Source organism: Neovison vison, chromosome 7, assembly GCF_020171115.1.
Source record: "Neovison vison isolate M4711 chromosome 7, ASM_NN_V1, whole genome shotgun sequence".
NCBI classification, from domain to species: domain Eukaryota; kingdom Metazoa; phylum Chordata; class Mammalia; order Carnivora; family Mustelidae; genus Neogale; species Neogale vison.
Window position 1 is genome coordinate 40,549,351 of NC_058097.1, and position 70,246 is coordinate 40,619,596.

Genomic DNA, 70,246 nt, shown 5'->3' on the forward strand with positions numbered 1-70,246 from the left:
CGTGTATTTGCTTTTGAAGACCGCTTGGGTCTGACCTCCAGAGGGGCCCGATGCTGGGCACACAGAAGCTGCCGGGCTGTAGCCTCTGCAAAGACAGGCTCGCATGCCTGCTGAGGCCACTGTGCCATCTCAGGGGCCTGATTTTTCCAAACAGCAAACAACTCTTGGTACGTTTCCAAAGGAAACGAGGTTGCATCTGCACTAGACGTTCAGGTGTGTTGTATCCCTAGGAAATTCTGTGTTGGAAAGTGGAGGAAGCTTCCAGACTCTGATTGTTGCTACCAGGATTCTGGTGGCTTCCCTGCCATCTCCAGACCCCCTGCTGGCGAAATCACCCTTGCTGGGCAGGATGCCTTGCTTCCCAGCCCCCCCCCCACCGGGGAATGCTTATAGCACCCCGTTTCCATGGCGACGTCCCCCCCACCCCGCCATTTCTGAAATTCCCCGGGGGGAGCAGCAAGCCCTTGGCCAGCTTCTCACCTCCCCGTGTTCTCCAATCCAGGGATCCAGGCAGCCATGCCCAGAAGCCCCTTCCCTGCCCACTCTGTAAGACCGCTGCCCTGATTCCTCCCGCGGGGCCTGTCACCGCCTCCTCACCGGCTCCTGCAGGGACAACCGGCCGATGGCTGCCACAGCCCCTGTTGTCTCCATGTTCCTGCCTTGTCCTTGCCCGCCTTGCCCCTCCGGCTGCTCCCTAAGTCCTGCCTCCCCCTTCTAGTGGCTTGGGATCGGATTCTGTCTTTTCTTCAGCAGAGTCTGAGTTTCTCTGCCAGAGTCTGGAGGAGTTTTCTCTTCCAGAAGGAGGCGTCCTTCTCCGGGGAACCCTCCCTGAGCCACCCCCTTCCCTGCAATGAGCTGGGCAGGTTTTCCTTCCTGGTGTCCCAGTCCCCATGGTGATAATCCACCCAAACCACTTTCTCCTCGGACCCTTGCCCCATCCCCACCATCGTCATCAGAGTCTGACTCCAAGAAGGGGGCATGACTGAGGCTGTGGTTCTGTTCCATTCTATTTTCATTCACTGAGGACTCCTATGTCCCCCCACCGAATCGGAAGGGGGTTCAAGCTAAGGGGCAGGTCTGGGAGAGCGATGGGTTGGGGGGGTGGGGGGGCTTGGAAGGCCCCCTTCTCCTATGGAGGTGGTGGGCACTTCTTCAGCCAGAAGTGCCCACTGGGGAAGACTGGCTCCAATCCAAGTGGGGCCGAGGGAAAGCACTAGGGAGGCAGAGGGGTACCCCGATTCTTACCCAGGGGACCCCTTAGGAGGCTGGCCTCCAGTCCAGCCCCTGGTGCCTACCCTTTGTGGAGCCTGAACTCCCAGCAACTAAGGTGTCCCCGGGGCACAGAGCACTGGGCACAGGCAGTAACTCAAGGGCCCTGGGCTGGCTTTCACCTTCTTCCTCATCCGCCCACCAGCCTGCGCATCCCCGACCCGGGTTCACGCCTCTCCTCAGCCCTGGGCAGAGATTCCGTCCTGTCCTGTGGGTATCTGCTGGCTGGACCAGCTTCTCAGGGCAGTGCAGGGACTGGAGGCCGGTTGTGGGGGGAGGGTCAGGGATGGGAGCATTGGTGGCTAAGTCCATCTCTAAGTTTGCAGGGCTGGGTGCACAGTGTTGAGGGATGCCGGGGTCCTGGGAGGGTGTATATGGTGGAGACCCGGGGCCTAACTTCCTGGGAAGTGAGTCCTATCTCTGTTGCCAGGCCCAGGGCCCCCAACTGGGAAATGGGGAAAGTGAACTTGGTCTTCCTCTCCCGCTGGCACCGAGAAGGCTGGGGGTGTACCTGCCTTGGGTCGTCTCAGGCCCGTGAAGTCTGGGGTCTCAGGCTCCAGGCACTGCTCTGTCATGCATGCCCCCTGCCTCAGTTGGCTCCAGGCACCCCGCCTACCACGCCTTTCCCCTAGTTCCTCAGGCTCCTCTTGATGACGCAGACAGCCCAGCCCTGGCTTTGGCTGAAGTTGTTCTTGGCCGATGTGGACATGCCGGTTCCCGGGCCAGGCCTGGTTCCCAGACCCCTTTGCCCTGCCTGCTGTCCTCAAGGGTCCCCTCCCTTGTTCATGTGGGCTTTGCCTGGGGTTTGGTTCTCCCTAGGCTTCTAGACAGGGTGCCAGCCTCCTGGGTTCTCGCTGGTTCTTGACCTTGGTCTTGTGCCTCTGCCCCACGTTTGTTTTTATTGTCTGTGAGGCCCAGCGGGATGAGATGGGCAGAGTTGGGTCTGTCCTCTGGGCCTCCCTCCCAAGGGTGGTCTAGCTAGTCACGGTGTACCTGGGGATGGGGTGCGGATGGAGGGCAGGAGCTGGTCCTTGCAGGCACTGGAAAAAGACCTTCGGCCTAGAGGTACTCAGGGTCCTCCCCAAGGGGCCCCGTGTGGCTTTGTCACGGTGTGTGGGAGGGATGAGCCTTGAGAGAAGGTGTGAGAGTGAATGTGTGGGTGGGAGCCCCGGAGAACCCGCACGGGGGGTGGGGGTGGGGACTGTGAGAACATGAGCAGGTGGAGACTTGGGGCAGGAGTGTCCTTGCTCTTGGGGGGACAGATCCGGGGAAGGAGTTTGGGGATCAGGGAAACAGTGCATCGGGAACACTGGCCACTAGGTGTCACCAGGACACCAGCTCATGGGACAGAAGAAGGGCTCCAAGTGAGTGGCCCGAGCCCCGTGTCCTCCCAGGTGTCCACTCCAAAGGGTGGGGGCACTCCCCGGTCTGTCCGATCAGCAGTGTCGAGCTGGGGGGTGGCAAAGCCCCAGCCAGGAGGAGACATTTTCCGTGGAGGCTGCCCTGCCTGTGACTCCTGCCCACACAGACACAGGCTGAGGGCACAGCTGCGGGGTGGGTAGGGGGTGGAGGGGGGAGCAGCTCCCGGTTCCCTCGTCTTCACCCAGCCCTGCTGCAGAGGGTCTGCTTTCTGCTGGCGAGGCAGTTAGATTCCCCAAGTCCCGCTCAGCTTCCTTCAGCCTTCCCGAGCCCGCTCCCGCCATGCACTGGGGGATGTGTTCGCCCACTCACTGGCGCATTCACGCAGCGCTCAGCAAGGACCTACTGCGCGCCGGGCATAGGGGATCCAGCCACAGACAAGACAACTGGACTCCACCCCAGGGAGCTTGGGAGCTACGGAATGTTAAAGTCACCAAATAAACCAACCAGAGAATTTGTGATGGAGACACAGTCACAGAGGACTTAGATGATGAAGTAACTGGGGGGGGGTTTGCTGTGGGGATGGTGACTTTGGGGAGTGGTTCTGAGCAGGTAAAGAGGAGGCTCATGTTCACATGTTACACATGTGAACACCAGATGGAAGAACATTCAGGGTAGCTGGAACGGTATGTGCAAAGGCCCCGAGGCATGAAGAAGCCAAACCTGTTATTAGTGAAACACAGAGGCCTGTGTGGACAGGGTGCAGGGACAGAGGTTAGAGGGTGGGAGGAAAGAGACCAGAAAGGGCTCCTGGCCACAATGCCTTCTTCTCCCCAAGGACACTCGGTGGGGCGAAATGCCCAGAGGTCACCCCCTCTGCATCTTCCTGCTGGGGTGTGGCTGAAGGGCCTGTTCCATCTGGACCTGCTCATGGCTGGTAAAGTACAGGCACCACAGCCCAGGGGGGAATCTAACAGGACCCAGCCCTCCTATCCCGGTGGGCTGAGGAGCAGCTAAAACCTCAGGAGAGCCTTTCCCCATGGGTCGAGGTCTCCCCAGAGCAGACAAGGGCAGGGCTGGTCTATCTCAGTTCCCAGGCTCCTGGAGAGTCTTTTGGCTGGGAACAAAGGGATGGGGTAGGTAGGGCTGAAGGAAAGGTGACAAGGTTCCCGTCCTAAGTCTTTTGACGGCTCACCACCCTGCAGTGTCTCTGCCCCCTTCAGAGTAAATCCAAAGACCTTACCATGGCAATGACCTTATATGCAGCCCCCTAACCTCGCTCACCCTGTATGATGTTCTCCTTGTCACCTGCTTGGTTCCAGACACACTGTTCCTTAAGCGGGTACACGTCTGCCTCGGGGCCCCTCCACTCGGGGTGCTCTCTGCTTAGAATGTTCTTTCCAGGTATCTTTGGCTCATTTCCTCAGCTCCCTCAGAGCTGCTCGAATAGCCTCTTCTCGGGAAGTACGTTCTGTCCCTTCCTTTGCAAATCACATCGCCTCCCTTCGAAGTCCTGCTTTTCTCCCTGACCAAAATGATCCATTTTGTCCCCTGGAGTGACAATCTCGGGCACATAGTGACAAACCCTCGAGGAATGATTGAATGAAAGAATTCATGGATGTAAGTGGGGACGAGCCTGTCTCCATCCCTCCTGACCCCGTCTGGCCACCACGGGATATCCACCCTCCTCGAGCAGGGCCCCGGTGGTCCCCAGGCTTTGTCACGCTCTGCCAGGTCTGCTGTGGGTCCTGCCACCTTCCCAGGAGGGAATTATAGGAGAGGGCCAGGTGGCCCCCCATTCCCTAAGGAGCTTCCTAGGACCAACCTCAGCCGGAAGTGGCGGGTCAGACTGGGACCAGGGTGGCTGACCCACCGACCACAGAGGATCTGTCCTAGCTTTATGCTCCTGTGAACCGCAAATCGCATTTGATGGCTGGTTTCCAAGAGGTATTTAAATCGGAACACCCCCCCCCACACACACACACCTCAAGGTAGTATTGAACACCTAACAGGAGTTGATGGGGTAAAAACTCAGTGAATTGTTTAAAAAAAGATCTGGCTCCTGTACCCTCATAAATGGACTCCTAGAGACGAAAGGGCAAAACCTGACCTGGGAATTTAAAAATATTTGGGGGGAAATATCTTTAAAAGCCCAATATTTAAAAAATAGGGCTCTTTTGCACTTACTGAGGAGGAAGATGAGGCAGCATCAACATCTGGGAGTCCTTGGAGGGACCTGAAGGGACTTCCCCCCAGGGGTTCCGGGGAGCATGGTTTGGAACCATAGACCTCAACCTTCTGCTCATTGCAGAGTGGGGGACAGCCCTGCAGTGAAGGGTGCCCTTTCTCCCGGCAATGGCTTCTAAAGCCCGTCTGCGCGACCTGATGTTCCCAGGAAGGGTCAGTGCTGGGAGGTGGGTCTCAGCCAGGCCTGGTGGCGTCAAGGACAGCTTCAGACTGGCCCCCCTGGGGGAGGGGCATGTACCTCTGCCTCGGTGCCAGCGACCTCTCGCCCAGGTCCCCTCTGTGCCAGGGGCCACCGCATGCCTCCCCAGTGGACAGAGCTGCCCTCTGGCCGTGCAGCTGGCTTGGCGAGGGCTGGTCAGGAGCCCTCAGTTCTCGGACAGCTGCCAGGGCTGGGGCCACGGGGACGGGTAAGGGTTTCTGGCGAAGCCCAGATCCAGCCATTCCAAGGGACAGCTGGAGTGTCTCTCCAGTCAGCGCCTGGAAGGGAGCCAGCCCAGCCTCGGGCTCAGGCCAAGCACATGTGAGTGCACTCACAATCACACACACACACACACACACACACACACACACACAAAATGTGCACATGTGTGCGCAGAATCACACAGCTCACACGTGCACACAACCGCGTGTTCACACGTGTCCTTGGTGCTTATAAATACACACACACGCAGAACATACGCTCCACACTCACTGGTGCCTGGTCACCCCCTCTCCACCCCTTCCCCAGGCAGGGATGGAGGAGCACACCTTTGGGGTGAGTTCCATTGGGGGAGGTGCCCTTTCTCCCTCCAAGTCACAGCAGCTCCTCCCCTCCAGGCCAGTCTTGTCCCAGCCTGGCCTGTGGCTGGATGTTTGTGGGAGGAGGAAGGGGCCGCTGGAGCGTCTGGCCACCTCGGGGACATCTCTCTGGAGTGGAAGGGTTCTGAGATTGCGCCTGCCTCCCGTGGAAGTGAGCAGGGCGTGGGGCGTGGGGCCTGAGGCGGGGTGGGGGTTGCCTGACTCTGGAGGTGCTGTCGTGTTGGAAGCATCCAGGCCCATTCCCAGGGGCAGGGAAGATGGAGGAGGCTCTGAGGGTCCCTATAGCTGTCACCACCTCCCCCCAGGAAGTCAGTCCAGCCCTCAGCCTGCTGTCCTGTCCAAGGGGAAGCTGCCTTAGTGACGGTCATCTCAAACCTCTGAGGGCTTTGGGGGCTGAGGCACAAGACCTTCTGGTTCCTTGTGTACCCTGGCCACACAGGCCCAGGCATGCTGGGCCATCAGCCCAAGAGCAATAACTGACATCCCCAGTGATGTGACCCCTGAGCCCCTGTGTGTCGAGGGACCTAGAGCCATGACAGGGGTGTTCTGTAGCCCTCGGGCCCTCATCCCGAGGGGCCTTCTCTGGGCTCTGCTGTGTTCAGCTCACTGACACCAGCCTGTGCCCACAGCCCTTGGTAGAACTCGGTCACCTCCCCCATAGAATCAATACCTCTGAGCCTGCTGTCAGCAAATCTTTGACCTCTGACCCGGCCACACACTGTGACCCCTGAACCCATCTGTCTTTCCACCAATCCTTGCCCCGGTCTCTGGGGTGGCTGAGGTGAGGTGACCCCCAGCGGCAGCACAGGCTGTGAGGGGAAGGGAGTGAGGCTGTCAGCCTCCAAGGCCCAGCCTCTTCTCTTCACGCCACACTCACGGCCGGAGTCGGCGGCTGCCCCTGGGGCCTCTCTGGCAGGGGAACGGGCTGGGCCCTGGAGCGAATGTACCAAACAGCCGAAGGCTGTGCATGAAGGGTTTTGGGTCCCTTCTGGGTCCTTTCTGGGGCCCCGGGGGCCTTGGAAGGACAGAGAAGGGACTCTGGGGTTCCTATCGCCTATCTGAGGCTGACAAAGGTGTCCCTCCTTACCCCCCACAAACTACTCTGCCCCAGGCCACAGGCCTGAGGCTCAGAAGTCCCCCCCCCTTAGCACGGTCCTGGCTGAGATGAACCCCCAGGCTAGGGAGTATGTACCCAGACATGGTCCCATAGCCAGGGCACAAGCCCATAAGCGTCTGGGGGGTGGGAGGGACCCTGTCCTCCTATCCCACGGGCTCCCTCCCTACAGCCAGTCCCCCTGACCAGACATGGTCTCAGTGGCCCTGAACCAAGAAAGAAGGAAGGGCTGCGCAGAGGGCCCCAAAGTAGCCCCACCACCCCTTTAGCTCAGCCAGAAGATCACTGCTCTGGGCTCCCCGGCCTGTCCTTCCAGCCTGCTGCAACCTGTCACCCCACTGAAATCTTCTGAACCACCTGGAAGGCAGTGGGGAGGGGGGGTCCTGGGCTCCTAAGCAGACACCAGTGTCCTAAGACTCCAGTCCTAGAGGTTCTGGCCAGGACAATAGGACAGGCCGGTCACACACCGTGTCATCCTTACCTGGGGGCCTTTCTTGGTACCTGGAGTGTCTCCCTGCTTCTAAGGGCTCCTGCTTCTAAGAGGAGACCCCGTCCCCCACTCAGGTGTTCTGAGAGCCATGGGGCCCAGCAGCCCTCTGGCCTGGGTCTATCTGCATCTGCAGGAGGGACAGAGAGGCACATAGGAGAGGAGCCAGGAAGTGGGCTCAGGTGTGCCTGACCTCAGGGTCATGGAGTCCCCCGACTCCCTCTGCCTCCCCTTAGACCTCCAGCAGGTGCCCCGGGAGCAGAGAGGGTGGATTCTGACCCCCTGCAGGGACCCTGGGCCTTGCTCAGGAGCCAGGAGGGTTGACCAGGCCTGAGGCAGAAGATTGGTCATGTTAGCACAGGCTGGGTGGGTGTGTGGGCAGCAGACCCTGAGGCAGCAGACCCAGTGGGTGGGGTTGGGGCATCCAGAAGGTCCTAGCACAGCCTTCTTCTTCCCTTTTTTTTTTTTTTTAAAGATTTATTTATTTAACAGAGAGAGAGAGATCACAAGTAGGCAGAGAGGTAGGCAGAGGGAGAGGGGGAAGCAGGCTCCCCACTGAACAGAGAGCCCGACGTGGGGCTCAATCCCAGGATCCTGAGACCATGACCCAAGCCAAAGGCAGAAGTTTAACCCACTGAGCCACCCAGGCGTCCCCCGCCCCCCTCCCAGCACAGCCTTCTGAGGCCTTTGGCCATCTGCTGTCACTCCCGTCCCCCCCCCAGGGGGGCCTACTTTCTTCTGTACGTGGGACCTGGGCCAGGCAGGCGGGAACAGCCTGGGGTGCGGGACTCCAGTCAGGAAGAACAACAGTTGAGTTTTCTGTGCTGAGCAAGGCCTCCTTGCCTGCCTTGGGCGAAGCCTGGTGCCTGGTGACCCCACCCAGGCCCAGGGAACGCAACCTCGGACGAAGGATGACAGATTCCCCAGAGACGGAGCAGGGCTCGAACCCTGGGAGTCGCAGGCCCCTGCGTAGGAAATCCCGCCGGAAGAGGAGACAGAGCCACGGGGGCGAAGGGTCACGGGCTGGGGTGTGGACGTGAGCCGCGCTCTTCTCCCTGTTCCCGCCCAGGACCCTGTCTGGGCTGCAGAGGTGACACGTGTGGCTCGCCGGGCCCCTGGGGTTTTGGACATGTGGACAGAAGAAGACTGGGGTGCGAACAGCGCCAGAGCCCCAGTCCCTGAGGTGTGCCTGTCATGCCCTGCCCCGTGAGGACGTGAGGCCTGGGTGGGGGGTGGGGGCGGTGCTCGGCAGCCGCACGGGGGAACCTCAGCTCTTCCTCCTTCTAACGAGCACCCCTGGGGCCCCTGGTGCTCCCTGCGGAGTCCCAGTGTTGGCACAAGACACCCAGCCCAGGGGATCAACCCCACGGTCTGCCCTATGCACACAGACAGTGCGCGTACACGCGCACACACACACACACACACACACCCCGCATACCACACACAGCACACTAACACACACCACACACTGACACACACATCGCTGGCACACACATCACACTCAGACACACACACCAAACACGGACAGACACACCACACACTGCCCCAGCCCCCAGACGCACACGGACGGAGCTCTGACCGCCCAAGTCCGTCACGCAGACTCAGAGCGGCCCAGGCCCCCTGCGGGACCCCTGGGGCTCCATAGGCCTTCCCCCATCCAAGAGGTTCCTCAGTCTCCACTTGGTAGAACCTGGAGCTCAGGGAGGACAGGGTGTCCCCAGCCGAATGCCTAACGGGAGAAATTTGAGGGGAAGTGGGTGCTTCCAGGAAGGATGTCTGGCAGTGGGAGGATGGGGTGGTTGCAGGCTTAGGGTGTACTTTGGGGGTGGGCAGCTGGCCTCAGCAGGCCTGGGACAATGGATGAGGGATCCCCTGCATCCTTCAGGGTGGGGGCTGTCACCTCCTTGGGACTGCCTTGAGGGACCTCTTGCCCCCTCCAGGGCGAAATAACTCTCTCCACCCCGCTGGGGGGCAGGTGGGCACAAAAAAAAGTCCCTGTCTTGGACTCCCCACGTACTTTGTCATGGCTGATCTGCGGTGGTCTCCCGAGCCACCACCCTGCTGACCTGGCTTGGAACACAGGAGTCCAGGGGGAGGAGTGCCCACATCTTGGGCCCAGAATGAGGGGCCTGGGCAAAGACCCACCATCTGTTCCAGGACATGAAGAGGGCCCTTCCCAGACCCCACAGCCAGACCAGCCTGAGCTGGTGGAGACAAGAGGTCCCTCTTGGAGAGCAGGGCCCCAGAGACCTCTGACCCACTCCCTCTGTCGGACATTCCACCACCGGAGCCAGATTCCTCTGTTGCAAATTACCCAAGGCTCCTTTACAATGTGAATGCCTCCAGGGCCATACATGAATGAGGTGAAGGGCCAGGGGTGCTGAAGGCAGGTGGGGCCTTGTGTGGGCTGGGTGCCAGGAAGAGCTGGGGGTTTCATCAGTTAGTGGGGGTCTTCCCAGAGGTGGTGGGCAGTGGGATTCTGCAGCATCAAGCCTGCTATCCCCTCCTTGCCTGGGGCCCAGACTTGCAAAAGGAGGAGCAGATGCTGGGCTTCAGCTGATGCAGTGTTTCTCGGGGCACCTTCCCCGCCCTCCTGGCTGAGCAGGGGGCCAATGATGGCAGTGGTAGCAGCTGCTGGGTCTTTAGAGTAAGGAGCTGGACACACAAAGATAGAAAGGTCTTCAGGGTTCCTGAGGGGAGCGCCCTGCCAGGTACAGGATCCAGGAGGGGACACAGCCCCGTGGGGTCTGAAGGCGAGGGGCCCCTTCTCTTAGGAAGCCCCCATGCCTGGATCTGATAGACCCCCTGTCCCCTTTCTGGTCAGCTGCAGACCCCGAGCTCTGGCCCTTGTGGAGGCCAGCGTGTCCGCACAGCCGGGATGGGATGAAAACAGGAAGTGGTCTCCGGTGCCAGGCGGGTGCTGCCTGCCCTTCTTCCCGAGTGTGGGGGTGGCTGCTCCTGGAGGGCCTGAGTCACCCGCCAACGGCTGCTGGGAACCCTGCATTCCTAGCTGGACTACCCCACCCCCCCACCCCGTCAGAGCCCACTCCAGCTCTGGGGGTACTGTCAGTCTACAGCCGCCTCCTGACCCTCCCCTCTTATGGGGCACCCTTAGGAACTTAATTCTGCCGAAGGCATCTGCTCTTTGTTCCAATTAATCTCCCTAGGATCCCTGCCAGGGAGGCCTAGGTTACAGATGAGGAAGCCAAGGCCCAGAGATCTGCTCAAGGTCCCACAGCCAATCACTGGCAGTTTAAGGACTTGAACTTAGGACTGTTTCAGCCAAGGAGGGTGAGGCCCAGCCCTGAGAGGTGATAACTTGAGCCAAGACTCGAATCTTGGAAGGAGCCGACCAAGTCCCTATAAGGGGGAAGTGTGTACCAGGAGAGGGAATAGCCAGTGCAAAAGCCCTGTGGCAGGGACAGATTTGGAGTGTCTCAAGAACAGACAGGAGCCAGGTAACAGTGGTTCCAAGATAGAGGCCACACCAACTAGATGACTTGAGTCATCTGAGTCCCCAGATCTAAGTGGACTGGGTGTCGGTCCACAGGCCTATGTTGCTGCTTCCAGCTGCAGTCAGAAAAGGTGTGCTGGACCTTGCAGTGAATGGACAGTTTCTGCATCCAAAGATTGGTATGTTGTAGGACTGGGACTTCCTCCCCACATCTTCCCAGAGGACAGGCTGGGGACAATAGGAAGTGATGACAGCTGGCCTAGGCCATAATGGGCTGCTGACCCTTTACTCTCCATTCTCCAGGGCAACCCAGAGGACCCTTTGACCCCGTTTCTCAGGCACCGAGATGGGAGCTTCTCAGAGCACTCCTTAGGGAGTGGCAGGCATTCTGGTTCTCTGGCTCCACGGAAGTCTTCCTCAGACCAAAGGCAGCTGGAGTGTGGCTGAAGTGTCCACATTTCCTGCCTGCCCACCAGGGAAGGTGAGCCAGAGGAGTTTGTGTGGGGTGTACAGGTGAGTTTCCACTGATCCTGGGTGGGCATCTCATAGGGAAGGAGAACACAGAAGTCCAGATATTATTATCTAAGACAGTTGATAGGGGAGTTCACAGGGAGAGAAGGTGTGTCTGGTGAGGGGTTGGGGAAAACATGCCAGAAAAGGTAACATCTAAGTGGAGTCTAAGGAATGGGTCACGTGGAGATGAGGGAAGGTGTGGCTCTCCCTGGAAACCAGCATGGCTCCAGGGTGAAAAGGGTCACTTGTAGTTTTGACCCTATCCTTTTGATCTTGCCAGATCCTAGGCTTCTCTCCCCACTTGATGTTGTTCTCCGGACTAGACCTCAGTCTCTGACCTAAGGAAAGTGAAGCCACCCTCCAAAAAACCAGATTAGCCCACCTTTCCCACTCTGCACCAACCTGGTTTGAAGACCATCAGTCCTATTCCCAACCTAATCAACAGAAACTTCTCACCCCAGATCCTGCCTCAGCCCACTTCTTTGTACCCAATTATTTATGCCATTCTAGTTTAGTGGAGTAGAGGCTTCTTGATGGAAAGTTACTTCCCCGACTACCTGGAAGATGTCGTTCTCTACTTTGCTGGCATCCCATTGCTGTGGATGAGAAGTCCGTTGTCAGTCTAAATGTCCTTCGTTTGGCACAATCCCTCATTTCTCTCTCATTCACAAGCATACCTCATTTTATTATGCTTCACTCTCCTGCACTGTGGAGATACCATAAAAAAAAAAAATAAATTGAAGGTTTGTGGCAACCCCGTGTTGAGCAAGCCTGTCTGTGCCACTTTTCCAATAACATTTGCTCACTTTTTATCTTTGAGTCACACTTGGGTGATTTTTACAATGTGCCAAACGTATTCGTAACTATTATGTTTGTTATGGTGATCCATGATTATGATTTGCTGAAAGCTCAGATGATAGTACACATTTTTTAGCAAAAAAGTATTTTCTTGGGGCGCCTGTGTGGCTCAGTGGGTTAAAGCCTCTGCCTCTGGCCCGGGTCATCATCCCAGGGGCCTGGGATTGAGCCCCGCATCGGGCTTTCTGCTCGACAGGGAGCCTGCTTCCACCTCTCTCTCTCTGCCTACTTTGATCTCTCTCTGTCAAATAAATTAAATCTTTTAAAAAAAAAAGAGTATTTTCTTAATTAAGATATATACATTTTGGGGGCACCTGCGGGGTTCAGTCGTTAAGCATCTGCCTTCAGCTCAGATCATGATCCCAGGGATGCAACCTTGCAATTGGGATCCCTGCTCCGCGGGAGGCCTGGTTCTCTCTCTCCCACTCTCCCAGCTTGTGGCCCTCCTGGGTAGGGGGACGATATATCTCTGGTGCCATCTTTCCTGTTCTGATAAATAACTCTCTCTCTCTGTCAAATAAATAAATAAAATTTTAAAAATGAGATATGTGCATTTTGAAAGGCATAATACTATTGCATGCTTAACAGGCTGCAGCATAGTGTAAACATACCTCTCGATGCATTGGGAAACCAAAAAATGTCATTTGACTTGCTTTATTGCAATAAATGTGCAATATATCTGCGGTATGGCCCGTGCTTTTAAGATTGTCTCTTTGTTTTTAGTGTTCTGTAGTTTTACTCTGGTATGAGTTTATTTTTACTTCTCCTTCTTAAGGTCCCATGTGAAGACTCACTTCTTCGTTCTGGAAATTTCTCAGTCATCACATCTTGAATTTTTCCTGTTTTCACCTCTGGAATTCTTATTATATGGATTGAACTTCTTTGGACCACTCGACTTTTTCCTCAAAGATCCTTACAGTCTCATTTTCCTTTGTTTTTATGTCTCTGTGTTGCATTTTACAATATTTCCTCAAACGTGTTGTCCAGTTTTCCAGTACCCTTTGCCCACCATTAGTTTGTGATGAATCTGTCCCCTGAATTTTTACTTTATGCTTTCATGATATTTCATTTCCTTAGTAATCTGTCTTTTATTTTTAGATAATATTTTCTTTATGTTTCCTTCTCCCTCTTCTATCTCCTGGATAATTTAAAATTTATGTATTATGTCGTCTTTTTCAAATTGCATTAATATCTTTAGATCTAAGATCTCCTGCTGACATAGTGATTTGCTTTTTGGGGTCATTCATGACTTCTTTTTTATCGTGAGCTCCTCTTTATCAGGATACTCCCCTCCCCGCTGTGGTCATTATCCTGGGCTGTGTAAGTACCCATACAAAGTCGGTGGAAGTAAGTATCTTTCATGGTCTTATATCTATTTTTATGTTATTTTCTAGATTTGGGGTTCTAGACCCAAATCTAGAAGACTTGGATTGCGTCATTTGAATCCCACATTTCTTCATGGCTCTGGCTAGGGTTTTGATTTCTCAAAGGTGATGACTTTTTCAGACGGAAGGCTTCATTGCACTTTCTTGGGTCAGCTTTGCAAGTCCCCTTTGCACGGGATAGTCTTTTCAGACCCGGGATTTCTGGAAGGAGGTCTGCTCCAGCTCGCCACCTTGGGGAATCCAGGGCACCTACCCTGATTCTAAAGTTTTTCCCACTCTTTCTGTCCTATATAAAAAATGATGGCCTCCATGGGGCTAAGGCGACTCAGTTCGTACCCTCCAGGAGCACATCTCACCTCCCCTTCAAGGAAACCTCCCAGCTTCACCATCCCCCTTCCAGTCCCAGGGGCTCCCCTCTCCGGCCCCCCTTTCTGTGATGCAGTTATGCCCAGAACCCCAGAGGGAGTCCCCGAAACACAGATTCCTCAGACACACCCTCCTGCTTCCAAGATCCCCAGACTCTGACCAGTTACCATCGCTTCAGATCATGACCTTCGAGCACAAAACTCTTAAGAGACCCTGACACTTTCTAGCCTCGGCAGCCGGGGCCTTCCGTGGTACCTAGATCAGTGGTTCTTGACGTGGGACAATGTTGTCTTCCCAGGGAATATTTGGCCATGTCTGAAGACAGTTTTGGTCGTTGTGATGGTGATGGTAGTGGCGGAAGGGGAATGTTCCTGCCCCTTCGTGAACAGAGCCCACGGTCGCTGCTAAAGATTCTCTAAAGCTGAGAAGAGCCCTAACCATACCGAAGCATGACCCAGCCTAGAAGGAGAGTAGGACTGCTACTGAACCTCGAAACCTTCTTCTGCCCTTTCTCACAAGTGGGTCCTGAATCCTCAGGGGGATGGGCCTTATGTTTGCTATGGGCAGAAGAGCAGCCTGACACCCGGGACCCAAGGTGTTCCCCGCTGGGGGAGGACAGAGGAGCCCTAGGACCTGCCACGGGCCGAGAGCACGTCTGTGGAGGGGTGAGTTTTATGGGACCTGGAAGGACACCACAGGCCCACACTGCTCCCAGCTCACACTCAGAGCCTCCTTGGGCCTGGGGCTAGGGTCAGTCACACACTCTGCCCCACCTGCCCAGGAGTCCTCCTGCTCGGCTCCCTCCCCGGGGCGGCCTGCACGCGCTGGGCACACTTCCTCGTGTGATGTGGGGAGCAGGCCCCGTGTGATGTGGGGAGCAGGCATGCGGTCGTTGGAGCAGGCCGGGCCCTCCTGGGTTGGGGGACGATATATCTCTGGTGCCATCTTTCCTGTTCTGATAAATAACTGATCTGTGGTTGAGGCAAGAAGGTCACCTCTGCCCAGGGAAACTCAGGAACAAACCACTTGTGACTGGTGGGAAGAGCCCAGGGGTGGGGGCAGCGGGAAGTCTGCCTTCCCTGGCCACCAGGCTGCTGGGGACAGATTTCAGAAAAGGGAAGTGCTGTGCTGGGGCAGCGCTTCCTGTGGTCGCTGGCAGTCAGGGCATCAGGGCGGGCACGGCAAATCAGAGGGGTGGCTGGCCTACCCCAGGGAGGAGGCGAGGCGAGCCCTCCCTGGTCCGCAGACCAGGAGGACCCGGGCGGGGCACTTCTCCTGCTGTCATTCACCAGCCTGGGCTGGGGGCCCTGGGGATTGAGGGACTCCCTGAAACCCCATGGGACCACAGGTGCCCCTGTCGGGGAGGCTCCTAGAGCTCCTTTCTGCCCACCAGAGCTTAGTAATTTGCTCCCTGCCTCTCATGATCTCTAGACGCTGCCTGTCCTGTTCACACACCTCTTTCTGCCTGCCCCTAGACGCCGAGGGGAGGCCCATGGCCCCTTCTGCTCTGGGGAGGCTTCTGCCCCTGATCTGGCTGCTCTGGGGGACCTCATCCTTCCCAGAAGGAAGTCCTGAGCCCCGTAGCCTGCTCTGTGCCCCTTGTGCCCCTGAGAGCGGGCAGCTGTCTGTACCTTCAGTCCCTTGTTAGGGAGAGGACTAGAGCAGAGCCTGAATTGCGAGGGAGGTGGCCGGGCGCCACAGTCCCCGCCGCCCACCTTCCTTCCTCTGAGCACTGCAAAGCATGAGCCCAGGTGCTGAGCCCAGAGGAGTGCCTGGTCCAGGAGGGTAACAGAGGGACAACTGGCTTCCTTCCAGGCTCAGTCAAGAGGGCTGCTGGCCCCCTGCTTGCTAGTCCCTGCTGTCTTCCTCTGGGTTGAGTTCGGTCCACTCCACCTTGACTTTGCAGACTCACCCTGGCCCCACCAGACGCCATCGGGATACAAAGAAACCCTGGGTGTGGGGGCTACCCTGTCCCTTTTGCTCTGGTTGAACCCTGTGGATGGGAGCCTGGCTCTATCAAGTCCCCAGGATGCTTCTCTTCTCTTCCTGAGGGTCTCAGGGGACCGGGCTCCTTGGAAGGTGAGGGTGGGTGTGGGGTGGGGTGTAGGGGATGGAGCTGCTGCTCCTGCCTCCCAGGTCCCACTGGGGGCTTGTGCCTGGCAGGGTCAAGCCAGCAGGACCAGCACCCTGCCCTCCCCACTGTGCTCAGACCTGGGCTGTGCTCAGGGAGGGCCAGGTCAGCCCAGCTCCCCACATCCCCACCCCCACGTTCTATCTCTGCCCCCTCCTTTAACTCTCCTCATCTCTCTTGACCTTGGGTCACCTCTTCTCTATTTCTCTGTCTCTCTGTTTTTCTTTCTCTTCACTAAGTTCCTCCAACCCCGGGACCCCCATCTCCTTTCTGTCTATATTTATTCATCTGTCTGGCTGGCTGTTGCTGTCCGTGTTTCTCTCCCTCCTTATCTCTCTTCCTCATCACCCTACCCTGACCCCGGCTCTTCTGTGTCTGTGTCTGTCTCCCTGTCCCCCTGCCCTGTCTCCCCTCCATGCTCACCCTGTCCCTGATCTTCCTGTCTCTGTTGTCCAGAGCCCCCCCGGGGCCCCCCGGGCAGCTGGGCTCCACGCTTGGCTCCATGCTTGGTGGGACCCCGCTGGGGCATTTCTTAGCTGCCCACGGGCCCTCATCCTGTTATCAGTTGGAAATGAATCAGAGATTAGGAAACGGGGGAGTGGGGGTGTTATCGCCCGGTGCACACGGGGCTCTCAGCTAATCTCGGGCGGCCCTGGGTTCGAGAGGAAATGCAGTTGCAACACCGGGCCCTTTTTACCGTCACTGTCATGTCCGCTGCAAGGCTGTGGGGACACGGGCATGAGGCTGGAGAGGGCCTGGCTCTCAGCCCTCTGCAGGTGTGTGCACACTCACCCTTGTGCACATACGCTTACAGGCATGCACACACAGGGGAGCCTCTGGGATGCTCACATATCTCACCCATCATTGGGCCTCACACCTCATCCTTGTCTTGCCTTTGCAAGCCCATCTCTGGGCCCTGGCTGCTGTCACTCCTCCCTGGGTGGCTGCTCTGCTCAGGCCTCGTCCCGGGCACCCTGTGGCCCTCCTCTCTGGGCAGACCGAAGGGCCCCGTCAAACAGCCGCGGGACGGGCTACTTTCCTATCCAAGCCGTCCAGAGGGCCTCAGGATCAGCCCACCGTTGTTGCTGCGGACTCCAGGCCTGCGTGTCTAGCTCCGGCTCCCACTCTGTCTCACCCCTGCCACCGCCCTTCTGCCCCTCAACTGTCATGGTCCCACAGCCGAGGTCTCCTTACTACCCCTTAGTGCTCCAGCTTCAACACGTGCTCTTCCCTCTGCCTGGAAAACTTTCTTCCACCTCCCACCTGGCTGACACGCACACACCTCTGCTCACCCAGCTTTCACGTCACCCCCTCAGAGCATCAGGAGTCCCCATCAAGGGCGCCTGGGTGGCTCAGTGGGTTAAAGCCTCTGCCTTCGGCCTGGGTCATGATCCCAGGGTCCTAGGATTGAGCCCCACATTGGACTCTGCTCAGCAGGGAGCCTGCCTCCTCCGCTCTCTCTGCCTGCCTCTCTGCCTATTTGTGATCTCTGTCTGTCAAATAAATAAATAAAAATCTTAAAAAAAAAAAAAAAAAAAAAAGAGTCTCCATCAGGTCCCTTGTCTCCGGGCCCTGGCCCCTCACACTCTGCCCTCACAGCACGGGGTTTCCTGTCCCCGCAGAGACTGCGCTTTTCCGGGAGGGACTTCTTACTGGCCATCTCCCTCCAGACCGTGGATAATGAGGCCGAGATCACGGCCTCCCCCTGCCTGTCCAGTATCTGGGCTGGACCTGGCCATGCTGGACAGGGGTGTGGACAGACGTACAAACACACCCAGAGACATGGACAGCAGGTGTGTACACGGAGACACATAAACCCATCCGCAGACCATGCGCAGAAATTCCCACGTAGATGCTCAGGTGGACGCACAGATAGGAGGACACACACACACATGCACATGCACACACACACACGCACGCACGCACGCATGCCTGCTGTCTCCCGGGCGCTCCACGCACCTCACCAGCTGGTGGGCCCCCAGCCCTGCCCCTCAGGTAGGATCTATGTCAGTGCCGGCCTCCTGGATTCGGCTGCCATGGCCTTGTCCTCAGAGAACTAGTCCCAGGTCCCAGGTTCACCAAGAGCAGCAGCATCAAGCGCCTCTTGGATAGCATCTGAAAGAAACGCAACAGCTCAGGGAAGGTTCAGGGGAGCGCGCACGGTGCCGACGCTGGCCGTTTTCCCAGCAGCCTCAGCACTGAAGTGAACGTGAGTCAGGATTTCTGTCCCATCCCCACGAGGTTCCCGCTGGACACAGGCAGCCGACGAGGGCGAAGAGCCGGGCCTGGGAGAGGGACGGCGGTCTCTGCAGAGGACAGGCCCTCAGGCAGAGTGGCTGGTGAGGACGGGAGGCAGGAGGGCGGTGGGGCAGGGCCCCCAAGTGGAACGTGGAGGGGCCTCCCCTGGCTCCAGCTGGTCTGGTCAGAAAAGCCAGACGAGGTGGCCTGCACTTCTGGCAGCGGGAATGGGGCTGAGAAGCTTCAAGACAGCTTTTCATCCCCAACACCTACCAACAGTTTTTCCTTTTCTAAGATGGTTTTTACTGTCATTAACCCCCAGCTGAGAAAAGTGGTGAGTCCCTCCTTGGGTTTCTGTTCATCTCTGGGGGTCCTCTGATTCATGCTTGCTTGGTGAGAGGCTGCTTATCTGCTCTCACCGGTCCCTGAACAAAGAGAACTGGGGCCCAGTGTGCCTGCTGTCCACCAGGCACGGGGGACGGCTCTGTGACCCTTCTGGAAACAGAAGAGCATCTGCCCAGTTCCCTGGCTTCTGACCGTCCACCAGCCCTGTACCGTCTTCCCCTGCGGAAGGTGCTCTCAAATATTCCTTCCAAGGCAGTCCGAGGGTCTTCTAGGGTCCCTCAGTCTTGAGTTCCAGCTTTCATAATCAGGCCCAGGCCTCGCCCTTTTCCCGGACCCCACGTTTCCAGACACATTGGTGAGCACCGTGGGCTTCCCGTGAACGCGGGAGGGGTTTCCACGGGGCTCACGTCGCCTCACACCATTTTCTCACCCCCCACAGGGACTAGCGGCTGGCTGGGCGTCTCTTGGATGGAGACGCTGAAGACTCCTCGGCTGATCTGAGAAACGTGAGAACAGGGCTGGGAAAATCGGCCGTTTTTGTGGTTTGGGGGTTTGAAGCAAGTTTCACAACTGATCTCCCAAGAACATGGTCCAGTCAGATGCGCTCCCCGCCCGGGGGCCCGGTTCCCCGCTGGCTCCGGTGCTGACCGCCCGCCTTTGCCGGGTCCAGAGGGGAGGGCTGAGGCGGAGGTGAGGGCCTTCACCCGCCCACCCTACCTGCTCCCCACTTTCCTTCTCTGGGGGATGAACTCAAGGAGCTCGAAGATGAGACTTTGGGGGGGGTTCTTGGGGTTTCTGCCTCAGGCTGTGGCATCCGATGAGGTGTCCACTTGGCCCCTCTCACTCCCGTTCTGGAAATGTTTCTCAGATGCCCCTGGGGCAGCTGTCCCCTTAAAGCCTTCCTTTGTGGGGACAAAAAGGCCAAAAACTTCTTCTACTGCCATATTCTTGGGCTGGAACTGACTAGCAGCGGTACCTACAGGGACTTACTATGGGGGTTCAGGGAGAGAGGAGGGACCCGAGGGGGACATACCCGCCCACCACGGATCCCTAGAACTTCTGATGCCTCTCCCGCAGATAACACCCAGCTGGGCTGGGGAAGGGGTCCTCCAAGCCCAGCCCTGCCTCCGCGTGGCCTGGCCCCCCAGCTCGTCCTTCCACCCTGGGAAGTCCCAAGCACCCTCAGGCCAGCTGGGGCAGAACTGAAATTGGTGACATCTGTCTCTTTGGCCCCTTGGCTCTGGCTCCCGCCCACTCACCCCAGAGTCATCCTGCAGGAGCCTCCAGACCTGGGAGGAACAGCATGCTATGTCCTCCCCGGGGTGAGCCCCGCTTTCTTGCCTTCCATACCCCCACCCGCTCTGGCCCGGCTGATGAGATCCTCACCAGCCATCTCTGTGGTCAGGGGTTTGGTGGGCGGGGGTCCTGCGTGTTCCTCAGACCCTCTGTTTCCCACCCCACATAGCAGAGGGGGGACATTCCTGCTCCAGGGGGCAGGGTGAGGCAGTGGGGCAGAGCCCCTGCTTCCTTCCTCTGCTGAGGGCGCTGGGACAGTCCTGTGTGCAGTTACCTAGCAAGGGTGGAACTGGGGACGGAGCGGCTGGGAAAACAGAGCCGGGGCTCAGAGTCACCCGACTCACGGCCAGGGAGACAGACAGTCGCGTGCTCAGTCAGGGGAGTGGTCCGGTGATCACACGGACGTGGTGGGTGGAGGAGAGTCGGGCCGGCTCTGCAGGGAGGGAGTCCTCCAGGCAACACTCAGGGGCCAGGGAGAGGTGTGGGGCCAGAGACACACGCGTGGGTGTTCGGGAAGTTTCCAGCGGTGGCACGGAGCCCCCTCAGCAGAACCAGATGCGCGTGGACAGTCGAACACAGGGAGGTGGACAATTAGCCAGCATCTGAGAAAGCCTCCATGAGTCTGCCCTTCAGGGGGATGAAACTACACATGGACGAGGATGACCGTGCAGGGGTCAGGCAGGGATGCCCAGACACGGCTGGGCAGGCCGGGCCCAGGCAGGCTAGGGTGCTCTGGGTACATCTGCTGGGTGCTCGTGTCCCCCTTCCCGTTCCCTATCCATATACCCCCTCCCAGCTTCCTGTTTCTGTTTTGGGGCCACAGGAACTTCCTCTTCTCATCATGGTTCAAAATGGCTTGCTGGTCTCAGTTGGAGGCCCAGTGGGGGGGGCTGGTCACCCCAGCCCAACAGCCAGCTGGAGAGGGAGGGAGAGAGGGGCTCTGTATCCCCGGATGTGGTGGGCCCACGGAGATGTGAGCTGGCCCCTCCCACAGGTCTCCCTGAACAAACTTTGCTGGTTCGTTGGATGCAACTTCCGCCGTGAGTGCTGCTCAGGGCCAAGGTGGGCTGGTCCTGCTGGACTGACCTTGAGCAGCCCCCGTGTCCCCTTCCTGCCTCAGACGGAGGGCCAGGAGGATCTCTCGCTCTCCCTGTCTTCCTGCTTCCTTTCAGGCGTACTAGAACTTGACAGAGTTGCTCGTGGGCTGCAAGGCATTGGCCCAGGGTGTGGACACAGCATGGCCCCACCGGGAGCAGAGCTGCAGGGCGGCCTGGCCCAGGGAGTGCCTGGGTGTGTGTGTGCCCCAGTGAGCGTGTGGGATCCTGTGGAACGTGCACTGTGTGTAAGTGTGCAGGTCTCCCTGGGTGAGCGTGCTTTCCTACGTGTCTAGAGGGCACCGCCTCTCTCTTAACCAGTACCCTGCGCAGAGTTTGCCCCTTAAATGAAGGTAAGCTGTGTCTCAAGAGCCCCTGAGCCCGCCCTCAAGGGAGGGGGCTACCCTGACCCTGCTGACTCCTTAGGGGTGCCTCAGGTGGGTGTGGGGCCCAGCCTTGCACAGGGCCCAGGGCGTGGGAGGCAGGATATGCTGGCATGTGCCAGGGAGGGTACACAGGGCAGTCCTCCAACGTGCTGCCTTGGAACCACCGTGATCCCCGAGGGACGTAAGGCCAGTAAAAAGGGCCGCTGCATGCAGGCTTGGACACCTTCTAGACACCCCTGGGTGGTGTGGGGATAGGGCATGGGGGCACACGTGGGCTGGGCTGCTGAGAACCTCAATTCACGCCACCTCACCGCTCACCCAGCGGGCCCAGGATGGACCTGAGGATCCAGATGCTTCTTCCCAGGGGTTGTGGCCATGGTCAAGTTCAGGAGAGTGCCACCTCCCCAGCACTGCTATCCGGCATTTCCTGAGCACTTGCTGTGGGCCTGATGTCTCCTTTAACATCCGATGACCATCCTTGTCCCTTACAGGTGGGCAGCAAGTTGTCAGGGATCTGTGGTGCCTGGATCCCAAGCTGGGCAGCCAGACTCTGGGCCCGGCTGCCTTCCTCCCACGGGGGAGACAGCTCAGGGAAGCCCAGAATCCGGGGTCACCAAGTCCCACTACTTGGCACCTGGTGTGTGCTCCGCATTAGCAGGGAGGGGAGGCAGTCGAATAAACACTCACCGATTGTTTACAGGGAGGGCTCGGGGCCATAATTAAGTCTTCACAAATCAGCCCCTTATCAGCGAGGGTATCTCTAGCAGCCTCCAAAGGGGAATCATCCTGGAGCATCTAACAAAAGAAAGTTGGACGGGGCTTAAGACTTTTTTAAACTCCGAAGAATAGGCCTTTGTTGTCAGCTCCCCTCCTGTGGTAGCCTGCCTGGTTCCTGGACTCCCCTGGGCCGGGGGCAGGACCAGGCGGCCCCTGCCCCAGCAGCCCCCACGCTCCTGGGCTGAGCCCCCAGACCTCACCCACCAGCTGTCTGCTCTCAATGCCGTGGTCCCCACCCCCCCAACACACACACACACCCTGGCAGTGGGCAGGGCGCCAGGAGTGAGGTCCTAAGGATGTCCTCAGTGCCCCACCTCACCTGCCAGATCCTGGCATCCTTCCCTTAGCAGGCACCATTGCCAGCCTGGAGCCAAACCCAGGCTGGGGTGAGGTGGGGCAGGTGATGAGGGGTGACCTCTGATGGTCCCAAACCCCCCATTATCTGGCTCCCCTCTGCGCTCACCGGGTCTAGGCCTGTCGCTCTCATCTCTGCAAAAGCTGTTCCCTTCACCCACAATGCTTTTCCCTGCTCCTTTCTTCCTAGCACATTTCTACTGAAATGTTAAGATGTCGCTGGCTTCACCCCTCCCAGGGAGGCGTCTATACACTCCAGGCTGGGTTTCCCGTCTTTCCACCCCAAAATAGTCCCCATGACCGCCCCCCCATCCCGCCCTGTGTGTGGTCCTTGAGAACAGGTCCTGCTCTCAGGGACAACCTCCTGCCTGGCACGGAGAAAGTGCTCAGTTCCAGCTGTGAAGGACAAGTGAGGTGGAAGAGGACAGCTCCCGCACCCAGCGACAGCCCGCAGCCCCCGGAATCCTCACCCCCATTCTCCGAGGGCTCTTTGCCCCACTCTCTGTGACTCAGGCACTGTTGTGACCATCACCTGCCATCTCGGGGCACAAGCATCCAGACGGTCTGTAAACAACCAGGCGTGGCAGCCTTCCAATAAAACTTTATAAATTTCACGTCATTTTCACGGGTCATGGAATACGATTCTTCTTCTGACTTGTTCTCACTGTTAAAAAAACGTAAAAATCAACGTTATCGCCCTGGTTGTGCCACGCCCGGCGGCCAGCCTGCTCCAGATGCTTCCTCCACCCTGTCGGAGCCGGGCCTGGAGAGTCCTCTTTGCGGCCCCCACGTCGGACGTGCTGTGCGTTCAACGGATGAAGGATGCGAACCCACAAGGGGGCTGACTAACCTGCCAGCTAACCAAGTCACCAGCTAACCAAGCCTTTAGCTCTTGGGTCTGGAGTTACCCCTTCCCATCTCTGGGCTTCTTTTTTTTTTTTTTTAAGATTTTATTTATTTGACAAAGATCACAAGTAGGCAGAGAGGCAGGCAGAGAGAGGAGGAAGCAGGCTCCCTGCTGAGCAGAGAGCCCCACATGGGGCTCTATCCCAGGACCCCAGGATCACAACCCGAGCCGAAGGCAGAGACTTTAACCCACTAAGCCATCCAGGCGCCCCATCTCTGGGCTTCTTTAGCCCCAATGGACTCTTTGACCTCTGACTGGTCTCATTGACCTCTTGCCCAGCCATCGCCTTCCTGACTTCTGGCCAGGCCCTCATCCACCCGCCAAGCAGCCCAAGGTGATGAGAACTTCAGGAGAAACCCATGGCGTGCCTAGAAGGCGCTCACGGGCACTCATCACTACCAGGCTAAGAGTGCAGCTGGGAGGAAGAGCTGGGAGCTGCCTCAGGCTTGTGTGTGCTGTGGGGGCTTTGAGGCCGAGAAGGGGAGGACCTGGCTGTACCTTAGGGCAGTGGAAAGATTGTCAGGGATGCCAGGGGACACATTCCAGGCATCAGAATGTACTAGACAAAGGTGGAGAGGTAGGATGCCCGAGTATGGGACCACAGCCCAGGAGACTAGATACAACGGACCCCTCTCTGTCCCGGCTGACAGAAGCCAGGGCCAAGCCTAATCTCATGGGGAGCAAAGGGGGTGAGTCCAAGTCCTAACCCCAGCGCTAATCCACTCAGGTTAAGGTTAAACCCTAACCCACTCCTGGATGGTGGGAGTGAACCCATGGGCCCCAGAAGGCCCCAGCGTGCCTCATAGAGGCCTGCTCCCATCTCTACCAGGTGGCCTTCCCTCTCAGTCCGTCCGTCCACCCTCCAAACACTGGTGGACCCCCAGCGACCTGCCCGTCAGGCCCCGTGGAGGTTATGGACGACACAGACATGGCTCCCGCCTCCTGGGACTAATAGGGAAGCAGAAGGATGGGTACTCCCGTGAGGCCACAAGTGGGGCCATTTTGAAGAATGTGAGGGCCTGGGCGGTGGCTGGGGCCGCTTCCCAAGAGCCTCCCTAGCGGCAGAGCCCAGCCCCACACAGATCCACGGGGTGCTGCGGCGCCAAGTCCTGGAGCAGGAGCAAGCCGCTTCAGCGGCAGCCGGAGAGAGGGGCAGAGTGAGGAGTGTGGAGGTGGGGAGGGGTAGAGCCAGCCTGGGAATGGGGTCCCGCTGATGTCTACCCAGATTCCTGGACGCTGCCACCGTTCGTGTGAGGACCCGAGGACGGGACTGCAGGGCAAGACTCCTGACCCCAGACGCGCCAGGAGGCCAGCGCACAGACGGGAGTCTGCCGGGCAGTCGAGGGCCGGGTTCCCTGCCGGAGCAGGCGCAGAAGGCCGGGCAGGCCGTGGGCGGTGGGCAGGCCCGGAGACTGCTGCTCTTGGCCTGACTCTGGCGTTGGCTTGGCGTGTGGCCGCGGGGGAGCCATGTGTGGGCACGTCCCCGGGCTGCCTGCCTGCCGCCTGGAGATAGGAGCCACAGGCAGGCTGGCTCACCTGGGCCCGGCTCTCAGCAATGAGAAGGCGCGGCGGGTGCCGGGTGGCAGGGACCTCGCTGGGCCCAGCCGGCCTAGGGGACAGAGCACCTCTCACCCTTACCCGGCTTTTGTTCTGTCACCCACCCGCTCCCTACTGAGGGCCTACTGTGCGCCCGCCCAGCCCCAGGGTCCATCTAGCCTTGCAGACATATAGGGAACAGCATCTGCCTCGGGTACAACCCCCCACACCCCCGCACCTCCAGCCCCAGCCCAGGCTTGGCCAGGCTGAGGGACGTCAGCCGCTGCCTCTCCTCCTCCCAGCCCCCCATTTTCCAGAGGCCCCAGGACATCCTGGGCAGCATGTGGCCCCGAAGACAGAAACTTGGGTGAGGTTTGAGGACCCAGTCCTGGTGTCGGGCTTCTGGGGGCAGGAAGGGCTGGGCGTGCATGGGTCCGTGTGGACGTGTGTGACTGAATGAGCACTGGGACAAGGTGTGGGCGTGTGTGTGTGTGTGTGTGTGTGCACGCGCGCGCGTATGCATGCGCACCTTTGGGCCTGAACGTGTGTGCATCTGTGACTGTGAGCGGCATGGGGGGCCGTGAGCATGTGTGCATGCGTACGTCAGTGTGTGTGCATGTGTGCATAGCTGGGTGCATAGCTGTGCCGGCAAGTGTGTGTGTGCATGTGTGGCCCGCACTCCTGGAGCAGAGTCCCGGGGCCTGTTTTCCTGACCGCCCCCCCACCCCCCGCCCTCTTTGCAGCAAGTGTTGACTCAGGGAGGGAAGGGCAGCCTTCTTTCAGGATTTCCTGGTTGGGGAGAAGTGGTGCCTTGGAAAGGGAACAATTGTGTCCTAAGTGGATGCTGAAGGGCCTGGGTTGTGCAGGGCCCTGTGCTGTCCAAGGGCACCAGGCCATGTGTCCGCCTAGGCTGGGCTTCCAAAGGCCACACAGAAAGGCTTTCCCCATGAACGATCCCACAGGCCGTGCCCTGAAGTCCTTTCCTAACACCCCTCTACCACAGCCATGTAGCTGGGGGTTGCGGGGATGAGGGGGCCTGGCCTGGAGCCCCCTTTCTAGGTGTGAAGAGGAGGCCCGCACACCTCACAGACAGCGAGGCATGAGCGAAGGCAGTCCTCCAACCTCCCCGCTGGCTGCCCCTCGTCCCCCCATGGGGCCAGCCCAGGTTATCTGGTCCCTCCTGCCCTTTACCCCACAGGGCCTCAACAGATAAGGCGACAATCTTCCAGGCTGTCAGTCTAAGAGGGAGTGAAAGATCGAGGAGAGCTCCATGCTGTGGAGGCCATCTGAAGCCCTGGCTCTTCCAAGAAGACCTGGAACCTTGGCTCCAGCAGGAGCTCTGGAGAAATGCAGAGTCCTGGGCCATGTGGACTCATGGGGTCAGCCCTGGGCCCTCAACCCTGTCCCCTTGAGGAACCGCTGAACCCAACACCCCAGCCTTCCCCCATCCTGCAGGCGCCCCATCTCGGGTCAGGCTGAGGGCAAGGCTGCCAGAAGGGGGGCGTGGCCTTCCCCCTGCTCCCCGAGGCTGAAGGGGTGGAGTTCAGGAGGCTGGAGAAGGTGGGCAGCAAGCCCGCCTGCGGTGAGGCCCTAATCTGCAGGACAAAGTGGGGATTTGCAGCCCAAAGGCCTCTAATGCGCCTGGGCTCGGCTCGTCTGTCAGCACCAGCTCCCAGGTCCGGGAAGAAACTCTCCCCAGGGCGCCGGGAGCCAGAGGTCCTGCTCTCCTGGGAGGTGATGCGAACCAGGCCAAAGACGTGGATCTCAGCTGTTCCTGAGCAGGGTACCCATGGGGCTCCCCAAAGAACCTCTAGTCCTGACCCCATGAGCTCAGGCCTAGGGTGCCTCTCCCCAACAGCACTGCCACTAAGTCTGTCCCCTGCCGGAAAAACAGGCTTTCCCGACCCCTCTCACCCATTTTGATCCTCCTTATGAAAGAGGTTTCCTCTGCCCATTCCCACCCCTGTGGTGCGTGGTAGCCCAGGGGCTGGGCTGTGGGAGGTAACAGGAACCTTGGGGGGTCCCCTTTTGCCCACCTCAGGGGCCCCCAGGATTTGGGCCCAGGTCTGCCCTGAGTTGGGGAGGAGGGTACAAGAGTCCCAGGGGGCTGCAGAGCATCGGTACCTTGGGAAGCGGGGCCCAGGGAGGGTTCCAGGGCAGAGGCCGGCGTGGTTGGGGGGTGCCGGGGCTCCGGGCTCTGGCCACACCACGCTGGGCAGCCACCAGTCCAGAGGCTGTTCATTAATAATTAACCCTGGGCCTGGGCCTTGACCTCGTGGGCCTCTGAGCAAACAGGCCTTTCTGGCCAAGCGTCCTGAGCCTCTTGGAGCCTGCTGGGCCCCTCATGGCCTCTCTTGACCTTTTCTGACCTTGTGGTCCAGGCCTCCTTCCCCCTCTTAAGCTGTGGCGCTGGGGCAATGACCAGTGGTCTGGATGCTCCGGCCTCTCGGAGGCCTGTGCTGGGTCCGCCTCCCTCCTATGCCCACCTCAGACCCTATTGCCTCTGCATGGCCTTGGGGGCCAGCACCTCTTCTGGATGGGGGCTTACCAATGGGTGTGTCATCTGGGGGCTCAGCACAGCTCCTGGTTGCTGAACCCCTATGGTCGGAGTGGGACTCACCGTCACTCTCGTGGACTCTGATGTCCAGGATATGCATGACGGGTCAGACTCTCGGGGGCAGGCCAGGTAAGTGGTTCCAGTGTGCAGCCCCAGGGACAGTCAGGATCACCCGTCAACAGTCCATGTTCTAGCTCCACCTCTCCTCTAACTGGCAGTGTGAGCCTTGGCCCTGACTCTCTGGGCCTCAGTTTCCCCATCTGTACAATTAAAAAAAAAAAATGGCAGTTATCCAGGGTTTTCCAGCTCCAGGATTCTGGACCCCATTTGGGGTGACCGAGGACGGGAACGGCACACGTCCCACCCTACCCCAAGGGCTCATGGACAGTTCTCTGTGTCCCTGGCTGCCACACGTCCACTTCCTTCCTCTAGGGCCATCCTGGTGTTCCTTTGGCGCGCCAGACCTCTCCCTCTCTCAGGTCACCTGGTTTGCACAGGCAAGGCTGCTGTAGCCTGGGCTTCCGGAAGTGGGTCACGTGCCCCGGGCACGGCCAATGGATGTCTGCCCCGAGACTTTTGCTGGAACTACCGGGAGAAACAGGTTTCTTTTTCCTAGGTGGCAAAGCAGGGGAATGGGAGCCTTGTGGTTACTTGGTTGGGGGCCTGTAGGAAAGCCAAAGGGACGGAAGGGAAAGCAGAGCTGATATGGAGCACGGATTTCCACAACTGGGATGGAGCAGTGCTTGAAGCTGGTACCAACCCGCACCCCCTCCCCCGGCTTTTCCATTACAAGAGCTGTCATGTGCCTTTCCTGCTCAAGGGGCACTCGGTAGGTTTTTTCCTTCATTCACACTTTCTCACACTATACTCAGCCAGCAGGGAGAAGATGCCACACACACATACACACACACACACACACACACACACACACACACGGTAACAGCAGGTACACACACTGCTCACGTGGGCACAGAAAACAGGAATGGTGGGGAAAGCTGGCTGCAGTGAGGGGCTTGAAGTGGGGAGTCAGTGAGCCCAGGGAAGGGCCAGGCCAGGCCAGGTCAGTGTCAGGCAGAGAGCTTGGGCCCTTGGGAGCCACTGAGGGTTTTTTGAATGAGGAGATGGTGGGTAAATGGTAGAGGCTGACAACAAAGGGGGGAATGTGAATGCTTATGTTTGCACACACACACACACACACACACACACACACTTGAGTTTTGCATGCAAGAAACATTCTGTGGTCCACTGTGGGAGCCCTTGGGCTGTCTGTCGCCTGCAGAGGCCTGGAGCTTCTTCTGCAAACGTGTGAGTCGGGAGTCTCTGGTCCGTAGAGCCCTCTGTCTACCTGGGACTGTGTGGTTCCTGGGAGCCCAAGAACCACACCAGGCAGGGAAGACCCTAGGAAAAGGGGTCAACTCCTTTCCTCCACTGTAGGGTAGACAGGATATCTGGGCCTCTGGAGGAGCCGAGACTCAGCCCCACTGAGGATCCCCACGGCGCCCCAGGAGGGCTGGCCTCGTGGGGTTCATGGGGTGGGGCTCATGGGGCCAGGCTCAGGTAAGGCCCTTGTCCTGGGGTCCAGGCTGCCTCTATGCCTGGGCAGTCGTGAGTCCCAGAGGCAGAAGGCTTCAGACACAGGTATATACCATGCTTACACGAGGACACACACGGGTGTGCTTACACACGGCACAAGCATGACGTGCTCTCGGATCACTGTCAGCTGTGAGCCCTGGGGTGGGGAAGGTAGGGGCCCTCTGCGTGGGTGGGGAGCAGGGGTAATCCATAGGGAAGCCCACCTCCAAGGTCCTGACTGACCCCTGGGGCTCTGCCTTCTTCACAGCTGGTTAGGAGTTTTTGCCAAGTGGCTCTTCTGCTGGTGTCTTTCTCTGTTCCTCTTCCTTTCCCTGCCTTGGCTGTGGACTGTTACAGCCCCTTCCCCATTTCTGCCTCCTGGCCTCTCCTCTCTCCGATGCTTTCATTTTTGTCTCCGGGAAGGGGCACCCGAGAGAGGAGCCAGGCTTAGACCTCAAGCCCCACGGTCATCCACCCGGCCCCTTGCCTGAAGCTGCTCCCTGCCCTGCTTCCCCAGTCTGGCCACAGCCCTCTCGCCCTTTGCCCTGGAACTGCCAGCAACCCAGGGGGGCTGCAGGCCTTGCCTCCGCCCCCCAGCTGCTGCAGCCCCTGCTGCTTGGCTGGAGGCTGGCCAGATGGCTGGGCTGTGGGGAGGCCACGGAGCCAGGACACGTGTCCTGGCCCCAGGCAGAACCCTTGCCCCGGCTGCAGAGCCACACCTCTCAGGACCAGCTCTGTCCCCTGAAATCCCTGGAGCCCAGGGCCAGGCTCCTCCCCCAGCCCTGGGCCGCTGTGGACTCCTACCTCCCTCCAGGCTGGGAAACTGAGCCCCGCTCAGAGCAGGAGTCAGGGCGAAGCAGGGGGTGGAGGGTCCCCCAGAAGAAGCCAGGTCCAGCCAGCAGTGCGGTGAGAAGAGGAACCCTACATCCTGTCATCCCCTCAGTGAGGCCTCTGGGAAGATCCTGCGCAGTAAGGGGGAGCACAAAACAGGGAACTTGTCATAGCCGTGGATCTTGCCAGAGTGGAAGCAGACACAAGGGCCTCCATCTGGTGGGATGCAAGAAGCACCTTCCAGCCTGGGTAGTCACTGTGCTGGGGGCCCTCACCGCGCTCACTGCTGCCATCCTGGCCAAAGCCTGCTGGCACCTGCCTCCAGGAAGCTCTCCTGGGCTGGACCAGAAGTGAGGGGAGCCCAAAGCAGCTGGCCTTCATCCTCCCTAGGGTGGAAGTTGCAGAGACAGAGCTGGGCCCCACTCTTGGAAGGTCCCATCGGCCACCCAGCTTGCCTTGGCTGAGGGGCTGGGTTGCATGGTGGGAATCAGGGCTGCAGTGGAGATGCCCTGACAGGGGCCAGGCCCAGCTTCCGATCACCGTGGGCTGGGGTTTGAGTCAGGTCCCTAGAAAGAAGCCTTTGGCCCTCACTGCATCCAGGGCTGCTAGCTGCTATAGCAGGTGACTCTGGACAGTCAGGAGATACCAGGAAGTAAAGAAAGGGCGGTGGGCTGGTGGAGGGGGCAGTGTCAGGCGGCCTGAGTTCACATCTGGCCGGGGGTCTGATGGCGGCTTCTCCCTCTTGAAGTCTCCCCTAATATTTGGAGAGGGTCTCACCTCTCAGAGGTGTGGTGTAATGGGGGGGTGGTCAGTGCCCAGTCTGCTGCCTGGCACACACTTAGCCCTCAATCAGGGTAGTCCATAGCCCTTTTCTGGTCAACCAGCTCAGAGGGCTGGAGAATCCAGGTCATTCCTGCAGAGGTGGACCAGGCCTGCCAGCAGGCAAGGAGAAAAGCTTTGGTAAATCTCCCTCTTCCTGGGCACCCCCATCCTCAAGGCACAAATATGCACTTGCTTGCAAACACACACAAACACACATACACACACACACACACACACACAAACTGGCTTTGCTCCCCAGGACCCAACCACCTGCTGGAAAACCAAAAGCTGTCTTTTCAAAATAATGATTAAGAATCAGCATTGACTATTCAAATCGAAACTCCCCAAACCCTTCTCTGGGGTACCCAGCCCCTCTGGAGCTTGTGGGTAAAAGCTCTTACCATAGTGGAAAAAGTAGTCCGCCGAAACGGAAATCTTCCTCAATTTAGCTGAGTCATTTTTCTTGTGGCTAAAGAAGTCCAGATCACCTCTGGCCCTTCCCCTGATGCCCGTGGCCCAGCCAGCCTGGAGGACCCCGATCCACACCAACCCCCATGTCTGTCCCCAGCTCCCCCCAGGGTCCTATTGCCAGAGCCCTTGACAGTAAGATGCCCACGCCCCCCCCCACCCTCCTGCAACTTTCTGCAGCCACTTCCTGCTTCTAGGTGGAGGTCGGGTGCCCTGGGGAACCAGGAACTGGGGTTGCACCCCAGAGCGGACCATGGGCAGACCTATGGCCTAGGCAGCTCTCTGGACGCCCTGTTCTGGGGGCCCACAGGCCAATTGTCTTGGACCAAAGTGGGGGTCACTACAGTCAGGGATGGGGACTTTGTCTCATCCCGGATCTGAGGAGCCTGAGTCCATGGGCTGGGCTGACTGGCTGGGGAGTAGCAGGTTCCTGCCTGGTTGGGGTTCCCAGTTCAATGGATGCTGGTGTTGGTCAGTGTCCCTGCCTGGTTGCAGGCTGTATCCCCTCCCTTGGTGACTCTTAGGAAGCTTCTGGAGGCTTCTGGAAGCTGTTCTCTGGGAAAAGGGGGGTGAGGCATGGGGGCCACCTAGGCGCAGCATGGAGGGCCTCAAGTGCACCAGGTTGTAGCAGCTGTGTAGCAGGGAGGGGAGGCTGGCTCCATGGGGTCTGTGTGCTCCAGGCGTGTCTATGCCGTGCGCCAGAAGCCTGGGACCTCCTGGGAAGGCCCTCCATCTGAGCCCCGCGCTTCCGACCTGGGTGCTCTTTCTGGGTGGTTGGGGAGTCAGCAGGAAGCATGAGGCTTCCCTCAGCTGACACGGGTCATGTGCCATCTACTGCTGTTTCCTGCCTGAGAAATGGGGATGCCGATACCCATGGTCCAGGATTGCTGGGAAAGTAAAGGAATGGCAGAGTTGGGGTTAGCTAGGAGGACAAGCCCCAGGATGGAGCAGGCAATCGACAATCCTGATGTATTTGTGGGACTGGAGGACCCCTATGTTTCCCTTGTGGGGTTCCAGGGGGAGTGCTCCTCACCGACCTGGGAGGGTGGGAAATGCAGCAGCGTGACCTGGGGGTATGTCCCAGCTGAGTGTCTGAGGTCACTCGGTGGAACTTCCCCCCCAGCCTAGAGTGTCAGGATAGAGAGCCACGAGCGGACATTACCTGCGTCTTGGAAGCTAAGGAAAGGCACCCAGGCCTGGAGAGACTACAAGGCTGGGAGTGGGTGGCTGGTACTGTTGGGGCCCACCTGGGACCCCAAAACTGAGAATCAGGGGCATAGCAGCAGATGCCAGGGAGGCCCACTTCCCTGGAGGGCCCCTCAGCCCATCTCAGTGCCCAGCGGACATCTGCTGGCCCAGCCCCAGAGGCTGTGCTGCCCAGAGTCATCTCACACCCACTTGGACTGGGTCTCCCTCAAGGTTCTGGCAGCCAGCGTTTGGGAAATTAGGTGAGGGGGGCCTGGGACTAGGGTGAGGAAGGGAACTATTTATGGCTAAAAGTCATTTTGAAATTTTCAACATATTTTTTATTTTTCAAAACAAAAGCTCTATACGTGGGGTTTGGGGGGGGGGCACTGAACCTAGCTTTGTGGGAAATGAGTCAGACAGCCATAAAATTCTGTTTTTCTGAGCCAAGGGGATTATTTTACATCTTGTGGTATGAAGACACCGAGAAAGCCCTCCTCCTGGTCCCTGGCGGGGCTCCCTGCTCACCAGCCTGGGCCGCCGCAGCTCCCTCCTTTCCCAGAGCTGGGGGCTATCAGCCTCCCAGAAGAGGTGAGGGCTGTGGCTGCTTCGGAGGCCTGGCTGCTCACCCCCTAGGCCTCTCCCTTCTCCCCCACTAACCTGGCCACCCATTCTTTTAGGCGGGCTGGAGTGCGGCTGGGAAGGGTGGTGGCCTCATGGTGGGTCCTGCCCTCGCCAGCCGCCATTCACCGTCTGAGAACCTGGGAAAGGTCCAGAGGTGCTCAGGGAGCCTCCCATCCCACATCCATAGGACTGCCGGGTGTGAGACCAACCTGTTCCTTTGAAGCCTTCCCCGAGGCCAGAAGGGCAGGGGTCCTCTCCTAACCTCCCTTGTGGCCAGCAAGCCCCGCCCCCCCAGGATCCTCCCCCTAGCTCCAGTTCCAGGGGAGGCAGAATCCCCACCCCAAGTGTTGGAGGACTCAGAGGGCTAGGGCCATGGAGCTCCAGAGCCCCACGAGGGGCTTCCGAGGCCTCAGTTTACAGCTCTCCACCCCTTATCTCCTCCCAGGCAGGTGTTGGGCGGGAACAGCAAGGAGCGGTTCTGCTTAGAGTCCCTCTGAAGTCTCTTCCGTGTCCCCTGCAGCACCGTGTCCCCTGCAACACCGTGTCCCCTGCAGCCCCGCCTCCTCGGGCTGGACTTACAGATCCCGTGGACAACCTGGGTCCCAGGGGAGTGGTGTTGCCCGCGGGAAGAGACTGCCGGCAGCCTGAGGCAGGGCACAAGTCAGGAACGAATGTGGGATCTGAATCACTTGGGCTTGCCCATTGCAGAAACCTACCACCTTCTTCCACGAGGATCGTGAACTTGCTTTTTTCCTTTGGAAGCAATGGTAAAGAAGGTTCACTCGGCACCAGTTCCATTTCTTCCCAGGGCCACCGGCCGGCACAGCAGACACAAGCTGCTCTCCCGCCTCATCCTCTCTCTTTCTAGCTACAGCACCCAGATTTTCCTTGGAGAACTTCCCCTCCCCTGCTCTCATTCCAGGCACTGTGGGTGGGGCTGACCATCTGCCAAATTATTTGTTGGGGGGAGGGGGAGTGGTAAGGATGTGACTCAGGATTGGCCAGTTCCTCCTTCATCCTCCAGAGTACGGTGGCTGGTTCCAGGGCGAGCCTATGGTCCCAACAGGACGCAATTATAGGACTTTAGATGGAACCGTTCAGAGACTGGAGCTCTGTTCTGGGTTGCTGGGTGTCAATCTGGAGGCCTTGCGTTACTGGGAACCTCCAGCAGGAGACTGAGCTGGCATGAAGGATGGCAGGGGTGACAGAGGACTCTTCTTTTTTTTTTTTTTTTTTTTAATTTTATTGATTTAACACAGAGAGAGAGAGAGAGAGAGAGATCACAAGTAGGCAGGGAGGCAGGCAGAGAGAGAGGGGGAAGCAGACTCTCTGCTGAGCAGAGACCCCGATGCGGGGCTCTATCCCCTGAGACCATGACCTGAGCCGAAGGCAGAGGCTTAAGCCACTGAGCCACTCAGGTGCCCCAGGACTCTTGGTGACATAGTCTGGCTGATGGATCCAGCCATGCCTGAAGCCATATTCTTTCATGGTTTGCCTTCCCGACTGCACTCAGTTCTATGCCTGAGTTCTATGCACAGAGGCAGGAGTTCCAGTGAGAAGTGCCAGCATCAGGGGCTCCTGTCTGCTCAGGCCATTCGAGCGGGGGTTCTGAAGTGTGGGTGACCGGTTACCTAGAGCTGAGGCCTAGCCTGGCAGAAGGACCCCGTCAGAGCAGCCAGCACACAGTTGGGTTCACTGACCACCGAAGCCTGGATGTGTGGATGAGAGGGGGTCAGGGGAGACCCAGGCTGTATGTGGCTCCTTGAGGACACTACCCTTGAGGATGATTTTGGGAGCAGACTTCCTGGGAAATAGTCTATGATGTTCCGACGATTAAATTTAGAAAAGGAACCAGCAAGGCATTTTTTGCCTTTGTCTTTCTCTCTGTCTCATGGGCACCCTGACCTGCCGGGGGCCACTGAGAATGGCAGAGAATCAGTTAATTCTGTTGGGTGTTTGTTGGCATTTCGCACTGGAATGTAAGCAGAGGTTGTCTCAGTGTGGCTCACCGCTGTGTCCTGGAGTGAAGGAGACACCAGCACTCAGTCGGTATTTGCTGAATGAAGGAAAAGTCTGGTATCCTCACTCCCCGGGTTGGAATCCTCCAATGGCTTCTACTGCAGTTAAAATGAAACCTAGACGTCTTCATGTGCCCTTGAAGTAGGGTAACCGTGTCATTTATTAAGCCATCAGGGACCCTTTTTGAGGGTTAAAAGGGATGCTATCAAAGGTAATGCTAAAACAGTGGGAGTAAACCAGGACCTCCTCAAGCAAACCAGGAGCTGGTCTCTGCCTTCCCCCTCCCCAGCCCCTCCATCCTTCCCTTGGGACTTTGCTCTGTTTCCCTACCTGGAGAAGATCTTAGAGTGCCAGGATCTTTCTCCACACCCTGGTCTCCACTGAACATTGCTTCCTTGGTGGGGGGGCTTCCCTGACCACCAGGGTGACCTCAGCCATTGGGTCAAGCTTCATTTTCCTCCCCAAGCTCGGCTCTGTGCCTGAGGCCTCAGCCTGGAGGCAGGTGTGGGGAGAGAGAGGGAATGAACCCACGGGCTTTGGGAACACGAATCTCTGGCATCTGTCAACCCGGGAGGAGATGCCTGTGTTCGCAGCTCCCATCTCCAAAGTGAAAGTGAAGGGAAGCGAACTTCCTCTCAGGGGGCGGGAAGCGAAAGGCAGAGGAGAGAGAGGGAATGGAGCTTGGAAGTCAAGTCTAGCTGGGGTCCTTCCCAGAACCACGTGCGGCACCGGTCACCCCAGAAACCAGACCCCCTTGACCTTAGTCCCTCGGACACTTCTTCTCAGAATGCCTGGACCCCGACTCTGAAGGCGGATGCCAAGCAACACCCCAGCAGACACACACCCAGATTGTGTGGCCAGACAGAAGACACCGGCTATGTTTATAATTTTCCTAATCACCTCTGTCCTCTCTGATACTGGGGCTCTATAAAATCGTCACAGCCGTGTTTGTCATTTGGCTCCGGCTCGCTGTGCACACACGCGGGTGTTTGTTTACAGAACACAGACGGCAGCGGGCCTTCATGTGGGCTCTGACACCACCCCCTTGGCTGCCACGAGGGACTGGCCCCCCTCCAGGGTTCTCCAACAGATTTGCCTCCTGGATTCTTTAAAACAACAAACAAACAAACAAAAAAACCAACAAAAAAAAACCCCCCACCCCCCCCAACAACCTCCGAGTTTGGTGATCACTCAGGACCCTGACAGAAAACCAAACTCACCCCTGATGGTTCCAGTGAAGGGTGGTTAACAAAGGAACAGTTTGTGGGAGTGTGATGAGGGTTGAGGGAATCAAGAAGAGATGTTGAAGTCACCAGAGACTAGCCACAGGAGCAACCGTCACCACTATCGAGCTCGAGGGGCAAAGCAAGGCACGAGGGGTTTCAGAGCCTCGTGAGAATGGGTCCCATGGAGGACAGAGGCCAGACTGCCCGACGGAGACTGTAGCCTTGGGGGTGTGCAGTTGGGGCACTAAAGCAAGCAGAGAGTAGAGAAGGAACACCCAACCTCTCTCTTGTCCTCCCTCTGGTCTGCTGGTACCTACCATTGGCCTAACCCAACAGGGCCCTAGAGACACAGGAGGCCCTCAGTGTGGCCCACCTGAGCCAGACTCCCAGACTAGGGCAGAGACTAGATATGGTGTGAATCTGGGGACAAATGGAGACTAGTCAGCATGGTTGGGGGAGGCCTTCTGGAACAATTCTGTGGTCAGGCTTGGTGGTGAATCTTCTTATCCTGTAAACATCTCTTGAATCCATTCACCTCTGTGCCATTAAGCCCCCTCAATGGCCTCACAAATGTCCTGTTGCCCACTGGAGTCTGCCCGCCACCCTTTTGCACACTGATCCTCATTAGCAGGCCCAACCCCAGTGCCCTCTCTGACTACTGTTGCTCCTGGGATGTTGACTGAAGTCTGAAACCCTGCTCGTGAGAGTCTGATAGTCTGATGCAGTTGACCTCCAGCCTCACCTCTTGGCCTCCACCCCCTGCCCTGCTCCATGCACTGTGGCCACACTGGACATCTTTCCGTACCTAGAATGTCCTGCCCCTTCCCACTTCTGAGATTCGTGCTTGCCGCTCCCTCTGCCTGGATTCTCTTGATTCAACACCCAGTGACTTTCAAATCCCTACAGGTCCTTCAGATCTCAGCTTAAAAGTCACATTCCCAAGAACAACTTCCCTGAGTCCACAAAGTAGGCAAAGTCTCTTTCTCATCACCCGTGAACTTCCTTACTTCACAGTATGCGTCACAACTGGAATGAAATAATCAATTGAGTAACTGTCTGTTTATTGTCTGTCTCCGCAGAGAGTTTGTGAGTGCCCCAAGAGCCCACTTTGTCTGTCTGGTTTCCTTCTCTGTCTCAGCACAGTGCTTGGCACATAGTAGGTGCTCCAAAATACTGAATGACCGAAGGGAGAGCTTCCAGCTTCCAGTGATGGCAGGCCAGATTATTTGGGCCTACCTTGCACTGAAATCAGATAAAAAATGCTGCATACATTTAAAAATATATATATATATATATATAAATATATAAATATATATATATATATATATTCTAAGCACTGAAGGCTTGGCCATGTCAAAGGGAATCTCCGGGTCAAAACAAAGTGGGAAAAGGAATCCAGACAGGTAGGCAAGAAGAAAAGCCACTTTTTTTCTTGAGGTGTTTTCTGATTTCAGTGAAACTGAGTTCTATTTTGACAGCCTCATGGAATGAAAGAGATAGATATCAAACCCCAGGGCACACACAGGTGGGGCATATAATAAGATACCATCCCACATAGATGTGGAACTCCAAAGGGCTACACCCTCAGGATAAGGGTGAACCAGAAGTAGACCAGCCCTCATATGATCTTGCAATCTGAATTCTCATCTGGATGGGCCAGGGAAACTCAAGCCTTAAGGTTGATTACGGTGGTCCTGGACTAGAGTATTCCTCAGTGTTTGGCAGGAGCAAGTAAAAATTGCTCTCTGCTGGAAGGTGCTTCTGTCCTAAATCTCAAATTTTTCTTTCAAACATCTCCCCCCCAAACGATGACTAGCACATAGTCAAAGATGATCAGACACACAAGAAAAATAAGACAGTATGCATTGAAACTAGAAGAATCAACAGAAAACAGAAATAGACCCTTAAGATTTCAAATTATTGAATATAAAAGAACAATTCAAATAATGTTTAAAGAAATAAGACATGCTTAAAAATAACTGCAGAGGGGTATCTGGGTGGCTCAGTGGGTTAAACATCTGCCTTTAGCTCAGGTCATGATCTCAGGGTCCTGGGATCGAGCCCCACATTGAGCTCTCTGCTCAGTTGGGAGCCTGCTTCCCGCCCACCCCCCCCGCCTGCCTGCCTGCCTACTTGTGATCTCTCTCTATATCAAATAAATAAAATCTTAAAAAAAAAGAAAAAGAAATAACTGCAGAGGATGGGAAACTATAAAAAGTGACGTTGCAGATCTGAAAAAAGAATCAAGTTGAATTTCTAGAAATAAAAGCTGCAAAGACCGAAATAAAAACCTCAATGGATGGATTTAATAGCAGTTAGCATAGCTGAGAAGGGAATTAGGGAATTAGAGGAGTCAAAAGAAATGATCAAAAATGCCTGGGTGGCTCAGTGGTTTAAGCCTCTGCCTTCGGCTCAGGTCATGATCTCAGGGTCCTGGGATCAAGCCCCGCATCGGGCTCTCTGCTCAGCAGGGAGCCTGCTTCCTCCTCTCTCTCTGCCTGCCTCTCTGCCTACTTGTGATCTCTCTCTGTCTATCAAGTAAATAAATAAACATTTTTTAAAAAAATGTGGAGACAAAAGGAGAGTAAGGAAGAGACGACATGGGATAAGGAGAGAGAGAGGGTCTAACATATGCTTAATGTTATTCCCGAAGGAGAAGAGAGAGAGGAAATGGAGTAGAGAGTGTTTTAAGCATTAATGGCAAGAATTTTCTGAAACCAATGAGTGAATACTTGAAGGGATGCATTGAACCATTTAATGGTCAGTTATGGTTTGGTGGTAGAACTCTATGTTTCAGACAACCCAGAGCTCAAAAGATACTCACGGGAGATTCTGGACCCAGTCTGTTCTTGGACACAAGATACAAGACACAAGACACAGGACACAAGAAAAGGGTGAGAAATCAGCTCCTGCCTGTCTCTGCCTCTGCAGCTTACCCCCAGCTGCATCTTCCTCTTCCTTCTTCCTCCCACAGGTCTTACTGCCCAGTCACTGAGACAAAGCAGAATGCCATTCCCCAGGGTTCCTCTACAGTTGAATGGGGGGGTGCAGTGGCATGGCTGGGCGGGATGAGGGAGGTCTCTGTCCCTCCCTGATTCAGTACAAATGGAGAAATCCTCCTCCTAGATACTGTGCGTCTCTCTTCTCTAACCCCAGTCTCCTGGCTCTCCAGTCTGGGCTCTCAGGGGGGAGACTTACTGACCAGATACTGTCCAGTCCTGGCTAGGGCAGGAGGATTTAAAGAGGAGGATGCAAGAATGTCTCTTTGCCATAGCTGAAGAAGGTTTGATGATGATGCCAGCCCCACCTGAAGGTCCTCTAACTTGGGCCAAGGAGCACTAATGTCCCTCATTGTCCAGCCCACCAGCACCACCTATGATCTGGATGGCAAACATCTAGAAGCTGGGCTCCAGAGGTAGGAGAGGAATCACCCAAGCCTGGGTCCTACAGGCTTCTGGCTCCCACCCCTGAGCTCTCTCGAGCAGAAGAGTGACCGGGCTGGCAGGCGGGTAGTTTGTTTCTGACTCATGCTCCCGTCTTGGCTTCCAGGAGGTCTGTGCCGGTCCTCCTCAGTGTGACTCGTCCCGGGATCAGGTTCTTGTGGTTGCTCTGGAGGGACACCCATTCATCATCTTGCCTCTGGGAATCCCGGCACTCCTCCAAGACATGCTCAAACAGAGAGGCTGCCGAACCTGCGCCTGGTCACCCAGCAGGTGTGTGGCGAGGACAGGACACACATGGTTTCACGCCCCCAGTGGGCGGGAATGCAGGCCAAGCCCTTGTGTAACTAGCATCGGGACCAGAGTTCTGTGAGCAGCCAGAGTGCAGGCTCACTGAGGCCACGGTCCCACCCTGGTCCTCTGGGATGCCCCAGATTCCCGCACCCCTGGCAGCAGGTGCCTCCAAACCGCTGTGCTTTAGGGGTACCAGCCACGAAGTCTTGTCTCGCGGGGAAAGCAGAGACCACCACCAGCAGCCATCTCCTAGCCTGTGATGCATGAAGATGGGGGGGGCGTCATGTGGGCCCCCCCACCCCTAGATCCGGCTCTGCAATGTCTCCAACATGCCATTCCAATTTCTGAACATCTCCAAGATGTTCCAAATAATATGCAGTTGATTTTAATTCTTTTAAATTAAAAAAAAAAAAAAACCTAAAGTAAATTAAGTCGAGGAATGCTGGGTGGAGGCGGGGGAGGGGGAGGGTGTCATGGACTAAAGCCAAAGAAGAGAGTCTTAGGAAAACATGAGCGTTTCCCTCCCCTGGGTGGATTTGTGGGTGGAGAGGGTCAAACACTTCCCACCGGTCCACATGGGTAGGAGCCCAGGTGCCGATTCCACCCCTGCCCTGTCTCGTTGCCGGTCCTGAGAGATGGCTTCTCTCTGAGCCTGGGATGCCGCCGGGGTGGTAGGGGACCCGGATGCTGCTCTCCTTTCTCGTTTGTCTCTGACACGCCCCACCGAAGAGCACTGCCCCACTTAATTACATAAACTGCGTATCACTCAAGATGCTCATCGCACTCCTGACACATTTCGGGCCGGGAGCCATCGTCCCCTCCTCCCTGGGGCTCAGGGGCCTGGCCCATGACTCACGGGCCTCCACCTCTCCCAGGTGAGACCACTCCGCAAATAGAGGTCCAGCCTGGGCTCTTGCTGGGCCTTGCTCTTGGGAGGACCCTTCCGCTCTCCTGGGCACCAACGTTCCTGTAGCCCAAGGCTCGGTATCAGCTCCGGGCTTGAAAGTACCCCGCACACCCCGGAACCTGTGCCCAGGTGGTACCCCTCTCCCCTGGGAGTTGCCCGCAGCCCGTGCTGCCTTTTCTCCAGCAGCTGCCATACTCCCAGCCCGGCTGGCCAATGATTTCAGGGCTCCTGGCCTCTCTCCATACCTGCTGCCCTCCCTTGGTTCAGCAAGTGCCATCCAGCTGCTGTCTGCGCCTGAGCAGGGGTGAGGGGGGCGGGGGCCTGAGAGCCGCCTGCCTTCCTTGCCTAAGGAGTTTGCTCTTTAACTTGAGCTACTCTCATGTTGGCATTCCTGGCAGCGAGGGGAAAAGCAAGGCCACTTTCCAGAGCTCTGTGCTGCCGGTGGCCCCACCTCCCAGGAAGCTTGGCGGCCCACCTGCTTCTGCGGCCTCTCCTCACCTCTCCGGGATCCCAGTCAGGCCTCTCCCCACAGGGCAGAGGGCAGCCTCCCTCCTCACTTCCTGGGCTCGAGTTGGCTCGGCAAATGGGAACCAGCTGTTTGGCTAAGGGCTGAGAGGACCCAGTGGGGAACAGAGGGTAACAAAGGGCCAGGAGGTGTCTCCCCAAGACGCATGGCGTGTCCTCCTTCTCTCCTGCCACCGTCGAGAGGGAGTCAGGGCCACTGCACCCACTGAGGTCCTAGCTTTCCAAATAGAAAGGAGTTAACAGGAGGTCTGTAGGGTTGGCAGGGAGAGGGGGGCGGTGGTCTTTCAGGATTTGGGGAGACTGACACCCCAGGGAGAATGTTCTCATTGACCAGAAGTCATCACTGAGGAGTCTGCCCTTGGATCAAGAACCTTCTCCTGGGACACCCTTGCTGGCCCCAGGGCTCTCAGTGAAGGAGAGTCTGACCACCATGCTCAGCCTTCAAGGTCACGGGCAGGAGGGCTCTGGACCTGGGAGAATCACATTAAGTGGCTTCTAAGCAAATAAAAGGCACCCCTGGAAAAAAATAAAAAACAAAAAAGCAAAACAAATCGAGGCAACATTAAAATGACTTCAGGAGCTTGGTTACTCCGGGTACAAGGATTTTGTCCTAATTATTCTGACTGTCTCCTTCCATGGGACTTTTCAGGCACCGAGGTGTGTCTTCCTCCACCCAACCTGCCTCCTGCCAAGTGTCTCGCAAGTTTTGCCTGTTTACCTTTCACAGCAATTGGATGACTGATGGGGTGCTAGTTTTGCATACATTTTGCCTAAAAGCAGACGGAAGCTTTGAGAAATCAACAGACGTGGTGAGGGCCATAGGGTCAGTCAGTAGCAGGCAAAGCCAGGACGAAGTTGTTGCCGGAGCTGCGCGGCCCTTCTCCCAGGACCCCACCTGACCATGGGATGGGAGAAAGAGGAAACTTCTGGTTATCACCTGGGAACAAAGACTTTCCCCCAGACCCCAACTCTGTGTATCCTCCAGGCATGTACCATGCCAGGACATCTGGGCTCCATGCATCTCCCTGGAGAAGACTGTTGGCCTACTAAATGCCAGGGTCCTGCAAGAGAGCGGCAGAGGTCTTCAGCCCACACTCATTGCTAGTGGCCCCAGGCCAGTGGTACTTGCCATATGCTGAATTAGACAGACATTTAAAGATCACCGACACTGGTGTTTTCAAATTGTTCGGGGCTAAAGCCTTTGTCCTGTGGACTTCTGGATTAAGGCCAGTTAAACTGCTGCCAGGTAGGGCTTATTCCCTATAAATCAGTGGGAATGTGGTCACACGAATTTTAAATATCAGATTAAAATCAAATTAGTGGGAAAATTTGGAACAAATTGCCTTCAAGTACAGTGAATGAGTCTATTTTTAAAATGTTGCCGCACCAGGCAAAATAGTGAAGCAAACACATTTCCTAACAGCAAGTAGACACCAGGATGGGACTGATTTGTCATGCTTAGTCACTGTAATTGCTCTAGCAAAACGGAGGAATCAAATAAAACGTGTTTGCAAATTGTAAATCACTCCAGGAGGCTACTTCAGACGGGTCCGAACCTGACGTGGAAGGTCGCAGCCCCTCTCTGGGGGCAGGTAGACACCTCTGACACCAGCTTGCTCTCTGGGCAGGGGTTATGCCCCACGTCCAGCCGACACCATTGCCCAACGGACTGGAGGGCAGGGCTGCCATGTTTCAGGGCCGCCATGTTTCAGCCATGTTTCCTCACCGGCCGGGGTTCCTGGGGGGCAGTGAGATAGTGCTCAGGTTGGCTTGGGAGGGAGGTAGGAAGGGGAGGACTCTGAGGCCTCCATGGTTGGGCAGGGTAAGGGACAAAGGCAGCTCGGGAGGAGAGGCTTTCTTTCTGGTGAGAGGTTGGTGGCTACTTGCCAAGGAGCAGAAGTATCATCAGATCTAGAAGGCCTGGGACAGGCTGTGATGGCTCCCTTGAGGCCCTGTCTGGGTCACTGGGTGACATGCCCTGGCCCTAGGCCACCATGTTAGGCCACTGGTGATCCTGTCCTCAGGCCGTGGTCCCTCAGTATTGACTTTGCCAGTCATCCTGGAGTGGGGACAAGAGGAAGGACACAAAGAAACCTTTGAGAGTTTTATAGCAGAAAAGCCGTGATCCCAGGTGCCCGTAGTCTGAGGAGCTCTGCAAGCTTGGGGAATACTGCACAGCCCGTCCCCAGCCCTCTCCTCCCTTCGGGAAAGCCCGCCTCTTCCTGTCCACCCTCCCTATGGAGCTGACCATCGCTTGGGGCCTCGCTAGCCGCTGCTTCTGGTGCTAAGCTAATCACACAGAGATGTTGAGGCTTATCTAGAATCAGATAGTTACCTTTCTTAGACCTATCCTTGCTCCCATAATGGTGAACCCAGGTCCCCTGAGCCCCTCGAGTGGACCACAGGCCAACCCAGTGGACCCTCGCGTGGAAAGGAGGGGATGAGGATGTTTCTTAAGCAAGGAGAGAGAGAGGAGCTGCAGAGAGATCCATGCATTCAGACACATGTGTTGAAGGCCTGCTGTGGGCCAGACGCGGGCCAAATTTAGCAGGAAGCCAAGAAAGGCAGGATCCCAGGCAAGTTCATGTCATTTGCCTGCAGGAATTCATGGTGACCTTGGGGAGAAGTTTCCAGGGAGGGTGAGGGAGAAGGTAGAGGGTGGGGACAGGGACGATGAAGGTCAGAAAGTGGCTCTCTGAGTACTTAAAAACCACAAAGGATATTTTAAAACAACAACAACAACCACCACCATTTTCTATCCCAGCTTGATGGCAAGAAGAAAACGATATATCTTTCAGCTGGGCTCAAGTGGGTCCTCAGCCATGGTCTGGAGTATGGGGATAAGGAAAGGTCTTAAGTAAAATAAAATTAAACAAAATAAAGTAAAATAAAATAATAAATAAATTAAATTAAATGAAGTAAAATAAACAGGACTACTTCCATTCCCCAAAAGCAAAAAAAAAAAAAAAAGGGTCCTACTTCTTGGCTCTGCCTAAAAAGGGCTTCTGAACAGTAGAAGATCCTTTTTCTGTGGTCTTTGTCCGGTCCCTAGGGCCCCCCAAGGCAGTCAGGCAGTGTGAACCCTGGTGCCCTGCTCCCCTAGCAATCACGCCTCCTTCTGGGAACGCGGCTGGTCTTCTTGCCCTAAGTGCCCAACCACTCTTCGATCAAAGGGGAATCTCTAGGGTTCAGTCCCCATGGGGTGCCTGACATCACCTTCTGCTGTTGTCCAGCATGGGGTGGACTTGGGCACAGCGAATGAAGAAAAAGGGGGAATCTTTGGAAGCTATTGTGTGAGAGTCTTGTTCCCAGTGGGTGGGGCCAGAAGGCTAGAAAAACAATAAATAAAAACAAAAGTGAAGGGAAGCAAAGCTCTTGGGTGCCAGAATGGGGCTGGCGGAGGCTGTGGCTGGCTGAGTAATGGGTTCCACATTTGTCTGGCTCTGTCTGCAGCCACCAGGATTCCGGACGCAGAGCGGGCCTTGCAGGGGGCTGGAGGGGAGAGCCCAGCTGCGGCCAGATCTAGGCATACCCCTGAGATGGCCCCATCCCCAGCCAGCCACAATGTGGCTGACGCGTTGCTGCGAACTCACGCTCCTGCATCTCAGCCTCCACCGGCCCACCCCCCCAGCTCCCCGCCCGCAGCTCCTGGGTCCCTGCCGGCCTGCACAGATTGTTCGCGTTATTAATGCCGTTTTCCCAGAGATTCCATCTGGCTTTTTAATTGCTCTGGGATGGGGCTAGGATGCTTTGATAGTGAATTGGTATCTTTCCTATGTCCCTGCTTGCGTCAAATGCTCCACGTACAGAGAGGGGCTGGGGGAGGGGAGATTTTTTTAGGGGGGGTGGGTGTCAAGAGAAGAGGGATTGTATTATCTTGCACGGAGACAAGAAAGATCTTTCAAAGGTGCTGGTGGTTTAGTTCTATTTAAGGAAGAGAAAGGCCTTCCCCCGCCCGCCAGTCTAGGAACTAAACAGATGGGGCAGAGCCGCTGTCCAGGCTAGGACCCTACCCTGTGTCTGCAGAAAGGCTGTGGGTGCCTGGAAGGACAGGCCTCATGGATGGGCAAGGTCAGGGTTTCTGCTCTTCCTCCACCGGCTTCCCTTTCTCTCCCCACTGCCCCCTGTCCTTCCATGAAATCAACAGCTTCTGGAGGAGGCCTGGCAGGTTCCTGCCTGGGAAGGAGGGGGCGGGAGAGCTGGGAGGGGCAGACACTCCTCACCAGTCCCAGTGGCTCATCACAGGTGTCAGGGCCAAACCCCATGTTCACAAATTCCCAGGAGATCCAGGAGATAAGGCTGACATCCGTGACAGAGCTAAACCATCAGGAGGCATCTGGCAGCAAAGGAGCACCTCCCTCTTTCCCTTTTACCTTTGCCTCTTCCCTGGAGCCTGGCTCCTCTGAACAGTGCTCTCAGGGGCCACCAGGCTCAGATGGCCCACCGAGGGGGTGAGGTCCCTGCTACCTCTCCCGAGAGAGTATGAGGCAGAGGCATCCGGGTATGTTGGACTGGGTCCATGACCACGTCAAGGATCAGACCGCTGCCTCCAGGAAGCCTTCCCTGATGGCATCTAGTCACACTTCGAGCTTCCCTTTACGGCACTTGTCACCCTTAAAATACATCTTGGGAGCACAAGACTGTGAGCTCCGGGGAGTAGGAGTCAAATCTGCTTATCTCCAGCTGAGTGACCCATCCTTAGCACAAGCCCTGGCACACAGTAGGCATCCAATAAATACGTGGGGTGTGTTCAGTGCCAGGCTCTTGGAGGGGTTCTTCACAAAGGCTGCAATCGGGAGGGGAACCATGGGGGCCCTGCAGGAAGCAGTGAGTGTCTAGAAGCAGCTCTTCCCCGGGGGGCCCCTCTGGCCAGGCACAGAGGCTGACAGGTTCACCCCACACTGCCCTCTCCCCTCTGCCTGCTGCTCTGTCCCCGGGGGTGCCCTGCTGGCCTCATTCCTTCCCTGGGGTTGGCTTGAGTGAGATTTGTCTTGTCCCCAACAAAGTTTGCCCTGGATCTCAGGGTCTACAGTAGGAGGGGTGCCTCTTAGTAGGCTGACAGCTTTGAAAGAGGAAACCCCAGGAGAAGAGGCGGCGGGGGGTGGGGGGAGGAGGGCAGGCCGAAGGGGTGGCCCTCCCTTGCTCATCCTGGATCCGTTCTGGGGGCAAAGGGGGAGGCTGAGGTTTGGCCCCCTCAAACAAGAAAAACTGGAATTAGCACTGAACTCAGAGAGGGTTTGCTGGGGCCTAGCAAGCCGGGGCCTGCCCTAGGCCTTAGGCAGGCGGTGGGGCTCTGCCTCCTTGGTTCCCAGGGCGGTGGGGCAGGCAGCCGCCTCCACACTGGGCTCGTGGCCTTTCCTCTGCCTAGAGCAGCCATAGGCAAGGAGGTGGCAAGACACAGGACAGAGAGGGCGGGGGCCGGGGCGGGAAGGGGGCAAGGCACCCCTGTTAACCACACGGGACAGGTAAACTTAAAGCTGTCGGAATTGAAAAGGAGTGTGTAATTTCTTGAAACTGTCCCAGCCCACGGTGGCATACACCGTAAGCTGCTCCAGTGAGTCCTCTGGGGGTGAAAATAGAAGGTGAAGAGTGTCCGCCTTTTACCCTCAGTGACAGTAAACTCTGAAAGGCCAGCCAGCCCCCTGTGCTACTTCCTGCCAGGCCTTGTTCTATCAGGCGTGAGCATGGGCCCCTCTGGTTGGCTATCACTGCTGCCAAGGGGGCACCGGGGGCGCCTGTCCTCACAGGGCAGTCGTCTGAGTGGGGGACTTGGTCCAGGGTGGGCACAGTGGGGAGGGTAGTGCTGGAGCTGGCTCCTTGCCGGGTGGTCTGGGTGAAGGACTTCCTGGGGTTGGCTGGAGAAGGAATGGAAAGTGGGGCAGAGGGGTGCTTGGCCGTCAGGCTGCCCTTCGGGGCCCTGCTGGGGTAGGCTACAGCCACACAGCCCAGAGCAAGTGGGGAGGGCCCGGGGCGGGGGGTGCCCACTTGATGCCTCTCCCTGCCCTCCCAGGGTCCTGTCGGTGGGCATGGCAGGAGAGGTATGAGCAAGGCTGCTACAGAGGCTGGAGCTGTGAATGATCTAGAAGCAAATGTGGCCGAAGGGCCCCCGGAGCCTGGAGCCACTGGACCAGGCCTGTTCAAGTCCCAGAGAGCCCGTGGCCATGTCAGGCAGGAGGATCCTGCTCTGAGCCCCCCTGCTCCTCCTAGGGGCCCAGGGGAGGTCACACCAAGGCCCTGTGAAACCCCCTCAAACGTGCCCCCCCACCCCCTGGGAGACTCTCTCTTCCTGCTTTGGGCTTTCTCAGCTTGGAGCCTGCCCTCCTTCTGCCATTTAGTTGCCTAGGTTGGGGAAGTCACCCCCTTAATGTACAGAGGGGCTCAGGATGGGAGAGTCAATGAAAGTCAGGAGCTCAGCCAGGGGATATGCTGTGATTACTTACAAATGTGACCTGACCCACAGAAAACCTTGGAAGTAGCTTTTCTGGTTTTAAAAAGACACCAAAATTTACTTTGATATGTTTATATTATAGATATAATACATAAAACATCTAGCATGAAACTCTACGTTCTCCCCCAAAGAAGAGAACCAAGCTGTCCTTCCCTGCTCCGGGCCCCGGCGATCTGGCTGCAGGCCGCCTCCCTTCCAGACCAGGAGCCAGGGCCTCTGGGGGGGACGGGCCTGTGGGCGGCCCAGGCCAGAGGGCACCGGGGCCCACAGGTCCCCTCCCCCCAGGGAAAGAGGAAGCCCACCTCACCTCTTTGGTTCCCCTGGGGGGCAAAAGCAATCCCCAAAAACCAAAAGGAAAGAGAGCCGAAGACCTCCCCTTGCAGCAGCTGTTGACAAAGAGTCTCATTTTGGCAAGTATCTGAGCAAAACCAAAACAAAACAAAAACCAAATAAAATGGTGGTTTAGCATAGACGTGCGCATTGACATTGCACAAGGCACCGCTGGGACCCAGAGAGGCCAGATACAAGTGTTGATATCGGCTGATAAAGCAAAATATTTGGAAAGCTTCTCATAACTTCGGTCCCTCTGGGATGGACAGACTGTGCTCCGCGTTTGTATGGTAATGCTGGCAACACACAGGACAAGGCGGCTCGTCCCAGGGTCCCTTCACCCCAGCCCCCAACCCCTCCCAGGACCAGAGCTCTAGGTTTCCCTGCGCCACCAGGACGCCACTCCCATGAACACATGTCTGGAGAGGTAACCCATGTCCTAGCTTTCTGGTCTGACTGGGGTCAGGGGGCTTCCACGGGTCACCCGGTGACCCCCATCTAAGTGAGTTCTGCCCAGGGAAGCCCAGCCTGTTGCAGGCTGGGAGATTAGAGGCAAGGAACTAGGCACCCTCCACCTTCGTGCAGAACTAGGGAAACAGCCTTCCCAAGTCCCTGTATTTCCTCCCTTCCAAGGACAGGCGCTGGAGGAGCGGCTAGGGCCGGCTTGTCAGGATCTCTGCTCCCTGGACCTTCCCTCCTGCCCTGGGCCTGCACTCTGCCTTCTCTCCTGGGGCCCTGCAGCCTCACGATTGAGGCAGGAACCCTCCAAATAAAATGACAAGGCACATATTTGCTCCCCCTACTCGGTAGGAATCGGAGCGGTGAGTTTGCGTTTCCAAGGCACAAGGTTATTCCTTAATACTAGAGTTGCCGGGGCTTCCGGCTCAGCTCCACGGCACTTCTCCCCTCCTGCAGGGAGAAACCACCGCCAGACCCCTGGTCTTAGACGCACCGAATCTGGCGCAGAGGAAGGCAAGGGGCGCGCGCTGCAGGCCAGGCTTTCTGGCGGCACCGGAATCTCCTAGTCCCGGCTTGCGCTGCGGGGGCAGTCTTGAGATCCGGAGACCCGAAACCACTCCCTGGGTCACAGCCAGCGGCCGGCCCAGGGCGGTCCCGCCGCCCCGCGCCTCACGCGCAGTTGCCCATGGCCTTGACCAGGGAGCTCTCGGGCAGCTGGCGGAAGATACCCCGCAGCGTGTCCAGTTCGCGGCTCAGTTGTTCCACCCGCTTGCGCAGGCGGTCATTGTCACTGGTCAGCTCCAGCACCTTCTGCTGTGTCTCCACGTTGCGCTGCTTGGCCTTGTCCCGGCTCTTGCGCACGGCGATGTTGTTGCGCTCGCGCCGCACCCGGTATTCGTTGCTGTTCTTGTCCACCGACTTCTTGACTTTGCCCGCGCTGCCGCCGCCGCCCGCGCGGAGGTCGGGGTGCGTCGCGGCCAGCCCCTTGAGCGCGCCGCCCGGGCCTGGCAAGCCAGCGGGGCCGAGAGCCGGCGCTGGGTGAGGGCTGGGCACGGGCGTGGGCGGCGGCGTGGGGTGGCCGGGCTGCAGGTGCATGGTGGTCTGGCCGCAGTGCGCGATTTGGAACTGCAGGTGAGGGGCGGCCAGGTGCGCGGGCGGCGGGTGCGGGTGCGGAGGTGGCGGCGGCGGTGGCGGCTGGTAGGGGAAGAGGCCGGCCAGCGCCAGCTGCTTCGCCTCGTCCTCCTCGCGCGGCTCCTGCTTGATCACCAGTGGCCGCAGCGCCGGCGCCCCGACGCGCTCGTACAGGGGCTCCAGCCTGCCGTCCAGGTAGCCGGCCGCCGCGCAGCCGTAGCCAGGAGGGGGGCCGTGCGCCCCTCCGGGCATCACGGAGCCGCCGGGGCCCCCGGGGGCGCCCGTGTAGTCAAAGTCGCCGCCGGCGGCTCCTGCGGGGGCCGCAGCCGCCTTGGCCTTCTCCTGCTGCCGGCTGTGCTGGAACAGGTCGGCCAGGAACTCGTCGTTGAAAGCGGCCGGGTCGATGTAGGCGCTGATGTCGATGGACGTCTCGTGTTCGCAGATGCCGCCCAGCGGCTCCGGGGCGGCAGGTGGGGCGGGGGGTTGCGCGGAGCCCGCGCCCCGGGGAAAGCCAAAGGCGGCGCTGCTGGGCGCGTGCGGGGGACTCTGGAGGTGGCTGCTCATCGGGGGCCGCGGCTCCGCCTCGTAGAAGTCGGCCGACTCCATGGGGGAGCTACAGTCCTCCCGGCATGGCGAGCCTCGGCGGCCTCCAGCCTGCGCGGGGCGCCAATGCTGCCACCGCCCACCCGGAGCCCCGACTCCCTCGCGCCCGCGCAGCTCCCGGTCGCGAATGGCCAGGCCCGCGCGGGCCCCGCATTTATACTGGGGGCGTCGCCTTTTAGAGTCCGACGGCGGAGCGGCGCCTTCTGGGTCTTAGCGCCTGCCTCTCGGAGGGGGTGGTGAGTGGGGCCGGAGCGCAGCGCTGGCCCAGAGAGGCCCCGCCGCAACGCCCACTAACCCCCTGCCCAGCCAGCCGGACCCGGACGCGCGTGCGATGCCCCACCCTGGGCCGAGCTGTCGCCCCCGCACACACGTGGTCGGTGACTGGGCCCCCTCCTCTAGCTTCCCCGAGGCACCCACTTCCAGCCAACGGTCGGGGAGTCCGGGAGCACCCAGACGCTGCGCGGGGCGGGGCGGGGCTGGGGGGGGCGTGGTGGTGGGGGTAGGTGGAGGGCCAGTCTTGGTGTCTGAGCTACGGAGGCGCTTGAACTAGTTCGGTTCGGAACCTGCATCTCTGCTAGGCGGCGGCGTGGAGAAGGGGCCGGAGCCGGGGGTGGGAGGCAGGGAACAGTTTGGGACGTGTGGCCCAGCGCAAACAGCGGCACGGGGAGGCCGAGGGAAGCGTCCCGGAGCGCGGGTGATTTTGCTTCTTTATCTCTGATCTCCAGGGGACCCCACGGATTCCTCGCAGAAGTACCTCTCTCCCGCTCCGCCTCTCCCAGCCCTCGGGAGTCCCACGGGCTCTGCACTGCCGGGCGCTAGGACCCCGCGGGGAGCGGAGGGAATTGGGAGGCGGCTGCGGCCGAGGAGCCAGGAGAACCCGGCCGGTTCCTCCGCTTGGGCTGGAAAACTTTTTCTTTTTAATTACTTCTCCTAGCCGGGGCGCTAGGGTTGCTAGGCGCGCGGGGCTGGCGCTGCCACCCGCCCCTGGGCCGCCAGTTTCTTCCTGGCGGGACGGGCCGAGCTGGATTCCAGGGCTGGAGTACCGGGGTGAGGTGGGGCGCCTAGAGGGAGGGGGCGAAATTGACTCGGGACATTGATCCCAAAGCGGGGGTTGGCGGTCAACGGGATCGGGATCCACTCTCCACCCCCCTTCTGGTGGGAGCGGGGTGCGGAGGGAATCGGGGCCTCGGGAATCTCGGCCTCCCAGAATCCGAGCACCTACTGGGAGACCCTGCCGTTGCTTCGCCGGGTGCTTGGTTCCCGCGATCTTGAGGAACAAGGTGGCCAGGCCCGGGTGCTCCTTGGCCGCCGCCTCCGCATTCACTGCTGCTGGGGGAATGGGTTTAAGGCAGAGCGTCTCCCCAGCCACGTGGCGCCTCGCGGTTCTATCCCGGGATCGCGGGCGGGGGCGGGGGGCGCCGCCGGGCTCCCGTGGGGCCTCCGGGGCCGGCAGGTCGCCCCGCCTCTACCCCTCCCACCGCCCCTTAGGACTTTGTGAGCTGGAGCCCGACACCGCCTGGGTGCCGGTTGGAGGTGTGCCTGTTTGAGAAAAACCGGGCTGCGCAGGTCAAGACCCCCTCTCTGCCCGCGGCCTTCCTAAGCCTGGCAAGACGCCGGAGCCCGCCCAGGAGCCCTCGAGGAGGGGCCCCGCAAAAGCACAGCCGGCCCCGGGAGGCCAGACTTCCACTGTGGTCACTGTAAAGAAGTAGCTTCGTCTGGGGAACACATACTGTTCTTTAATCAAGTTCCTATTCAACATATTCCCAATGATTAATGGCCCAACTGCTTCATTTTTTTATTTTTTATTTTATTTTATTTTTTTTGGTCCAGAGCTCATACGCAGCGTATTTTAAGCTTTTGGCCTGGGAGTAAAAGTAAATATATTAAATAAATAACCTTTGTGCGCCCGGATCCGATCTCTGGGCCAGAGGCAGGACCCACTTCTACACCATGCCCTTGTGGGGACCTGGAGAGAAACCCGAAAACGCTCAGTGGAATTTTCATTTTTTTTTTTCCCTGCGATCAAAAACATGGCCTGTCACAAGGTAGTAGGAAAGCACAGGCTCTGGAAGGTGTCCTGTGCCTCAAATGCATGGGTCTGCCTCCTAGGGCTGCTGTCGCCAGGATAGGCAGCAGGAATGTCCCCTTTTAGGACAGGAGGACACTGCAGATGCTCTCTGCACTGAGGAGGAATAAGGGCTCTATAATAAGGGAATGTGGTGGGGGTGGGCAGAGGTACCAAGTGGGGCCCGCTCCCAGCACCCCCAGTCCTCCCACAGTGGAACCAGAATTCTCCCCATGCCAGCTCAGTGCCCAGAGAAGACTGAGAGGCGGCCTTGCCCTCAGTGTTCTAGGCGTGCAGCTGGGGAGACAGGTCAGCACACAAAGTCTGCTATGAGACAGTGGCCTTCCCACAGAGAAGGTGACCCCAAAAGAGCAGGGGATGGGACGGGGCAGGAGCACTTGGTCCTTTGGTTTGGGAGACACAAATGGCCTGATGAGGGCTGGGGGTGCTCTAAGAAAGGGACACCCTCCCCTGATGAATCGGGGTCTCTGCGGGGAGGCAGCAACTACCTTTGTCTGGGGAGTTACCCTGGGCTAAACTGTCCCCCCCCCAAATTCATAGGATAAAACCCTAACCCCCAGTATGACTGTATTCCGTGATGCCGTTTTTAGGATATCATAAGGTTGGGGTCCTAATCTGATAGGAGTCATGGCCCTATAAGAAGAGGAAAAGAAGGAGATATTTTTCTCTCTCTTTGTCCCTCACCCCCCGCCTCTCTTCCTCCCTCTGCCATGTGAGCGCAGAGAAAAGGCAGAATGTGCAAGCCAGGAACAGAGCTCCCACCAGAACCTGACCATGCCAGCACCCTGATCTCAGACTTCCAGCTTCCAGAACTGTGAGAAAAATCAATGTCTGTTGTTAACCCCCGCCCTGTCTGTGGTATTTGGGGATGGCAGCCCGAGCTAAGACAGGTGGTTAGAGAGGGCTTCATGCAGAAGTAGACCTTTGAGCTGCACCTTGAAGGATGAGCAGGGATTTGCTGGAAGGATGGGCAGACAGAATGGCAGGTGCAAAGGTGGAGAGGCTGGGAGTGCATGGCATGCTCTGGTGACAAAGGACAAGATGTGTGCCAGGCTGGAGTGCATGGATTGCTGGGGAGGGGCCTAGATAAGGCTGGATCCACAGACAGGGCTGGATTCACGGCCAAGGCCGCTGCTGGTAAGGACAGAGCCTATCTCAAAAGCATTTGCTGTTCAGCTCTTAGCAGGTGAGCACTGTGATACAGTTTGGACTCCTGAAAGGAGACTGTGGTAGGAGCTAGAGACCAGAGGGTGGACCACAGGAAAAAACAATGGTGGCGGGGGGGAGGGGGAGGGTGAAGGAAAGGATGGATTTGAATGTCAGGACTTCAAGTCTGGGTAGGAGCTGAAAGCCTGGTTTATGCTGCGGGGGCCCGGGGCGAGGGGTGGGGGGGGTGACGGGGGCTGGATAGAGTGGCTGCTCCAAAAACCCCTCAGGGATACCTACCTGTCTGCTCTGTGGCTCTGGAGAAGAGGACAGTCGCCCAGGAATGGCCTTCAGGATATACCGGGCCATATTCTAGTTTTCCCTGTTGCAAGAGAACATGTGGGGACAGGAGAAAGCCAGTCGTGGTCTCTGGGTGGGTCTGCGGGGCTGAGCTGTGGGAGCGTCCAGGAGCCTGGAGCAGGAGTCTTGGAGCTCTCCGAGCCCTGACAAGACCTGGCTATAGCTCCTGGGTGAGACCCCAGGGTGGGTGGAGTCGTTTTCACGGGAGGTGCCCACGGCAGGCGGGGATTTGTGGCCTGATAGGACGTGTGTGCAGTCAGAGCTTGGCTGGAATCACTCAGGCCGCAGACGGTGGCATGGCTCGTGCGGAATCGAGACAGAACCAGTAATAAGAGCTGCATGGAAATCTCCGACCACCTTTACTACTCTTTTTTGTCGTAAATGATGACACTGGGCAGTTCCTAAGGAGAGACCGGAAGGAGAACTCTCCAGTGTGCTTTGGCCTGGATGTGATCAGCAGGGAGGCCGGGGATGGTGGGGGGACAGGGACCCAGCCCCAATCAGACATGCCACGGGCTCACCCCGCCTGAGTTCCACCCCCACAGGGGCCAGAGGAGAGAAGAGGCTCTGTCCCTGGCTGTCCTTTGTACAAGGGAGAAAATCAGCAACAGAGGTGAAAATGCATTTCATTGGTGCGAACTGTGCTCCAGTGAGCACAGAAGAGGAGGGAGGCTCTGCGGAGCTGGGGGGACAGAAGGTCGGGTGGGGTGAGGATAGCCCTCCCCTCCACATATTGTGGTGCTGACTGATGGGTGCTCTGGGATGGAGCCTGTGTCCAGGGTCATTCACAATGCTGACCATTCCGAGAAGACAAATAGAGCCCTGGAAAGTTTTGGGTTGACTCTGAGCCAAGCTTCCTAATGTAACGCACACAAAAGAATTCATATGTAAGTGTGAAACTTAATCACATTCTGAAGAGCGAGACTGGAACCCAACCCTTCTGATTCTTTTATCAACAGCTTAATGGATATAAGATCGGTCACTGGAAGCAGGACTAATTAAGATAATTATGAGGCCTAACGAAGATAAGACAGAAGACAAGAACTACACTTTCCAGGACAATTTATGCTCTGACTAGAGGCCACGAGTATCTCATACAATATGTCTAACACAGCGATTCAGTAAAATATCCCCAAAGATCCTCCTAAAACGTAGACACGCAAAACAAAGCGCAATTTACTCTATGGATACTTTATGGACAAGTGCACTGGTGAATGAGTTTTACACTTACTCGTTTTTATGTTTTAGATATTGGCAGGTATAGTGTATGAACTCAAGGGACAGTCAAGCAAGAGTCTAGTGTTTCTTACGAACAGTCTCTGAGCACTTGGAGAAACCATTTTTATCCCTTATTAAATTATATACATCCCATCCCAGCAGGAGGCCTGGTGATATTCGGGATCCTTCAGACCTGTTACAATCCCTCCCTCACCACTTCCTAGCTGGGTGACCTTGGGCAAGTTGAATATCTCTGAGCCTCTGTCTTACTTCTGTGCACGCATGCATTTCTGGCTTGTTCTAGGGCAAAGCACACAGAAGTCACACGAGGCATAACTGACTGCATCAGCAGGAGCTAGAAATTATGGAGCTGTTAGAAAATGTAACTAGATTATACGTATACCATGTGAAATTGTAACCAGGAGGATTCTGATCTGTAGAAGGCCTATGCTGTCAGGTTCATGAGAACCAGCTGGTTTCCGGTTTTCTCTTAATTTTCTTTGACTATGATGTGTGTATGTTTTTTCCCCTCCTTGTTTGTTTATCTCATCTGCTTGCAACTGCTAGCAGATAAACAGTAGCAGGCACCAAAAATTTTAGAAAGAGAAAACTGAGCTGAAATGTAAAATTCAGGGATGCCTGGGTGGCTCAGTGGGTTAAGTGGCTGCCTTCGGCTCAGGTCATGATCCCAGGGTCCTGGGATCGAGTCCCACATCGGACTCCCTGCTCAGCGGGGAGCCTGCTTCTCCCTCTGCCTGCAGTTTGCTTGTGCCCTCCCTCTGCTTGTGCCCTCTCTCTCTCTGACAAATAATAAGTAAAATCTTAAAAAAAGATTTAAAATTCAGAGAATCCTATCCATTGCCTTAATGTTGTTTATTTAGCAAATTAGGGGGAAAGTCTTGTATTCTATTTTGTTAGAAAACGCCCTTGGTAGATGATGGACCCCAGAGCTCTCCACCCACATTCAGAGAACACTCCAGAAAGCAAACAGTGGGTGAGGTGGGCAGGCCCACTCCACATTTTTGTGGGATCCGGGACAAGAAATCGAATGGTAGCCCACATACCATCTGTTTAAACACTAAAACTTATCAGTCAGATGAACAAATTCTTAGATCCAATATGTTCTACCTTTCTGCCTTCACAAATACATCTCTGTCATGTCTTAGAAGGCCGGGTTTACATTTAGAATTTGAATCTCCTGGGCGGCTCAGTGGGTTAAAGCCTCTGCCTTTGGCCCAGGTCATGATCCCAGGGTTCTGGGATCTGAGCAGCAGGCTCTCTGCTCAGCAGGGAGCCTGTTTCCTCCTCTCTCTCTGCCTACCTCTCTGCCTACTTGTGATCTCTGTCTGTCAAATAAATTAAAAAAAAAAAAAGTATATTATAGAATTTGAATCTCCGGGACATGATGGTGCCGGGAGAGCCAACAATCCCTTTCTCTTCCCACCCGTTGTGCTATCCCCCACTGGAAGGGTCCTTTGTTGGGCGGAAGTAGATTCCCAGCACAAGGCTTCAACCCGGATCCCCAGTTGGCCCCTTGTCTCTGCCTCCCTCCATTATCCTGGCTCCCACCTCTACACTGGTCCCTCAGTGGTAGCCTGTAACTGGTCTCTCTGCTGCCCTCCCTGCCTCCTTGGCCTCCGGCTCTCCCACCTCCCCCAAAGCAGCCCAAGTGCCCCATTAGACAGGCACTTGGTTTGTGTCACTCACCTCGGCCAACCCCTGTGCCCTCCCACCGCATGTGGGAGAAGACAGCACTGAATGTCTCAACCTAGCCCCGAGCTCCTGCAGAAATTGGCTCTCTCCTCCTCTCCTTATGCTCCAGACTCCTCCTGGCTCCCCACTACCCTGTTTGCCAAGCTGAGCATCTCCCAGCCTCTGGGCATTGCACTTTGCTCCCTGACGTTGGAGCCACTCCTTTCCTGTCATCCGTGTCTCACCTTCTCCAAGAGATTCCTCTGAGGTACAAGTGGCCCACGAGCCAACCCTCCCCCGCCCCTCCCGTCCCTCCTGAGGCCACTGCGTGTTCTCGTGTTCTCGTTTCCTCCTCTGACTCTCTGGAAAATGGTCTTGTTTACTTATTTTACTTGTGCCCCGTCTGGCTCCCCTCCCCCCTCACTAGAATGCCTGCTCCACAAAGACAGGACCTTGTCTGTCCTGTTCTGCTTATTTCCAGAGCTAGAACAGGCCTTGGCATATGGGAGAGCCTCAAATATTTGTCCAATGAACACAGAATGGATTCTATTCAAGAAAACTGCTACCCGGCCACCCCTCCCAGAACTCGGTTCCTTCCCAAGACTAGGAGGGCAGCAGGGGTCCCCGAAGATGCTTGGGAAGACCTGACCACCTAAGTCAGGGCTCCCCTCAGGGCAGACCCATATAGAGAATCTTGAAGGCTTGCCAGGCAAGACTGTCAGGGCCTGGAGAGTCTGCACAGGGCGTCTGCGCTAACTCGAAAGAAGCCCCTCAGGCAGATGTGGCCCCCAGGGGCTTGGCCAAGCAGAAAGTACCTTTGCCAGGAGGGAAAAGGGCCCCTTTCTCTGGAGAGATGCAGCCCAGCCAGGACACAAGACTCGGTGCATGGGGGCCTCCTGGACTGGGCTCCTTTTTGTAGTACAAATGCTCAGCCCTCCATCACCCCTGCGCCTTGGCTCCTGAGCACCCTCTGTTTGCAGGTCACTGTGGGGATGGCGCCCCAGGAGAGCAAGGCATCATCCTTGGGGCATGAGCAGACATCAGATCTACCTGGGAGATTGGACCTTTGTCCCTGCGGGCTCACATGGAAGGCAGCGGCGACTTCAGATCCGACAGAACCCCACAGCCCAGGAGATGGGGTACCCTTCCCCCCACTCTCCCACACACCTACATCTTTGACCCCATTTCTTCTGCCTGCTGATTCCAAGAATCAGCCTCAAGGTGCATCTTTTTTTTTTTTTTAATTTTATTTATTTATTTGACAGAGAGAGAGATCACAAGTAGGCAGAGAGGCAGGCAGAGAGAGAGGGGGAAGCAGGCTCGCCGCTGAGCAGAGAGCCCCAGGCGGGGCTCCATCCCATGGGATCAGGACCTGAGTAGAAGGCAGAGGCTTTAACCCACTGAGCCACCCAGGAACCCCTAGGCGCATCTTTAAACACAAACAAACAGGCAAACCCTTAAAGGAGGTGAGAAATGAAATCTTTTGAAAATCAAAGAAAGAGATTTTAGGGGCCGGCTCATGAAGGCTTCAACTTTAGTCCTCTTTCCTTGTGGTTATTACTCTGTTTCCCCCCAAGTCTGAGCCTCTCTGCACTGTGGGTAAAAGAGACACTGAATTAATAGGAGAAGCGAGCTGCATGCGGTGGGGCTACCCAGGCTCTCCAAAGACCCCCTCCGGCGTAGCCCACTAGATGATTCCCCAAGAAAGCCGAGATCAACTCCGGGCTGCGGTAAGGTATTGTCAGTTTCTGGAGTTAAAAAAAGGAGTTGCAGAGGTTACCCTCTTGGCACCCAGGATTAATCTTTACCTGAAAAAAAAAAAAAAAAAAAAAAGCAAGGTTGGGAATAGTATGCCGCCTCCACTTCTCTGGGGAAAAAAAATTATTTAAATATCTATATATAGTCCATGTACAGAAAGAAGTCAGGAGAGAGACACACGGAGCTGTTAACAGTGGTTCCTCCTTTGTAGGACGGGAGAGAACTTGTTCTTTTTGTTTATACACTTGTGTATATGGGACTTTTTAAACAGAGGAGTATGTATTTATTAGTTTTATAAACTATAAAAATATTTTAAGTCGCCCTAATTTTACAGTTTTATAATTTTTATAGTTTTATAAACTATAAAAGGTTTTAAAGTCACCTTAATTTACTCTACAAATATATAATGCCATAATGGATTGCAGAGTTTTATAAATAACTTCAAAATGCTTTTTAATGGCCCTATTTTCCAAATTGAGAAATCCAGACATGTGCTCTAAGCATAAATTGTGGTGTGATCTGTGAATTTATTCATACGGAGAACCATACCTAGTCGCAGACCCTGAATCACGTTTAGTTCTGTGTTTCACAAGTCAGCCTTATCTTAAATGAGAAAAGCGCATGGATTTGTATATAAACTTCTGTAAATCCATGTGACAAAGAATCGCAGTCCAAAAGAAAATGGGCATATACGGAGAGTTTATCAATTAAAAAAAAAAAAACAGTAAGTGCAAATGCATCTTAAAACATGTTTAAAAATACAAATTCTCTGAATAAAAGATACACAAATTAAAGCTACACCAGTCAGTTGGGGAAAACATTGGATAATATGAAAAGAGAGAAAAACATTGGATAGTATGCTGTTCAGCTACATGGAGCAAACAGGTAGGATTATTGATCCAAACTCTTTGGAGGACAACTTAAAAACGTCTGTCTAATTTGAAAGTGACATTTCCTTTCATTTAACAATTCCACTTACAGAAATTTAATCCCATAAACTCTCATATGTACATGTATGTTACATACACGGATATTGACCAAAACACTGTTTATAATTGCAAAAGGTTGGAAACGATAGAATGTCTGTCCATTAGCAGGAGACTGGTTGGGGTGCCTGCGTGGCTCAGTCAATTAAGCATCTGACTCTTGATTTCAGCCTGGGTCATGATCTCAATGTCCTGGGATCCAGCCCCATCACGGGCTCCGAGCTCAGTGGGTTGTCTGCTTGAGGATTTCTCTTTCTCCTTCCTTGCCCCTCCCCCTGCTCATGCTGCTCTCTCTCTCTCTCTCTCTCTAAAATAAATAAATAGGGCGCCTGGGTGGCTCAGTGGGTTGGGCCGCTGCCTTCGGCTCAGGTCATGGATCTCAGGGTCCTGGGATCCAGTCCCGCATCGGGCTCTCTGCTCAGCAGGGAGCCTGCTTCCTTCTCTCTCTGCCTGCCTCTCAGTCTACTTGTGATTTCTCTCTGTCAAATAAATAAATAAAATATTTAAAAATAAATAAATAAATAAATAAATAAATAAAATAAATCTAAAAAAAATAATAGGAGACTGGTTAAGTGACGACAGACGGGTGGTTAATTAACCTCTATGTCTCAGGGGCGCCTGGGTGGTTCAGTGGGTTAAAGCCTCTGCCTTTGGCTCAGGTCATGTTCCCAGGGTCCTGGGATTGAGCCCTTTGCTCAACGGGGATCCTGCTCCCCCCGCCCCACGCCTGTCTGCCTCTCTGCCTACTTGTGATCTCTGTCTGTCAAATAAATAAATAAAATCTTAAAAAAAAAAAAAAAGAAAAACCTCTATGTCTCAGTTGAAAAGGATGAAAATCTGTAGGAACACATATGGGAAAGCGCTGATACATTCATTTATACATACATATAATACATATACACGTACACATAAAATACATACATGCAGGGCACCTGGGTGGCTCAGAGGGTTAAGCCTCTGCCTTCGGCTCAGGTCATGATCTCAGGGTCCTGGGATCGAGTCCCACATCGGGCTCTCTGCTCAGCAGGGAGCCTGCTTCCTCCTCTCTCTCTCTCTGCCTGCCTCTCTACCTGCTTGTGATCTCTGTCTGTCAAATAAATAAATAAAATCTTTTAAAAAAAAATACATACATGCATACATAATGATCCATATAAAATACGCATATAACGTGGACGTAAATATATACATTTACATATACAGTGCAGAGAATGTGTATAATATGTCCCCATTTGTGTAAAAAGAAGGGGGAAAGTCTCCATACAGGCTCATCTCGGCCTAGAACATCTCAGGAAGGAATCGTAAACAGGGAGACTAGAGAAGGACTTGCGAGTGGGTGAGAAATTTTTATTATACATGAAGATATATAAAAGAATTAAACAATAATTACATAATGACGAATTGGGATTGCTCCAAAAATTGCAAAACACGATTGCTGAATATTCCCCCAAAACAGTAGTTTGGGGATAATAAGAAGGGAGTTTAATTTAGCTTTTACAAAATTGAACAGAACTAAATGACCACAACAGCTCAAAACGTACTTTATTTTCATTGCTGTCCCCCAGAAAATCTATAAACCAATCAGTTACAGTAAAATTCTTTCATGCAACATGAACTCATTTACCCCAAAAATGGAGCTGCACTTCCTGTCCATATTGATTTAAGCAGTTCAGGGCCTGTGGGCGGGGCAGGGTTATCCCTTCCTATCGCTCCAATTGGTTCCGTCTCTGCCATTTTCAGTCAAAATTCCAAAGGTCACTTGGAAAGCACATAAGCCACTAAGCTATCCAGACACTCCCTTTTGGCTAGATAACCCCCCACGGCCCAGATCCCAGCACAGAATCTTGGGAACCAGGGGAATGCTGTTACAAAGCCTCGTCCACTTGGCCAATAATTGGAAGTGACCCCGAGCGAAAGGAGCCTTTCAACAAGCGTATCTTTAGAGTCTGATTTTTATTATAATCGATTAGAAAATCCAGCTTACATTCCAAATGCAGGCATTTTATCATAGTCAAGGTACAATAACAGTTAAACAAAAACCAGCATGAGTCATGCTCCTATAAAACTGTCTGCTTACAGAGTTTGGCTTTTCTCTAAATGAGGGAAACTCAAAGTCAGGCAGCATAGAAAGGGGTTGTTCTGGCCTCTTACTGGGAGAAATTATTATAAGAAAAGCAGGTCACACGGGATCTGCCCAATGGCTCACTGACATGGAATGTGCACATTGATTGAATGTTCTTTGGTTCCCCAGCACCATTAGAACACCCTTCCAACATCTGGGGATGTCCCACCTCCCCACGCAGAAGCCAGAACCACCCTCTCACAGCTGGGATGAGGCCCGTGAAGAAGAAGTGACAACGTACACACTGGTGAGAGTCATGGGCATGGACTGAGAGGTGTGAAGGAACAGGTGTCATTGGACTTCACTCTGGGAGAACGACCAAGAGTGTCCAGGGCGCTATGGACGTGGAAGCTGGCCACACAGCCTCTATTCTGGATCCTCTGGTCCTTCTAGAGATATTGCCAACTTCCTAATATTTTCTTGAACTCTTCTTTAATTTCATTCTCTCTAGCTAGTTAGTGTGGATTCTGTTGGTTATGCCCATCTGGGATAAGTCTCTGCCTTGGATGACTAATGAGAACTGGGCCAAGATCAAAGTCGCAAATGGCTCTTTCCACCTTCTCTCTCCAGCTATGGCTTGGTCCTGGTACCTTGCCCTCTTTCTGAGCCATGTCTCATAACCAGATGGAGAAGGACAACAATGGAATAAGTTACTGGCTTGAATGCCATTCATGCACAGTGACTTCGACAAGCAGCTTAAGCTTTCTTGCTCAGTTTTTTTATCTCTAAAATGGGGTAATAAAGCCATCTTGCCCAACAGAGGAGTTGTGAGGACTAAATACAATAAGCCATTAAGAGCACTTAAATGTCGAGGATCAACTTTCCCAGTAAAGGTACAAAATAAGACTAATGTGGGGTGTTGGAAAATTCCTTATTATAAGTACTAAACATCAAAATCCCTTTTGCAATGAGATCAGGGATTCCTTGCACTTTTTTTTCTTGGCCATAGACTTCTTTACAATCAGTCAACAAAAATAAAATAATATATTCAACTACAAGCTCTGGACAAAAAAAAATCTAAAAATCAACTACTGGAGATATGAAATCACATACTAGAGATACAGGAGAATTGAAAAAAGCAGGCAGATGCTGGAGGAAGGTTGACACTTAGAAGAGAAGAACATTACAGAGAGAGTTTCTTTCTTTTAAAGAAGCAGTTAGCCTAAAAGCAGGCCCCAGGCTGTGCATGCAGGGTAGCTAAAATTCTGATAGGAAGCCTGTAATATTATTGGCTTGATGAACCTGAGGACACAATTTATGACAACAACAGTCACTGGAAAGTAGGAAAAGGGATCCAAGAATGGATGGGTGATACCCAAATTCTGTGCATAAACTCTACCCAAATCTCTGGTTGACTCCAAAGCTGCACAGGCATGGGACAAATACCAAGCAGCCAGCTAAGGCCACCCACCAAAGAGGAGACAAGTTTTACAGTGTGAATTTAGTCAGATTTACCACAAAGCTAAAATCTAAATCAAAATATTTTTTTTTTGCCCCAAGGGAACATAACAGAATCCAGAAATTCTACAATGTATCATTCACAATGTCTAGGATATAATCAAAACTCTCTAACATACCAAGAAACAGGAAAACATCAGTCATTCAAAACAAAACAAAACGAAAACAACAACCATTGGAGACCAACTCCAGTATGATTCGGATACTGGAAGAGTAGACAAGGATTTTATTTTTATAGTAATTATTTATTTACTTGTTTTTATTTATTTTTCTAAGTAGGCTCCATTCCCAGCAAGGGTTTGAACTCACTACCCTGAGATCAAGCCCTGAGCTGACATCAAGAGTTGGACATTTACCCAACTGAGACATTTAGTCACCCCTAGAATAGCAGACAAGGATTTTAATGTGGCTATTGTAACTATGCCCAAGGATATACAGGAAACATGTTTGTCCATACATAGAATGATAGCAAATCTCAACAGAATATAAATTATAAAGAAGAATCAAATAGAAATTCTAGAAATAAAAAGTCAATATTAGAAATGGAAAATTTCAGTATTAGAAATTTAAAAATCCACATGAGGATTTTAAGAGAGGAAAAGAAATGACAAAGGAAAGACTCAGTGAGATTGAAGAAAAAAATCAACAAAAGTTATCCATCCTGAAGATTACATTTTTTTAAAAGACTGGGAAAAAAATAAGCAGTGCCTTAAAGACCTGTGGTTAAATACCAGAAGATTTAACATACATGTAATTGGAGTCCTAGAAGGAGAAGAGAGAAAAAAAAGGGGACAGAAAATGTTTGAAGAAATAGTTTAAAGAAATGGCTAGATTTGATAAAGGCATACATTTGCAGATTCAAAAAGCTCAGAAAACTCCAAAGCGGGATCTTGAAAACAACAACATACCTAGGACATTGTGGTCAAATGGCTGAAAACTGGATGAAAACAAAATCTTGAAAGTAGTCAGGTAAGATGACACATTTCATACAGGGGAACAAACATTCAAACAGCCTTGGACTTCTATCAGAAACAAAGGAGGCTAGAAGGCAGTAGAACATCTTTAAAATACTGGTAGGAAAAATAAGTCAACCCAGAAACCTATATCTAGTGAATATATCTTTCAAGAATAAAGGTGAAATAAAGACATTTTTAGATTAAAGAAAAGCTGAGAGAATTTCTCAGCAACAGACCTGTACTACAAGAAATGCCAAAGAAAGTCTATCACACTGAAGGAAACTGAAACCAGATGGAAACCCAGGTCTGTAAGATGAAATGAACATCACTGGAGATGATAAATACGTGGAGAACTATAAAATATAGTTTTATCCTCAATTTCTTTAAAATATAAATAATTGTTTAAAGCAAAAAAAATATAACATGGTATTATGGGGTTTATAATGTATGCGGATGTAATAATTATAACAATTATAGCATAAAGTTTAGGGGCTATAAATGGACCTATATGATTGCGAGCTTTCTACATTTTATGTGAAGTGGTGCAATATAAACTCTTAGCAGACAATGAAAAATTAAGGATGTATCTTGTAATCCTAGAGCAATAACTAAAAAAAAAACCTCAAAAAATATAGCTATTAAACAAGTTAAAATGGAATTTCTAAAACATACTCAGTCCTCAAAAGGAAGGAACAGAAACAGAAAAAGAAACAGGAGGGGTAAACAGAAACAAAGAGTAAAATTATAGGCTTAAATTAACTATATAAATCATTATATTAAATAAAAAGGATTAGTATTTTAATTAAAAGGCAGAGGGTCTCAGAATGGATAAAAATGCAAGGCCCAATTATATGCTGTCTAGAAGCAGTGCACTTTAAATAGAAAGACTCAGGTTGAAAAATCAATGGGTGGGAAGATATATCATGTAAACCTTAAACATAAGAAGATTAGAGTGATAAAGTTAAAAAAGTTAGTTTAAAAAAGTTAGAGGTAGAGTTATAAAAACATTCATAAAATAGTATTAAAGGCGCAGAGAGTATTATCAGAAAAGGGGGCTTTCCATAATGATATAAAGATCAATACATTATGAAGATATGATTATTATCAATGTGTATGCACCTGAAAATAGAGCCTCAAAATACATAAAGTAAAAGTTGGTAGAACAAAATGATGTGACTTAAGGTTGAGAGTAGGAGATCTTTTATTTTCAATTTCATATAATTCTTATGGTTTAAATTTTATTTTATTTTATTAATTTTTTTTTAAGATTTTATTTATTTAGTTGTCAGAGAGAGCAAGAGAGCGAGGGCGAGCACAGGCAGAGTGGCAGGCAGAGTCGGAGCAATGAGCCCGATGTGGGACTCGATTCCAGGACGCTAGAATCATGACCCGAGCCGAAGGCAGCTGCTTAACCAACTGAGCCACCCAGGCGTCCCTGTTTTGTTTTGTTTTTTTTTAATTTTTTGGGGGGGGTTTAAATTTTAATACCAAATACATGCCTGTTTTATCATCATCATCACCATCATCATAGATTTCCAGAGAGATGAGAGGGAAAGGCATTCCAGACAAAGGTCATGTGTGTGCCCGTGAGGAAGGCAGAAGAGCACCTGGTGTGTTCTGGAACCATAGATTTTTGGCATGCCTGAAATATAGAGTTGGGTTGGAATTACTGAGGAGGGATTGAAGATAAGAAGCAGATGAGTAGAAGCTAGATTTAGAAGAGCCTTATACGTATGTTAAGGAATTTGAGCTTTATCTTTATGGCCATGGATAGTCATTGAGGTGTTTTTCAAAAGGAGAGAGCCGGGGCGGGGGAAGGAGGAAGGAGGGTCATTAGGATCATTTCTGAGATCCTGACTTCAAGTTGGAGGATGGGTTAGAGGAGACCAGAGTAAGGGCAGAGTGACTTCTAGAAGATGCTTCAGTAATGCAGACTAGAAATGCTAGAAGCTTAAACTGGGAGAGGAGAAGATAGATGAGAAGGAAGTATTGCTTTGAACAGTTCCTTCAGAAGCACTATAGTGAGAATTCGGCAATTCTGGATCCAGATGATGACACACACCGACATCTACTAACTCTCAAAGTTGTGTTATGAAGCCACTTGGTGAATGCTACCCTACTCTCATTTTCCATAAAATAATAATAGCAACATAGTAATTAAGACACCATTTAGAAGTTTGTTTTATTTGGTACAACTCCTATCAGAATCTTGGCTGGCTTCTTTGTAGAAGCTGATGCACTGATCCTTGAGGTATATGCAACTCAAGGAACCTAGAGTAGCCAAAACAATCTTGAAAAGAAAAATAACACTTGGAGGAGTTACACTGTCTGATTTTGAAACTTACTATAAAGCAAAAGTAATTGAGACAGTGTGGTCATGGCATGAGGACTGATAGATCAATAAAATAAAACTGAGAACTAGAAATAAGCCCAAGTATCTATAGTAAATTGATTTTTGATAAGGGTGTGACAAGACTGTTCAGTGGTGGAAAGAACAGTCTCTTCAACAAATGGTGATAGGACAGTTGGATATCTATATGCAAAAGAATGAAGTCATACCCCTACCTCATACCATATACAAATATTAACTCAGAACAGATCAAACACCTAAACGAAAGAGCAAAAACTCTAAAAGGAAAACAAAAAGCAGGGGTGAATCTTCATGATGACCTTGGATTAGGCAATGATTTCTCAGATATGACACTAAAAACACTAGCAACAACAACAAAAAATGATACATTTCACTTCATCAAAATTTTATTTATTTTATTTTTATTTTTTAAAGATTTTATTTATTTGACAGAGAGAGACACAGTGAGAGAAGGAACACAAGCAAGGGGAGCAGGAGAGGGAGGGCTTCTTGCTGAGCAGGGAGCCTAACGTGGGGCTCGAACCCAGGATCCTGGGATCATGACCTCAGACAAAAGCAGGCGTTTAATGACTGAGGGTGACCAAGGTGCCCTGACATCATCAAAATTTTAAAAAATTGTGCTTTCGATGACCTATTAAGAAAGTGAAAAGACAACATACATGTTGGAAAAAATATGTGCAAATTGTATGTCTGATAGGGGACTTGTATCTAGAATACATAAAAAACTCTTAGAACTTAGAAATTAATACATTAAAAAATGGGCTAATGATATGAATAAACATTTCTCTAAAGAAGTTATACATGAAAAGATGTTCAATATTATTAATTACCAGAGAAATACAAATAAAAACCGCAATGAGAAAGCAGATCATAAGAAGATTAGGATGGCTAAAATCTAAAAGGCAGATAATAAGTGTTGGTGAGAATTTTTTAAAAGAGATTTTATTTCTTCTTAGAACATTGAAAAAATAAAATAAAAATTTAAAAAAGGAGATTTTATTTATTTATTTGAGAGAAAGAGTGCCTGAGTAGGGGTAGAGGCAGAGGAAGAGGGAGAAGCAGACTCCTGGCTAAGCAGGAAGCCCCGTGAGGGACACAATCCCAGGACCCCAACACCATGACCTGAGCCAATGGCAGATGCTTAATCGACTGAGCCCACCCAGGAGCCCCTGTGAGTGTGAACGCTGAGAAGTTGGAACACTCATACACTGCTCAGGGGGAACGCAAAATGATGCAGCCAATGAGAAAACCTCGGCAGTTTTTCATAAAGTTAGACACAGGTCTACCCCTTGACCAGCAACTTCATACTTTTGTATATACTTAAGAGAATTAAAAACAGGGGCTCCTGGGTGGCTCAGTTGTTACGCATCTGCCTTCAGCTCAGGTCATGATCTCAGGGTCCTGGGATCAAGCCCCGCATCGGGCTCTCTGTTCAGCGGGGAGTCTGATTGTCCCTCTACAACTCCCCCACTGCTCGTGATCTTTCTCTCTATCAAATAAATAAATAAAATCTTAAAAAGGAGAAAACATTATGCCAAAGGAAAGAAGCCAGTGACAAGAGACCGCATATTACAGGATTCCATTTACACAAAGTGTGCAGAATAGGCAAATGTATGGAGACACGAAATAGATTAGTGGTTACCTAGGACAGGGAAGACAGGAGGATGGGGTTGGAGGTAGTAGCTAAAGGGTATGTGGCCTTTTTTGAGTCTTAAGAAAATGTTCTATAATTGTGAGGATGGTGGCACAACTCTGTGAATGTAAGAATCACCAAACTGCACATTTTAAATGGCTGAAATGCATGGCAGGGGAATTACATCTCAATAAAGCAGTTACCGATAATATTACAAAACGAGGGAAAAGTCCGTTTTATTTTATTTTATTTTTTTATAATTTTTACAATTTTTAAAATTATACAGCTAATATATGTATATGTCACACTTAACAACACTCCAAATAGAGCAGGATGTAAAGGGACAAAACACCAAATTGCCATTAAACCCCAAATTCTAATCCTATTGCAGTCCTGAGAAGTTGCTGTTATTAGCTTTTTTTGAAAAAGATTTTATTTATTTATCTATTTATTTATGTATTTATTTGACACAGAGAGAGAGAGAGAGAGATCACAAGTAGGCAGAGAGGCAGGCAGAGAGAGAGGGGAAAGCAGGCTCCCCACCGAGCAGAGAGCCAGGTGCGGAACTCGATTCCAGGAGATCATGACCTGAGATGAAGGCAGAGACTTAATCCACTGAGCCACCCAGGCGCCCGAAGACAGGCTTTAACCCACTGAGCCACCCAGGTACCCCCACTGTTATCAGCTTAATGCAAGTACTTGTTCACATGTTTCTTTGTCTTTGCACATGCATGAACATAAACAAGATGTAGATTCATAATTTACTTCTGGAATCTAAAAATAAGAGGATTCATGCTCTACGTATTGTTCCGATGCTTGCTTTTTTTCATTTAACACTGTGTTTTGGAAATCCTTCCCTGTCATTGTGTGTAGATCCTCCTGGAAAGTATTGCATCAGTAAAGACATAAGTAGGCTGAACATGTAATAGGGGAATTGTTGGGCTGAAAGGTCTGGGGTCTGAAATTTGGCAGATACTGCCGTTTGTCCTCTAAAAAGCTGAAAATTTTCACCTGCCCACCAGTAGTGAATATATATATTCCCTTCTCTACACTCACGAAAACCACGGACATTGTTAGTACTTTAACACTTTATTTGTTTGGGGCACCTGGGTGGCTCAGTGGGTTAAGCCTCTGCCTTCAGCTCAGGTCCTAATCTCAGCATCCTGGGATCAAGCCCCGCCATGGGCTCTCTGCTTGGTGGGAAGCCTGCTTCCCTTCCTCTCTCTCTGCCTGCCTCTCTGCCTGCTTGTGATCTCTCTCTCTCTGTGTGTCAAATAAATAAATAAAAATTAGAGAGCTTTTAAAAAAATTATTTGTTTGCTCTCTCATTGTTGCTTTAACTTCTGTTTTCCTGATTACTTGTAAGATTAATGAACTTGAATTCCCTAATGCTTTTTCACTCTGAGTTCTTTTTCTTAAGAAAAGAACTTAAGGGGCACCTGGGTGGCTCAGTGGGTTAAGCCTCTGCCTTCAGCTCAGGTCATGATCTCAGGGTCCTGGGATCGAGCCCCACATCAGGCTCTCTGCTCAGCAGGGAGCCTGCTTCCCCCCCACCCCCGCCTGCCTTCTGCCTACTTGTAAACTCTCTCTATCTATCAAATAAATAAATAAATAAATAATCTTTAAAAAAGAAAAGAACTTAAGTTGGTATTTTTTTTTACAACCCTTTAACATATTTTTTATCCTTTTCATTTATCCTTGGATTTTATTTCGTCCATGTCTCTGGTAAAAAACAAAGAGTTAGATTTTCTTGATGGCAGATTATATCGATTTGCCTGATCTGAGAGCTGGGGAAAAGGAGACTTGCAAAACTTCACAGAGAGTTTGTTAATGACAAATCACTAAGACTAATGTTTAAATGTCCAGTCTGTACAGCTAACTGTATGTTATCTCTGTTTTGCTACAAAGTTAAAGTTTTAAAGTTTGTTTATGTAGAGGGCACCTGGGTGGCTCAGTCGGTTAAGCGTCCGCTGCAGCTCATGTCATGATCCCAGGGTCCTGGGATCGAGTCCCTTATTGGGAATCCCTGCTCAGCAGGGAGTCTGCTCCCCCCTCTGCCTAATCCCCGCCCCCCCTTGTGCACATTCTCTCTGTCTCGCAAAAATGAA

General features: G+C 54.2%; 1 protein-coding gene and 1 long non-coding RNA gene across 3 annotated transcripts; both read right to left on the bottom strand.

Moving 5' to 3' along the window:
* Positions 1 to 10,900: 10,900 nt before the first annotated feature.
* LOC122911516 lies at positions 10,901 to 33,228 on the bottom strand. 2 transcript variants are annotated; one of them, XR_006385480.1, is made up of 7 exons: positions 33,183 to 33,228; positions 27,535 to 27,731; positions 22,942 to 23,135; positions 22,028 to 22,135; positions 17,941 to 18,096; positions 11,799 to 11,947; positions 11,236 to 11,270 (listed from the first exon to the last, which is right to left on the bottom strand). It is a non-coding gene; the product is annotated as an uncharacterized LOC122911516 (long non-coding RNA). The 2 variants fall into 2 exon arrangements; XR_006385479.1 differs by having other exon boundaries at positions 10,901 to 11,947.
* Positions 33,229 to 47,888: 14,660 nt separating this feature from the next.
* On the bottom strand, positions 47,889 to 50,492 carry CEBPA (CCAAT enhancer binding protein alpha). The gene has a single exon (XM_044256273.1). It carries the CDS (start codon positions 50,356 to 50,358, stop codon positions 49,291 to 49,293), a length of 1,068 nt encoding a protein of 355 aa, XP_044112208.1. The 5' UTR covers positions 50,359 to 50,492; the 3' UTR covers positions 47,889 to 49,290.
* Positions 50,493 to 70,246: the final 19,754 nt, after the last annotated feature.

What these genes read in the sequence shown, in the direction of transcription:
- CEBPA (XM_044256273.1), bottom strand. Translation starts at nt 50,358, where the DNA reads ATGGAGTCGGCCGACTTCTACGAGGCGGAGCCGCGGCCCCCGATGAGC.